The following is a 71,504-nucleotide window of genomic DNA, read 5'->3' on the forward strand; positions in this document are numbered from 1 at the left end:
TTGAGTCGGTTCAACTATTCAAGTTAAGTTTGGGACCACACACAGCATCTGTTACGAGATCAGAGGAATGAACAGTTTTCTTTTACCCTGGATGCTCATGTCCTCTAACTTTGCAGACTGGGCAAAAAGAAGACTCTCGATTGACCACTGCTACTTAAATGTAAGTTAGAGTCTGTCTGGACGTTTAGGGCGTCTCCCCGCCATCTGCCCATCTGCCCTGCGTAAGTCGCGAGGAACCCCCCTCAGTGACTACAAAGGAGCAAAAGAGAAAACAGCGTCGAAGTGAAAAACATTAGATCCGTTTATACCATCCCTATCTTTAGATTATTCAAAATCCACAAAGCCTCTGACAGTGTTTGTGCAAATGCAGTTCTTCTATATGTTTGTCTGTGCTGTGGCTCTGCTGCTCTGCTCATGTTCCTCTCCTTTGATTTGATGCCAAGTGTCATTATTCAAACCACAATAGTGCACCAACATGCTCTTAGTGGTGACTTGGTGCCCAGACGGCTCCGTCCACTCAGCCAGGTCACGTCACGGTCATGGAAGTGATGTCATTTTTAAGAATTACAGACAACCTATATATGTACTGTAAATCTTCTATACCATTAGATTACACAATGCTAAAGGTAGAAGAGTCCTCTTCTCTGCATCTGTTTCTTAATCGTTTCTATGGCAGACTCTGCTCCTCACTCATCTCTTACCCCCCTCCCTGAAACCCCAAATTACAGGGACCTCCCATAGGAGCATATTTATTTTGGAAGGGGACGATTGTTTATCCAGTGTGCGCATCAAGCCCACAGTGGTATCGCCCGCTGCTCATCATCTAATCGTGTTATTAGCTCTGTAATTTTACCCCACCAGTTTATCAGAGCGCTATAAGTAGACCTCACATCATCAGCCGCTCGCATCTTGACCGGTTGTGTAAGATGATTAAAGTAAGAGCATGAGGGAGGTCTTAGGCACACATCAGCTTAAAATTTTACCATGTTCTGGAGAGTGATGCTGAGTATTTAAGACAACGGACACATGCTCACAAAATCCTGCGCAAATAAAACAAAACAAACAGCACGGATTCATTCGCTCCTGCATGTGCGTGTGTTTAATCCAGGTCTATGCTGCCAGATGTGGTGGATGACTTCAGACTGGCCAACCCCTACTCCAAAGGCCACGAAGCCATCTTCTACTCATTCTACGTCTTCTTCACCAAGTTTGCAGCCGGCATCTCCCTGGGAGTGTCCACCCTCTGTCTGGAGTAAGTCTGCATTGCTATCACACATGCACCATTAACCTACACACTGCATCATGCTCTCTATAGGCACTTAAGTGTGGCATGATACCTTGAGAAAATGCATTAAACTCAGTCCTGATGCATAATTCATCATGTGAAGGGTGTCGAATTTGCTCATTTGCAGCGTTGCAGCGTCAGGGTGGATGTCGATTTCCTGTAAACTGTGTTTAAATGGGATTTCTCCATGTTGTGTGTGTGTGTGTGTGTGCGTATGTGTAGGTTTGCGGGGTATGACACCGGCGCCTGCAAGCAGCCTGCTCCTGTAGTGTACACCCTGAAGCTGCTGATTGGTGCTGCTCCGGTGGCCTTCATTGTTACAGGCTTAATGATCCTACTCCTCTATCCCATAAGTGAAGACGTACGACTCAGGAATAAAGTCTGCCTGGAGGAGCTACGGTGAGTGGAGATCATGGGTTTTCACCAGAGAAAAAAAAAACAAAAGAACAATTTGACCTTTCAAGTAACACATTAAGTGCAGTCAGCAGGAATAAAAGCCAGCCTGTAAACAGTCTTTGATGTCTTCTGTAGCTCAGGAGGGTGCAGTGAAGCATCTATCTATCTATCTATCTATCTATCTATCTATCTATCTATCTATCTATCTATCTATCTATCTATCTATCTATCTATCTATCTATCTATCTATCGTGGGATAATGCTTTAGGTAAAGTACAAATACCCTGAATGTGTTTTCTACCAGTGCTACTGATGTAACACACTGATGTTTGTGTCTCCCACAGGAAACAAAGCATCAGCTCCAGGACTATGGAAGATTTGAATAACGTGTGACTTGGATCTTGAATGAAGTGAATCTCCAAAAGCCACGTATTCCAGCAGCACAGCTGGAAGTTTGTTCATTAGTGTATATTACACTGATAAATAGCTGAACTGTTTTAATGTAAACATTATTTGTTTCATTTTCACATGTACTGTATAGTCATCTTGGATATATATAAGATTATCTAATTTATATAAATGAATGTATATTATTATTATTATTTGCTGTGTTTAGCTCTACAACACTGTTATTTATTTATGATATATAATTACAAAGGATTGATGATATGGAATGAATAAATGTTGTAGAGGTGGGTTGGTAGACAATAAATGAGTGTGTTGTGTTTCTTTGCCAGTTAGATGGTGGCAAGAATAAAATGAAGTAACACACAAAGGACTACACATTAGATATGCATATTTAATATTCAAAGATACACTTTTCTCTGCAGATCATTTCATCTCACATGACAGCAATGTGCAGCCATGAAGGGAAGGTTCACTGTGCCCTCTAGTGGCCAGTCCAATTACTGTGCTGTCTCAAATTATTTTAAAAAAGGCCCTCAACTGTTTTTATGAATCTATTTTACATCCATAACTCCTAAATGAGGGTCAGTGAATTAATTGCAACATAAAAAAAAAAACCTTAAAGCTGTGGAGTGCGATTCAAGCGCAACAGTCGTGCTTCAGTGAGGGTCTTATGAAACTGCATTTTGTCAAAATGAAGAAGAGAGGTAAAAGTAAAAGTGTGGCTTCTTTAGGGGAAGCGTTCATCTCAAATCAGCAACTTGTAAACATCACTTCTGAAAAGGCAGCCCTTTTCAACTCACTACTGTTTTCACAAAAATAAAATTTCATATGTAACTCTGGGTAATGTAAGAGCCAAAGGGACTGCATTGTCAATGATATTTAAATATTGGAGATTTTACAAGTCCAGACTGAGGTGAGTGTTCAGGAGGCACTATATTGAGGCCTCCGTGGCTGTGCTGGTTGGTGCTGGACTAGATGGGCAAGAGGTATCTGGACTCCCAGGGGCCCGCAGGTGGGTTTTCCGCTTCCCGTTCCGCACAGTGAGCTCTTCTTTGGCTTTGAACGTCAGAGGCACAAAGCCGTCTGCATCCGCCACAAGCACGACCCACAGCGGACCTGGGGAAATAACCAGAAGAATATTAACTTGGAATGAAACCACTGCACGGTATGGTCAATGATAGCAGTAACTTTCTGCAATGAGTCACTTGGGGACAGTCGGCCTTCGCTACAACAGCAATAAAACACTATGCACATTAAGCTGCTTTTGTTTAAAACCTTGTAATCTGACCTAGGCTTTTAATCACTTCCAATTATAGCTTATGCATGTTAACAGAGGAACAATACGAGAACGTATTGTCCAAGATTGTGCAAGGAAATGAGATTCTGTATCAATTACGATGCAGATCTGAGTGGGTAATTTAAACGTTAAACGAAAAAACTCTATAAAGACTAGATAGTCTTTTTGATGACTTCCAGGTGACCTCCTGGGGGGAAGCCCATCATAAGCTTGCTGAAAATACTCACAGTGGGAGACCTGCAAAGAGTTTCCTCAAAGTGGTTTTAGTTCATTAACCTTGCACCCTCTCTGTCACAACACGGCTAATCTTACAGGCAATGCAATATATAGGATTTGGAGGAGGCGGCTTAGATACTGCCCCCAAAGTGAAGACAAAGCTATTCTACAGTTTAAGAGACATAGGGCGCCTAACTTACAGCAGTGAATCTGAAATATCAAAATAACAGAGGCTCAATTTCACAGGCTGCACGTACCATACATCATCTCCACTATAGTTAGGTTGAAGAGGTCTTGGAGGGCACGCAGACAAAGCTTCCCGTCACACAGCAGCACCGGCCTCCGCTCATCAATAAACACATTTTCTGATAACTGCTTCTGCAGGTGCATGACGAAGGACAGTAAAAACAAAAGAGAAACAGTCACCATGGGATATGTATCAAAGGAAGTGAGCAGGGTGCTATGGCAGTGAGTAAATCAAGGCCTTAATCTGATGCCTGCAATTTAAACACCTTATTCAGATTTGTGTGTTCATAGCGCATTAATTGCTTCAAGGTATTTTACTTGTCTTATCCTTACAGGGGGAAAATTGCAGGTGATTAGGTTGTTTAAGCTCCTCATGAAAACAAAAGCTGCTCATTACAGAGATCGTGGCAAGAAAGGGAAATCTCCTTCTCACTAACTTCCTACACAGTTGGACACAAACAGCATAGCGATGCTTAATCTATAATAGGTGATAAACAGAGAGAATGCAGAGAGCGTACCTGGCATGTGACATTGACATAAGGGGGCTCGGAGGCATTGGGGTAGACGGTCAGGGCCTTCTTGCCATTCTGGGTGTAATCTCTGATCTCTGTCAGGCACTGCTGTACATCTGCAAAGCGAGTAAAAAGCCTCTCCATGTTGTGGACCAGCTGCTCCAGCCCGCGCTCCTTAGCAGTGGCCGACATCTTCTCGGGCATGGGCAGCGTCGGGTCCGTGTGAAGCTTGTCCGGCGGGTCAAAGCGAGGGGAGCTTGCCCGGCTAGAGTCCCTGCTGGCCTGGCCAGTCACCACCAGGCTACTCATGCGGCTGACGTGGTCCATGTCGAAGTTCTCTACCGTGATGGAGGAGGCACTGGAGGTGGCTCTGTCTGACACTCGGTCGGAGAAGTCCACGGAGCTGGTGGCAGGGCTGGGCTCGCCGCTCCTCACCTCCTCCACCAGCTTCCGCCTGTTCCCTGGTGAACGAATCACTCCCCCTCCAGGCAACACCAAGTCCTTTATCCCTTGGCGCTCCCTGTCATCCTTGGACAGGTGCTCAGAGTGCCTCCTAATCCCTGCGCAGAAGTTAGAAGTGGACTCATGGTTGTGAGCGGAGGGGGGTGGCGTGATTGGAGTGTCTCCATTGTACATCAACTCTTTGGCTATTAGATGGAGAATATATTTATCCGTGTTAGCAGATGGGAGGAACGCTGGATCGTTGGACTTCTGCCTGCCCACCATCAGCAGCAACATCTTGTCGTTGAGGAAGCAGACTCCCTTAGGCCTCTCGTTGGCCTGCAGGGAGATTTGCTGAATGTTCGGCATTGCGGAGGGCGTGATGCAATACACCAGCACCATGTTGCAGGTGTTGGAGGCCACCGCAACTGTTGACCCACGTGGGTCGAAAGCGACGATATCTGGTACCAGTATCCCCGGGATGCTGACTTTGCGAGTGGTGGTGACTTTGCGCTCATATGTGACCAAGATCAGGTGCGAGGAGTCCTGTCCAGAGCCGGTCAAAGTGTCTCTGCGACGTAGGTGGAGGAGGGGGCTAGGGTCGGAGCGACGGTGCCTCGCCAGGAGGTGGGTGAGATCCAGAGGGCCTGAGCTGGGGAGGAAGGACCTCTCCGATTCAAAGGATCTTCTCCTCGAGTCCACGACATTGTCGTCATCTGACATGACCACATGTGAGCCTTGGCCTTGCACGGATGCCGTTTCTGACGACACATCGAAAGCCATGCCAGCATTTAACCCACAGATTTTGTCCAGAGGCAGCTCGGTCGCCACAGCTACTTGCGCCTCCCCAGTGGCCTCGATAGCACATATGTAACCCCCCACATCAAAGATGGGGCAGAAGGAGCAGGCCACTAGACTCTTCTGGATGTCATTCCAGATGTAAGAGTGTAGGGCGCTGCCTATAGCCACCACCAGGCGCGTACCATCCTTAGTCCAGCAGGCGCAGTGGATGAGTCCACTACCTTTGATGTCTGCTTTGATTCTCCTGTTGTCCACCCTGACGGAAAACAGTACAGACGTGTCCCTCTTTGTCAGCACAGCCAGAATGTCCAGTTTTGGATGCCACACGCAGCCTTGAGAGAGCAAGGGGAAAGGCTCGCTCATCTCGCAAGTCTGGGTGCACAGCAGCTTGTTCTGCTCAAGAGCACTGAGCTGAAGTTGCCACACAGTAATGTGCTTCTTGTGCTGAACGGCCAGCAGAGCAGGGGAATCGTGGCAGCACAGAGGGCCCCAGAAGAGCCCGAAGACATGCTCAAACTGCCCAATAACATTGGTGTCTCCAAACTTCACCTCACCATTGATGAAATACAGAGATGTCAGGCAGACCTGCTTGCCGTCCGTCCATGCTACCCCGTGCACAGGGTGGATAGCTTGGTGCAGAGTGTTGAGACCTGTCCTAAGCAGCTTTGCCTTACCAAGATCCATCCTGGTAGGTATCAACGGGCTTGTTTGAAGAGAAAAAAAGAACAAAAATATGTCTCAGACAGTTGACATCGATGACAGAGACCTGAATGGGTCCTGCACAGGAGTAACTATTGCTACCTATGCAGATTAAGAATAGCAAAAGCCTCTCTCGTGTCTCCTTCCAAGTACATGCCTTAATCCCCTCTGCCTGAGCTGGGGCAGTTGTGACGAACATTTATAGCTGCTTATGCCCGAATGACCTTAACAACACACAGGTCCTGTTAGGACCTCGGGGCTTTAACAATATTATGTGTTGAGTAGGAGTGTCTGCTCACAGCATCCACCCACTCAGACCTGTGAAAGTGACACTAGGTCATCACCTCATCAAAGTGAGCGTTTGTCTCCTCAAATGTGAGATGACGACGGAATTAGAGAAAGATATAAAATTAGACGTGCAAATTCAGGGTGAAAAATAATCTCAATACGGGAGAATATAGTTGAATAAATCAATCAAAATATATCAACTGTATTGAGGTCATAGAAATAACAGAAGACAACCTTACTAAGGCGAAGTTACAGCGTGTGTAATGTTAATATGAAGTTAATGTAAACACGACTGCCAGACATTAGTTTCCTAATGTATTCACATTGGAGAGAACAGGTTCACATGAATGCAGTTATCCCTCAGAGTACGGATTAACCAACTGTGGACGTCGAGGTTCAAACAAACAAACAAACATACCTTTGGAAGTATCAAAAACTTCATGGAGACGCCGTGTGAGAGACTGAACGTGCGTTCCCGTTTATTTACTCACGTTTTTACCAGTGATTTTACCGGTAAAATGTGTCCCCAACGTTCATTTTCACCGACCCGGAAGCAAAACTAACTGACTAATGCGGTGCATTGTGGGATATGTAGTTGAACTGTAAATGTAGTTTTTACTATTTTGTCCTCCCGAGGTCACCACGTATTCTTTTATGTTTCGCACCATTCTCATTTAATTTGTATTTTGTCTACAACAACCCCCGGAGTTGTATATTTGCATTCTCTTTTTTTTAACTTTTTTTTTCTTTCTTTGTTTGTCAAATAGCACATTACTAATGTCACCTCAGCACAAGATATTTGAGTAAATGGTGTGCAACAAATAAAGTTTAAATTAATAAAATAAAATAAAATAAAACTGTAAGTAGGAGGAGGAAATAAAATCAAACTTGCACAGATGATGTTGTAGTTCTGAAGCTCGGCACTTCCGCCGAGTGGCGCAGTGACCGGGCTGAAGACGACGTGCGTGCTGCAGTTGCAGATCTCGACGCCGTCTCGCGCTCCAAACTAGAGAATATCTTGCCTGTCTCGCGGTTGGCTGCAGCTCCGGGTCGGTGTTGGTCGGCGAATGCATGGTGGTTTCCACCGATACAGCCCGACTTGTAGCCGCAAAACGGGTAACATTGATTGTCGAAAGGGCTTTTTAGGGCTGTATGTGTCAGAGCTGATATTGAAGTAGCACAACCATGGGCGTGGAAGTCGAGACAATATCTCCCGGTGATGGTAAGTTGTTTTTATCCGCTTGTGTGAGCTTTAATGCGGGGGGTGGTGGTGTCGGGGCTCCGTACTTCCCCCGGAATGTCGTTCAAATCTTGTTAAATGTCCACATTTCTAAAAATATCTAGTCCGGTTGTGCAGGAGGGGAGATAATGTACCCGTTAGGTCGCGATCTGGATATAATTAGTGGTCTGTTTATCTCAAATCTTTATTGTATTATTCAGCATCAGTGCCTGCAAGCCATCTTTCTAGAAAACTCCATACTTAAATATTGTTAAATAGCTCAACTCTGCAAGTCTCTTTCAATGGAGCATTTGCTCATGAGGTAACTGTTTGCCAGGGGGAATATACAGTGAGGTGGACCTGGTGCATTTCTCTCTCACAAATGCACCAGTAATGTAATTAGAGGCGTTTGATAACCCCCCTACTCTGGCAGATGCCTCCAGGCTAAAGTTTCAATATAAAGATGAGGCTAACAGAGGCATTATCTGGCTGTAGAGAGAGGGCATGGTAGCTACTCTAAGGGAACACCTCACCACCATTGTTACTGTACTGTAATATCAGTCATTCAAACACACACACAGTAACACTTGTTTTTGTCTCTCAACAGGAAGAACATTTCCAAAGAAGGGCCAGACATGTGTTGTTCATTACATAGGTAACTGACTCATTCTTTGCTTTTGGTAACCAAGAACCCAGATGTCTTTCCTGTGTCTTTACGGGCCAGAGGAAATTTGTCCCGTGTCCCTTTTTTTTGTTTGTTTTTTTATGTGTAGCACAATACGACTGAGTATGCACCACAGCTCTCACACTGTGTACACACAGTCTGTCAGACATGTATGCACCTGTGTGTCATCACAGATTTGGTGGAGCCGCCACCACACCCAGAAAAAGACGCATTCTCCTTTGTTTTAGCGTTTGATGGTGTCTGTATCATTTCAGAGACTGTTGCGACATGCATGCGTGCATACAGACACACACACACACACACCCACACACACATCTATAGGCTTTCTTTTTCCTGTTTCTTTCTTGTCAGTTTGCCCATTTTTGAGGCGTGGCAGTAAGACGCTGAGACGTTTGGGAAATAAATTTGGGTTATTCTATGCCCCAGGGTTGGCAGACCAGACAACTAGGTCAGACAGAAAGTAAACAAAACCTGGTTCACATGTCATCAGTCTGTCTTGTGTAATACGGGGCTATTACACGCTTGTAAAAGTTATTGCACTCGCCTTGGCTGTTGTCTTTGTAGTGAATGGGTTTGAGTCCAGCATGTGAATATTGTCACATTGTGTGTGTGTGTGCCAGTGTGTGCGCCGTGCACGCATGTATTGTCAACTTGTAAGTTCTTGCTGGTCCCTGACAGAGGGGATTTCACCTGAATTGAATCCACATGAGTGTCTCAGTATTGATTTCTTGGCTTTGCTGACTTGTTTATAAAACCCTGGTTTCATGCAAGAATTGCAGCTCTGTCTGACTTGTGTGTGTGTGTGTGTGTGTGTGTGTGTGTGTGTGTGTGCCAAGCCAACAGTCAGACAGATACAGGCTGGCTCTGGATAACAAATGTTCTGTTGTTCAGCTTTTTTGGGCACAGTGGAAATGGTAATCAGATTTACCCCTCTGGCCTGATCCTTGCACAAATCAGTACCGCCTACCGCAGTAATGAATTATGCTATAATTGGAGATGATACATCTGGGCACGTGAAGCTGCTTGGTTGAGCTCTTCACAAGTGGGTGAGGGTCACTTGCTCTCTGTCTGGTAGTTTACTTTTCCTGTACTTACCAGTGTTCTGGTCAGTAAATAAGTAAAAGAGGTTAATTTTCAGTCTCCACTAACATCTCATCCTCAGTTCAAGGGTTATTCACATTTTGGATTCAACTCTGATTGTTTTCTGTCTTTGTCTCCAGTTTTCTTTTGTCATTACAACAACATCAGCTGCTGTTTTTACTTTATTAAATCCTCGAATGGAACAGAAACCAGCTGCAGACTCTTTGACTGCAAGATCTGTTAACACCAGGATGTGCTAAAGCCTGAGTGTGACCTCTAATTGTTTCAAGTGAACTCTGCACTTTAACAGCCGACAGAACAATTTTCAGCTCGTGCTCTTTATTCTTTTGAATCCTCCCCGTCTTGTTTTTTGTTTTTTTCTTCCCCTTTTTGCTTTTTGAGTCACAGGATTTACCCATAAGCTCCTGGTGTTTTGGCAGTGGTGGCACGCAAAATACAGATTTAAGCCAAAGCAAGGACCTTGCCAATGGAACACAACAGGAGCTAGAAATATGTTATTGTATCAGTCAGGGGGAAATGTGTTTGCAGTGGGTAGACATTGGTAAGGGTACAACTGTACACTGTGTGAAGGAAAGACCTCAGTGTGTCACATAAGTCAGGAGATTAGTTGAGGATTTGTTTTACAATAAGTAATATTCCAGCTCCCAATACACGTCTCCGTGTTGAGCGTGTACATACGTGTAAACAAGTCCTGCTGTCATTTCATTTTGATCTCATTCACATTTTTGTCATGTTAACCTAGTCTAGTGTAACTCAAGTAGACACTAAGCTTAAGCTACATTACTGGAAGCGGGGTGAGCGAGGAGGATATGAACTTTTCCCCTCACAGCTTTTGTGTCGATAATCTCCAAAAGGCAAAAATAATCCTGGGACACAGATTTAAAAAAAAAAAAAAAAAATTTAATTTTTTATTTTTGTGTTATTCTCCCTGAATTGGTGTAGTATGAAATTCAAGCTGCCAAATATAATTTTTATTTATATACAGTGCACATTAATTAACATTCCTGTAAAAGTGCCAGTGTTAAGGATCATAAATACATAAAAACAGGGACACAGGAGACATAAAAATTAGCGCAAGAATAAAACAAACAGAAACCGGCAGACAATGACACTAAATGAGAGACAATTAATATGATACTACTAAAAACAAAAACAACAAGTAGACAGTAATACACAACAAAAAAAAACAGGATGTATAGTGCAATTTACTTGTCAGGTTGGCACGGTTTGATGAAGACAGAGTCTAACCCACATTTGTTTTATTTAAAAGCGCAAAGACAAGATTAGTTCAAGATCTGATAAAGGGATAGTACTGGTAGTAGAGGTTAGCTGTAGATTTGGGATATAAGCCTGTCCAAGTCATCCAGCTGGCTCTGCAGACTGCACCCTGCCTGTATTAGTTTTCCAGATAGCAAAGATAAACAGCGACGCTAAGGGAGAGAGTGATTTCCCAATGCTAACAGGGATTTGAGGGCAGCATTTAACATTAGGAGAAACCTCGCTGTCAGAGACACTCTGTCACTGCTATGCCTTTTTGATCCGCAGTTTCGCCTCTGGGATTTTAAACATGCAGACACACACACATGCCAGAGCACACAGACACACTGATATGTGCGTGACCCTCTCCTGACTCTGATGAGAGTTGTGGCCGCCCAAATTAGCAGAGTGGCCATTGCCTCGGGGGGCAGATAAGGGCCTCTGGTGCCACGAAAAGTGGAAGGAAGAAATAGTTTGAAAAGCCGCTCATTCTGTCAGACACATTCTTGTTTCTTTTTCGTGCCTGACTGGAAGTCAGTCTGCTCACGAACCAGCAGCTAAGTTGACAGCCGCGTTGCTGCAGACGAGAAGACTGGCGTATGTGGTTCAAGTTGGCGTGAGATGTGCTATCTATTTTACTCTTGGATTATCTTTCACTGGCCTTGCTGTGCTTCCACTCATGATGCACACATTAGCTGGGCCAGACCAGTCAGTGTCAAATACATAACTAATAGCAAGTTGCAGATAACAGATTTGAAGAGCTGTTTAGGGATTGTGGGGTTTCTCCATGCGCCAATGTTTTGGGGGAGCCAGGCTGAGTCAGGAACCTGGCAATGACGAGCTCATTTGTCCGTGTCGAAGGAAAAGAATGGAGGCAGACCTGACATCAGTCAGTTTGAGGAAAAAAGAAAAAAAACACCACAGCCTGTGGGTTTTCCCTGATGGATGAAGTCTGGCACTAGGCTGTGAATGGTAAATGGCCCAGTCCACCAACCAGGCCCCTGTAGGAGGATATGATGTCATGCCTAAAAGTGGACGTCATTCCTTACCATGTTTGAACTACACACTTCGCCACGAAACATGCTGAAGTTGAGACCTAACGGCTCTCGGCGGTGTGTGGCACAGAAATAGACTGAAACACCGGGTTGTGTGTCAGGGGGAAGCCAAAGTTGCCTTCCAAGGGAGAATGCTGTGGTTTTCCGCGCCATGGGAAGTGTCCAGGTCCCTGGATGGTAGAGTTACAGAAAGCTAGAAAGGTGTTTTGTGTGCAGCTGCTAAATTAGGACAAAAACTCTGCTTGAGCTTTTGGTGAATTATGGCGTCCAGGTGTCCGGGTGCATGGCAGCAGAATAAATAGATGGCCGTGTTTTCTTCAATGTTTTTGTTGAGGTCCTTGCCACATTTTGGGCACCTGAAGGTGGAACACTTTGGAAAGTCATTCTAGAAAAGATAGGGCAGGAATATGAGGTGAACAGTGACATCATTATCCTGCAGACCCTGCTGGTCCACTGAAGAACCAGGACACCCCATATCTTGTTCAGAATGATCAAGCGATTGTATTTGAGGGACCTGTTTTTCGACTATCCATGCTTTATAACAACACATTTTCTATGTATTGTCTTTGCTGATAATACAACTGATTGCACAGTGCAGGTACAGTACCTTTCAATTTGTACTTGACATCTTAATAAAGCGTGAGTGAGACTGTATTCTTTCCATTAAGACGTACATGCCCGCAGCTCTGAAACATGGCAGCACATACGAGTTTGTCATAGACAGATAGCTTTACACGCATCTCATTTCAACGACACTCGGGCCGAGGGGGTTGTTGTGCTGGCAGGCGTCCTAGACGGGGCTGAGACAGGATACAGTAAGCTGAGTAAAAATAACCCCTCCCCTGTGCACTACAGCTTTTTGCTAATCTAGCTCGAGTGCTACCAAGTGCAAGGAGAGAGAGTCTTGAGAGTCAGCCTCAGGAAGGGGACGAGTCCTGCTTTTACTTTTCCCCGAGACCCCGCCCAGTGAAACAAGTGGGGTTCATTGGTAATTTTGGATGCTTTTGCTTCTCTGTAAGAAGTCTGGCAGCCATGAGCATATTTGATTAACTCTCCTTGTGTATGTGTGGGGAAACTTAATAGTTTGTAACAGATATGTACTCCATTGAAAAACCATGTTTCTCTTCAGGACAGTGCTGCTTTGTATTCTCTTCAGTGGAAATGTGGAGCAGGTGGAGTTTTTCCTTCTATTGTTTCTTTTTTTTCTTCTTTTCCCTTTTTTTTTACTGGGTTTGGCTTCATGCCAGTATGGAGCTAGCCTCGCGTCACCAGGCTCTTCAGAGAGGCCAAGAGCCTGGTGTCTGTTAACTCAGATCCAGCAGATCCAGAAATCACCAAATTCACCAAAGTAAAAGTGTTCACCAACATAAAACTTATAAAATAGACATTAACTTGTAATACAATAGAAGCAAAATGTTAACTGAATGGCTCTGGCACTTTCTTGTAAATTATATTCCTTAAATTTAAGGGTTTCACCGCATTTTATTAGCTTAGTGCTTTTATTTTGACAGAAAGGCCTGTCTCTCTCGCCCTGGATCCGGTTCCTTACCAAAACAGGGAGTCTGCCCCAGACTAGTATGGAACAGAGTCCTTGTTGTTGTTAACCCCTCTGCTGGTCTACACGGCCTCTTCAAAAGATTTGAAGTCGTTAGCTGCTTCTTTTTATGTAACAGTGAGAAAAAGTCTTCACCAGAGGCACGTATAGTGTGAAGGTGTACAATATCATTCCTACGTCAGCACACTCTCAACAGACACCCCAACCAACTTGCAGGACTCATTAGTGCAATGCCTATGATATGATCCCTCACTGGCTTCCCACCCGTGAACATTGCCAATCAGTGTTTCCCTGTAAGCTGCAGGCAACGCTGCCAGAAACCAAACCCACGTTTCTGCGGTTGATGCAAGAAGATTTTGCCCCTCTGCTGCTTCAATGCCCCGTAGCAGGTGGTATTCGCCTTGCTGTGTACTTGATGACTCCTTGGCTGGACCCGTCCCAGCCCAATGATATCCAGGCTACTGTGATTCTTGGAAATGGCGGACCTACTAAGTTTAGGAGGAATGAAAGGGGAGAAGGAGTACAGTACCGAAGTTCATATGACTGGATGAGCCAGACACCATTACCAAACTTAAGTTAACACACAGCTTTAAATGCCAAGTATTCACACTTGTTAAAGTACCACACAGAACAATAAATCATGGGACCGCCACTGGGCAACCTCCAGAATGAAAGGTGTGGTGGTGTAGGGGTGTCATGAAATAACTCACTAACAAACGCTACTATTTTCCTCTACGGGTTTATCAAGTGTCCCCAAACATAATTCAATGGAGGAGGAAGCCCGCCTGCAGAGAGTTTTCCAAAGAGTTGCACAATAAATAATAAACATTTCAATTTGGGGAAAAAAATCGTGCAAGGGTTAGAATCTCAATTCTAAGCAAAATGTACATTTTTTCCAGAATCATGCAGCCCTTACAGTTAAAAAGTAGATTTTTTTTTTTCATTTTGCTGGCTCGACATATAGAAAATATAAAAAATCTGAGTCATGGTGTTGTCTTAAAGGAATAGTTCACCAATAAAATGTAATTCAGTCATTATTGACTCACCCTCATGCTGATGAATACTCTGAAGTAGTTTTTTATTCCTCAAAGTGCATCTGGAGACCCGGGAGGCCGGTTCGTAGTCCATCGAAATCCTTATATGAGTCAATAGCGCCTGACACAGAAAGTCCATAAAACTACACAAAAATCCTGTAATCTTCCTCCATACTCCTCGTCCGCTGCAATCCAAGTGTCCTGAAGGGATATAGTCCAGAGTTTACTCAAAACAACGTCATTTAGGACATTTTTACAGCCTAAACAGTCCTGTATTGAATTTGCCTGTGGTGCGCTCTCGCATTCATGCGTGTGAACGTCAGAGCGTAATACAGGACTGTTAAGGCTGTAAAAATGTCCTAAATGACGTTTCAGGACACATTCAATAAGGAGGAAGATTACAAGGTTTTTGTGTAGTTTTATTATGGACTTTTTGTGATGACCCAGCCTCCCGGGTCTCCAGATGCACTTTGAGGAATAAAAAACTACTCCGGAGTATTCATCAGCATGAGGGTGAGTCAATTAATGACTGAATTTCATCTTTTGGTGAACTATTCCTTTAATGTAATTGTAGCAGAAACATGCAGAATAGCTATTGCAGGGCATGCATATGTATTGTTCCCACAAAGCTAGGTGCACTATAGGGTATTGATTGATGAAACTATGTTGATGATCATCATTTGTTATTGCTTTGTGTAACTAAAATATCTTTCTGAGGTTTTTTTTGAGGGGGGTACGTTTTTGTTAAGTGTGTCATTTAGCATGCCCCGCTAAATAAGCCTTAAATTTTAAAGTAAAATCCTCTCAACTTACATGCAGCTTGTTCCACGCAAATATATATTATGTGCACAGAAAATAAACTATTGTGAGGTCTGCATCATTGCAGGGTTGATGCCTTGGCCGTTGAAAGGGTCAGAAAGTTCACACAAGTTATCGGGGTAACAGAGCATCGCTTCAGATGGCAGCTTGGATCCCCTCAAGGAAAAGTGGCAGAAGGGGAGATCAAGGAGGGCATGTTAAAACCGCTAATGAAGTGAGGCCAGTGTTTCCATGGCCTTAGTAGTGTTTAATGGCCCCAGTATTATTATCATGCCTGAATGGCCGGTCAGTGTTCTGAAGGAGTAAAGTCCTGCACTGCTCTGCCTTTGTTACCCTTTTCTCCCTGTGGTCTAGATACAGGCAAGCAATGGCCTAGTTAACTTTAAAAATAATCCACTAAACCAGGCCATTGCTTCCTGATTCACATTCCCTTTGTTCATTTGGGTAATTGAAACAGACCCAAGATCCTGATAAGAAACCCCCGCCAGAATAATTCCTCAGACTGGAGCCAGCACTGCTTCACTCCTTTAATCTTAAAATGCGTCATTCCAAAACATGAGCGACTGAAGGAAGGGCGTGCGTTGATAACGCGACACACTGCGATAACTGGCGTCGACAATGTGCCGAGGCTAGGTGCTAGTCTTAGGAGCAGTTGACTGCACAGAATTTTAGACATATAGACAGGTTTACCCCTAAAATGAGTTGTTTTATTTGTTTTATTTATTCAACCAAATGCTTCTGAACTGCGCTAATGTCTCTTCTCTCCGGCAGGTATGCTGCAGAATGGGAAAAAGTTTGATTCCTCTCGAGACAGGAACAAGCCCTTTAAGTTCAAGATTGGACGGAATGAGGTCATCAAAGGCTGGGAGGAAGGAGTAGCACAGGTAAGATGGGAAACAGAAGACAGTGCGTCCTAAACACTCTGCATAACTGCAGAACTACGTAGCTCAGCATTTATTTTGCACCTTGTGACGAGGGATGCAGGTTTATTTATTCATTTATGCCATTGATGTTTAAGAGAGACTGTGGAAGAGAGCCTGTAACCTCTTCAACAGAAGCGGGCATGATTTGGTAGTCATGCTCATTTTCAGCTTGAGCTGTTTTGTAAGAAGTGACCACTTTTACAAATGACAGAGAACAATCCTATCTTATTGTGCCATTGCTCACTTTGTGTGCATTGTCTGAATTTAATTATCTGATAGGAATACAGCAACATTGTTACTGGAATAGTAAACGCAGTAAAAACTTGACAACCCCTCTAGAACTGACTTTTTCTGTGGCACTTTGGACATACCAGTGTCTCTAGCAAGTCTCCAATGTCCTCTGAAAATAAACTATTTGATTCCTCGTATGAAATTTTGCATCTAAAATGCTATACTGTAGCATATTTTACATTTTTCAGTCTTAATGTAAACATGCAAATAATGTCAGCATCAAGGCTCCGCACACTCACTTAAAGGAAGTTTGATTTGGTTTGACCTCACTCAATTCCCAGCAGGTCTCCATTCAAATTCAAGCGGTGCAAAAGTCTACTCAGCCTGATTAATGACTGAATAACTGAAACTTATACTTAAAGGAGAATTCCGTTCATTTTTAAAATAATGCTCTACAGCTCTAGGTCCCCGAGTGCTACCACTGGAAAAGACCTGAGAAAAATATGCGCAACTATCCTCCTGCTAGCTGCGCAACATTGCAGTGAAACAGCAAAGTAATGGGGGCAGAACTTTAAAACCGTGACTTTGGCCTCTATTATGCTCAAAATATCACTACACATGCTTTGCAACACTGAGTGTGCATAAACTCCGTTAATATGAGAGAGCATTGCTACATGTGTGTTTTTGTCACGTAGCCTAGCTCTGTTCATGCTGGCTTCCATTTGTAGACCTTACTAGTCGACTGTCGAGCTCGGGACTGTTTCCATATCAATGATATAATATGAATCAGTGCTCCTCATCTGTATATTCGGGTTCGAAACAATAATAAACACGCACGACCATCAAATTCAAAATGTTTCTCCATCTCTTCAACATCGGATCCGGACATATTCTCCTTCTTCCATTTTCTGCACCGATGCAGACTGGGTATGCGTTCGACAGTCGACTAGTAAGGTCTACAAATGGAAGCCAGCATGAACAGAGCTACGTGACAAAACCACACATGTAGCACTGCTCTCTCATATTAACAGAGTTATACACAGTCAGTGTTGTGTGGTAAGGTACTGGTGGATGTTGCAAAGCATGTGTAGTGATATTAGATATTAGAGACGTTTTTTATTTATTTTATATTTTTTTGTAAATGTTTTTATTGCCTTACTGTGTTTTTATTGAGTGTATGTAAAGTGATGAGCCCTGTCAAAGACAAATTTCTGCTACCCTTTGGGGCAGACAATAAATCTATCTATCTATCTATCTATCTATCTATCTATCTATGTATCTATCTATCTATCTATCTATCTATCTATCTATCTATCTATCTATCTATCTATCTATCTATCTATCTATCTATCTATCTATCTATCTATCTATCTAAAGTTCTGCCCCTATTACTTCGCTGTTTAACTGCAATGTTGCGCAGCTAGCAGGAGTAGAGCTAGGTCCTGGCTGCACATATTTTTCTCAGATCTTTTCCAATGGTAGCACAAGGGGACCTAGAGCTGTAGAGCATTACTTAGAAAATGACCAGAATTCTCCTTTAAGTGTACGTTTCAGTTATTCAGTCATTAATCAGGCTGATTAGACTTTTGCGCCACTTGAAGTTGAATGGAGACCTGCTGGGAATTGAGTGAGGTCATCAAACTTCTTAGCATAGGCTTTTTAATTTTTTTTTTTTTGACAGACAATATTGGACCACAATAGGAACAGGAGGTGTAGATAAAAATCAAATGCACGAAAACGCACACCAGTGATCATGCTTTCCTTTTCTCCTTGGCTTCAGATGAGCTTGGGCCAGAGGGCTAAAATCACCTGCACACCAGATATGGCTTATGGAGCAACAGGCCACCCCGGAGTCATCCCCCCAAACGCTACGCTTATATTCGATGTGGAACTGCTCAAGCTGGAGTGATGCCTTGGGTTAAACATGAAGGCTGAAGGTTAATGAGGTTGCATTCTCCACAACCTGTTTCTGCAGGGTGCCGCCTCCCACCACCCCACTTGCTCATCATTGATTTCTACAGTCTTCTTCAGTTCAATATTTAAACGTATCTACTGCTGCTTTTTTGTTGCCACCATGTCATAAACGGAAACTGCAAGAAAATGTTCACATCTTTTAAGACTTTTATACACACCTCATTTTGGGTTTGTTTGTTAGAGATGCTTTTTTTGTTAAAGTTCATTTAAAGTTGTAAATTTTGTTGAACCAAGAAGAAATCAGTCATCTGATGAAAAGCCGTACTACATTGCAATCAAAAAACTGCCTTACAGTTCAACAACAGAGGGAGGGGTACATGTGTTGAAAGTACAATACTTCTGCTCTGTATATTAACTGGGCATTATATACCACTGTCTGCATTGCCACTTTGATAAAGGTTTGTCCTGCTGAATGCTCTGAATGATGTTGCTATGTTTAGTATATTTTATATCCCTCATAAACATTTACTGCAAGTGTACCCTAACCAGTCTAACCCAGTCCAATACTGTACAGAACCCTGTAAGAGCCATTGCTACTGCTGTGACAGTTTATCGACCAACTCTTGAATAAAAATGGCATGTACTGTGTCGAGAAATCATGCTCACTGTGTGTAATTTGTGACTGATAAATAAAAGGAATGCTGGGGGGAGGACAATAATGTTTGTCAGGGGGCTTCTGCTGGAACATCGCCCCCTAGTGGCGGATTTTATGTAAGTGCACACCAGCAGAGTAAACGTAAATTCTTCAAACTACCAGCAAATAATGTAACGTAATTACCGTAGTTATTAGTTTATTATAGATACCCATTAGTCACTGCTTCAGCAGCTACTATTCTTCCTGCCAGGGTCCACAGTTACAATATTAAAATGTTTAAATATTCATATAGTCAATATGAATAACATAGCCTACTTGCATACATGTTCAAATATTTAACAAAGACAATTATCCAGAACCAAGCAGTCACACGTTAATAAAGCAACAACAACCACAAATGACACACCAAACTAAGAAAAGAGGAAAAGATAAAGATAAAAAAAAAATAGAAATAAGCAAAAGGAAATAAATGGAGCAGACATATGGAAACTAATAACAGAATAGAATAGAATCTAAAAAATGAAATGCACAAAAAAATCTCAGTCTTTCCCTGAAACCAGCACTGCTGGTGCTTGAAACCAGATGCTGTGGGAGTCTGTTCCAGTAAGGCGATAAGGCCCTGTACATCACCACTCTTTTGATTGGGTTTAGATAGGGTGAAAACACAAACACAGGCTTGTCTAGTACCATTTGTGAACATTAGCAAGCACCAGCTGAGAGTAGAGACAAAGAAGGCTAGTTGATGTAGATGTTTTTTCATAAATAGAATTAGGCTAAGCATGTCTCTCACCAACTCTCATCCATGACAATTCATTATGCATTTTTTTCAACACCATACCAAAATTAGTAATGTAGAGCAAACTTGTCTTGCAGGCCTATTTTTGAATTAGCTGAATTTTATTTGGTTGTAGCCTAGTTTGGATGCATTTGACCAGATTGCTGGGAAATAGTCAAGATGTGACAACATAAGGGATTTATGACCTGCTTAGTAGGCCTAGTTGTGTTAGTTAGGAAGTAGGCACTTTAATGGTGATTGACGGTTGTACAACGTGAATGGGGCACATAATCATCACTAATGTTCTGTACTTAAAGAAACACACCGCTGTATAATCTTTATATATAGTCTATGTGTAGAAATAACAGGTGGCGTTGTTTATCTCTACGACGTTCAACGATCTTTGCTTCAATATTTACTTCCGGTGTTATAGGTCGAAGTTTATCCACTGAACACAGCCTACGATTGGCTGACTGCTACTGTTATGAAACTTCATTGGGCAGACGGACACACGCCTTCTTCTCCACCTGAACGATCACAACAGACGACAAGGTCAGCAAACTATCTTAAAAATATATAAAAACGACTGGTGTGAAACATAACGCGGCAGCCCAGTGTCATCATGTTCACAGTCGTTGTTTTGGTTGCTCCCGCTAATGCTAACGCTGCTAGCATCCCGGTTAGCTAACAAGTGCGCAGCCGTAGCTTATCAATATTAAAACATCAACCTGCTTTTATCCAAAGCACTTTATTTGGACAACAAGTCATGTGGTCACCATTATTGGCATCATAACTTTCGGGTAAATGTCTTATGCTTGCTAAGCTAGTTCACCTAGCTTACCAAGCATTTAAATACGACACACAATGACAATGCTAAAAAGGTAGCTAACAGTCAAACTCTCAAATCAGGTAATGTAAATCGCACACGCGACAGTATAACTCGTGCTGCTAATGTTATACATGCCTCAACGGCCTCAACCAGTACGAATTGTGCTCACGGTATAAATGAACGGTGCTGTTAAATGTCATGAACATTAGCAAACGCTGTCCCGCATGTTTTCCTCACTGACAGTCCTACCTGGATTTTTTTTTTGTCAGGGGGGAACCCTGCTTTATTGACAAAAACACAGGAATATACACACGGATGAATTCCAACAAGGATAAATGTATACAACATTAATACCGATTAATATACAATCATAAACACGCCAGGGGGTTTAAGGGTCACAACAAGACAGAGAGAAATTATTCAATGAATCATTTTGTAAAGCTTACAAAGATCATGTTTTAACAGCTTTTTTATTTTCACAATCACATAAAGGAGATAATTGTTTAACATACGCAGTTGATAAACAAACAGTTCAAACAAACAGGCTTCTTGCTTGAAAATCTAGATTAGTGTATGTAAAATTTGGATAAAATAATTAACAAATTAATTAAATTAAAGTAATCAAATTAATCAACATTTAGGTTCTTGTCAAATTCAGTGTAGCCAAACATAACATTCCAGCATAAATTAAACTCGGGGTAAATATGATCACTGATAAAATGTGCCAGTTTGCTCCAGAGGTGTCAAGACCAAAATAAATGAACCAAAGTTTCATTAACAGAGTCACAGTGGGTACAGTTCACATCGATGTCCTTCTTGGGCCTCTGTATATAATGATTAGTTTGGTCAAATCTGTGAAGAATTTCAAAGGATATCTCTTTGACCTTGTTAGTTAATAAAAACGTATGATAGCCAGACTTTTTCCCAGTTACTACCGCTGACTAAGGTAGACCGGTAAGATAAAGCAGAAGGTGTACTCACAATGTCCTGTTGAAATAGTTGACGGATAAACATATTCTTGTTATTTTATAGGTCATGGTGAGGCCACATTACAATGGCAGATACTGTAACTGTAGGGTGAGGTTGTCTACTTAAATGAACTGTAGAGGGCATTAGAGAGCAGCCAACCGATTGTGAAAGTCATTTCTCCTTTAACAGGAATACAGCTTAACTCCTACACAAAAGCCATAAATCGACACATTTGAAGCAGAGCCATTATATCCGATGACAATTAAAATTATATCACATCTGATAATTCATGTCTTCCTCAGGTGATCCATGTGTGTCTGACTGAGCCAACAGTAAGCAATGCTGACTGCACAGAGGGCATGTGCAGCGCTCGCTGCCCGGCGCCTGGTGAGAGCGTCTGCTTCCTCAGCTCTCACACACCGCTCTCTGATCCACACGTCCACATCAAGGCAGGACCAGGCCGAGCTGCACACAGAATGGGCCAGACTGGCTAAGAAGCAGCTAAAAGGAAAGAACCCAGAGGATCTGATCTGGCACACACCGGAGGGACTCGACATCAAGCCAGTATACACTAAAGCAGACTCAGTTGGCAGTGCTGATGAATTGCCAGGAGTGTTTCCCTACACTAGAGGACCCTATCCCACCATGTACACTAACAGACCGTGGACTATCAGGCAGTATGCTGGCTTTAGCACTGTGGAGGAGAGTAACAAGTTCTATAAAGATAACATCAAAGGTAGATTGTTGCTGTTTGCCTTTCTATTTTTAGCTGAAACACTATAGATTCAAACCCACTGTGCTACATAGGTTGAACATCCTCTCATCATGTAGTGCAGGGCTTCAGACTGTCTTTTTTCACTGGTGCTCCTGAAAAACCACCATTTAAATTGATATACAATGCAAGAGACAATCATATTTTTTGCATTTCAACGTTATTTCTGATGATGCTGTGAAAACAAAGAGAGAGAAATGTGTAGAGATTCCATCTATAATGCACATCAAAAATCCCTTTCCCATCACTAAAATTACTGTTTTTCTCACTTGCTCATTTCAGCTGGGCAGCAGGGTCTCTCTGTGGCTTTTGACCTCCCGACGCACCGTGGTTATGACTCGGACAACCCCCGAGTCCACGGAGATGTCGGCATGGCTGGAGTCGCCATAGACACAGTGGAGGACATGAAGATGCTTTTTGATGGAATCCCTCTGGAGAAAATGTCTGTATCAATGACAATGAATGGAGCGGTTATCCCTGTTTTGGCCATGTTTATTGTGACCGGAGAGGAGCAGGGTGTGTCCAAAGCCAAACTAACAGGCACCATTCAAAACGACATTTTAAAGGAGTTTATGGTACGCAACACCTACATTTTCCCTCCAGAGCCTTCTATGCACGCCATTGCAGACATATTCGCTTACACCTCCAAGGTATGTACCTGCTCAGTTTCATATTATCATCTGCATTTATCAATCAGCATTTGAACTACACACTGCAACAACATGTAACTGTATTGACCATGTTCACAGCACATGCCCAAGTTCAACTCGATATCCATCAGTGGCTACCATCTTCAGGAGGCTGGAGCTGATGCCATCCTGGAAGTGGCCTACACCATCGCTAACGGCCTTGAGTACTGTCGCACTGGCCTGAAGGCAGGCTTAACCATCGATGAGTTTGCCCCAAGGTACAGAATATTAAGATTATGCCGGTTAAGCTTTTGTTTATTTGTTGCTTAAAGCTAATGCTGCAATTTTTAAATGTTGTTCAACTATACAATTCCACACTAAATAAATAGAGTTGCTTCATAAAATTCAAATTTCTTTAACAAGAAAAAAATATATATTTATAATAATATAATAAGTTAGATTTTTTTTAATTTATAATTTATTTATAATTTTCAAAATGAGAAATATAATAACTGAAAGCTGTCTTTTTTTCTATTGGTCTAATCTCAAACATGATTGGCTCATGACACCATCACAATATATTTGTCACACATTTAATACTCCACCACTTACTGAACTCAGTTCTTGTCAGATATGCCTTCTAGGTTCAGCACATGTAACATTATGTGATCATGCAAGACAATTCCTTCAGTTTATTATTCTAAATGTGCAGATATGAAATTATAGACCTACTTTTTTCTTAATATTATATTGTTTGCAATTATAGCTACATAGAAAGAATTGCGAACTCTGCTGTCTAATAACAGCCTTTCTAGAAAAGGGGTATTTCTGAATGTCATAAATATAGTGTATATTTGTTTAATCAGTAACATTGTGAATTGAAATTGACTGGCTTGTGTGATGATCATGTCTCAGTTACAAATATATTGGGCAACAGATATGAGTAATATGGCTGGAGCAGAAAAATCATTTTGAAACAGGAACCTACAAAATATCTCAGATGAGTGACATCAACATTGTCTTCGCACCGTTACTGTCAGTCGATGCCATAAGGTGACACTAGTTGATTACCTCAAGTCAGAGATGGGGACTCGAGTCACTGTGACTTGGACTCGAGTCGACTCGACTTTTTATGCATTTATTTTGAAAGGACCGCTGGAGAGAGAGAGGGAGGGGGAGAGAGATTGAGAGGGGGGTGGGGGGGGGGTTTGACACGGAGCAAAGGGGCCGTCAGGGTCGCTGCAGCGGGGGTGCTACATCATGGATCTATTAGACTATAATATAATACATCCATGGCGTACTATCACGCTCGCAGCTCAGTGTTTTTAATCAGAGATTTCATCCGGAGTTTCAGTGACGGTGAGCGGCCTGACGGTGCTTCATTAACGCTGCGTCGCCGCCGCTGTTCCGAGTCGGGGCAGACGCACAGCAACCAATAGACATATGGTAACAGTCACCTGTTACTAGCGTTACCATAGCGAGAAGCTAACGTGTCCTTTTTTTTTTTTTTTTTTTTTTTTTAAATCTCCTCTCCTTCAGCCTCACGTTCTCACTGCTGCAGAATCTGCAGTGACTACACAGCTGTTTGCCTGTCACTCATAGCATCCAGGAATGTTTCAATGTTACACATTCTTTGACTTTTGAATATAAAATATCAATTAATATCTACTGTAAAACTACTTGGTATGAGTGCAGGCTGAGAATGGTGTTGTCATGATAGAATAGAATAGATTTCCTATTCTATTCTATTTGTTGACCTTTTGTGATCTATGAAGAGGCTCATTAATGCATTAAGACATGATAAGACATAAGACATAATAGATTTTCTATTCTATTCTAATATATTGTCTTCACTTTATTTAGATTAGATTCTGCGGGTGAAATTGCAATAATAAGGTGACTTGACTTGGACTTGACTTGACCTATGCAGGACTTGACTTGGACTTGACTTGACATAACCTGTGACTTGACTTGACTTGACTTGCCCAAAGAAAAATGACTTGGGACTTACTTGAGACTTGAAGGTTAAGACTTGAGACTTACTTGAGACTTGCACATGTGTGACTTGGTCCCATCTCTGCCTCAAGTTATCTTGTGTTTCCTCCCCATTGTGTGTGTGTGTGTTCACCTTCTTGTGGCATCTGTGAAATTGGTAGCTCAGTTTCTGACCCAGTCCTCCTAGTTACAGACTACAGGGTAGCTTTCATTTATGAAAATGGAATTGATGAGCCTTTTATCTTGCAAACGGTGACACATGGATGTCTTGTTTAAAAGCGTGCACTTTTGCTGTATGTCAGCAACTCCTCAGTTCAGCAGGTTACCCTGGCATTAACTACATACAAGGGTTACTTAATTGTTTGCAATTATATTCAAAGAGCAGTATTTTAAAATGTTTGACAACTGTCTATGGTATTGTGTCACTATAGAGACATCCCACACTACAAATCGCTCCAGATGTAAAGGAACACAACAGCATTGGGTACAAGACCTAACAAAAATCACATCATTGTCATTCAAAATATTTGGTGAAATTAAATGAAAAACAACCATTCCCAGCGTAATCACCTTCATACCTTCAGTATCTGCCAAAATAAGCCCTACACAATTTTATATGCATATGCACCACTACTTTACTACAGGCTTTCAACCGATGTTGACGTTGTGGAGCCTCTGTAAAGTTTTCCTGAAATTGTGCTGTTATGTATTTTTTGTTGTGATCTCTGTACTGTATTTTATTGCATTTTACCCTTGTTGTAAAGCACTTTGTGATTTTATCTATGAAAAGTGCTATATAAATTAAACTTACTTACTTACTTACTTACTTACTTTCTGTTGGTGGAAAAACATTGCATTTTACCACAGTCACAGTTGTGCCATCAATGACGTCTTTGTTAATATCCCACTAATAATATGTTTGTTTGGCAAGCACGTAATGACTAAATGTGACAGCCCCATTTCATTGTCAAACAAATACCTTCTCCATTGTTTGTTGAAGCAGCAGATGGGACTCACAGACTGAGCCAGCATACAGCTAATTCACAGCTAAAGTGTCATAGATGACATGTTAATACAAAGGAAAGGGAAAAAAAGGGGTTGATGTTTCATACTGGTCATATTAGCTTGACATGTGCAACATCTTCGCTATTGGTTACTACTCATTTCTTTAACAAAATTGTGTGTATTCATATGAGCATCTGTTATGCATCTGTTATACAATAAATTATTATTTTATTTATTAGTTATATTATTTCCCAATGACTTGAAAAGAGTAGCAAATCATGACACAATTTTATCCTCCCCTTCACCCACCTTGCCCTCAGTCCTATTTCTGTCCCCAGTATTGTACTTTCAGCATCTCCTCTGCCCTCCTCTCCTATGTCATTCAGCTGCTTTTTCACAGCCTTTCAATCACGTGGATAATAACAGAGTTACATTGGCATGCTGTCATCAGGAACATTCTGACAGTGCAGCTTGACCCCTCTATGTGTAATGACTTTTTAGAGACGGGCCTTACAGATAGTCACTCTATATCAATCTAGACATGTCACTCAATTGTTTGAAATTGAAGGTTTTCCACCCTTCACCATTATCTTTCCCTACAGCTGATTGTTCAGGACTCACAAGCAGCACTTACTGTATACTAAGGTTCCCCACAAAGCTTTTGTAGTCCAGTTAAAGAGTGATGGATAGAAATTCAAATGCCTTCTTTACAACACAAAGACACATACAGTATCCTTCACTGAGGACAGTCATGTATTCAGTAACCAAGCATAATCTGGTTCCAGCTTCCCTCATTAGACAGATGTGTAGCTTTAGTCATTTGACATTGAAAAAACTTTTCTTAAGGTTTACAAGTGTTGGTTGAGCAAACAACAAGGACATCACTGCCGACACTGAGAGGTTGTTTAGTGCATTTTTTTCTCCTTGTTTTTCATTGATTGAAAAGGCAAAAGGTCAGGAATAGAAAGGCATCAGTGTTTTGTTTAATTCAATGCATTCAGTCCAAGAGAACAGAACAGATTCAAATTCATTATGATTAAAGCAGAAGTAAGTGATATATTTGTGTTAATATAAGTCTTAAATAGTTATATCTTCCGACAGCAATCACTTACATAGAGTGTTTGGTCTGAAACACGGGTCTGTCAGTCCCTCTGCTCTGCTCTGAGCTGAAGAGAAAACATTTATCGTATCCTACAGTTTTTATCCAATGAGGAGAGAGAACGGCATGCAGGGCTGTGTGTGCAGCCAAGGAACGCCGTGAATGTGGCGACGTAGGGACGAGGACTGTTATGGTGCGTTCAAGGAAACTCGTATTTTTCCGACCGTGAAGTGGTACCAGTTCGATCTGGTACGTGTTCACCGGTCGGAAGTTACGAGTGGCCGTTATAGTGACTTTCACCGGTAAAACAGGTCGGAAAAACATGAGTGGGTTGCCTGAAACGCTACAAAGTCGTAAGTTGTGACTTGAAGCTGTAATTTGCGATTTCAAAAGCCTGCCTGGAACGCAGCATTAGCGAAAACGACCGGACCACTTACTTCTGCTTTAATCTAACCTTGCATCATGATCACCTCTGTCAGTTGTCTTCACATGGATGATTGAATGCCTATTTCCTTGACTGTCATTTCAGTTTAATGTAAATACAACCTTACGACCTTGTTTTATTTATTTTTTTACATGAATACATGCATCAAACTTAAAAAAAAAAAAATTCAGTTCAATTCAAAATTCAGTCCACATTTGTTTCATGTTTTTTTTTAATTATAGTTAAGAATAAAGTGAATGCTGTGTAGACAAGCTTTGTTAGCCAAGCTATTTCCACATTACTTTGAACATGTTTTTTTATTTTTTAATTACTTGGCTGTGCATATTGGACAAGCTGACAAAGGGCTAAATGGTTTCTGTACCCAAAACGTTGCTTCAGGCTTGAACTAACAAGAGACGCATCACATCTGTGTCCTTCTTGTGTGATGAGTTTTGTGTCAGGCAGTTCACAAGTTTGTTTGTGGGCTGCTTCTATTATGTTCTGCTAACAAGTTCGTAGCATCTTTTCATAGCCCCTGACATTCAGTCTGACAAAGTGATAATTGGGTCCTTGACATTGACATAAAACATAATGAGGCAGACACACTGTAAGGCTTTTTAGGTCTTGCTGTTTCAGATCTTAAAGGGATAGTTCAACATTTTGACAAATTTCCCTATTGCCATAATCCCTATAGTCTCCCTATAGCCCTACAGTCTTGTCTGTTCATCACCTTTAAAGCAGAAGTAAGCGATCCGGTCGTTTTGGCTAATGCTGCGTTCCAGGCAGGCTTTTGAAACCGTAAGTTACGGCTTCAAGTCACGACTTACGACTTTGTAGCATTCCAGGCAACCCGCAACCATGGATTTATTATAGCCCGCAACTCGCGTTTCTCTGACCTGTTGCCTGTGAAAGTGCACTATAACGGCCTCTCGTAACTTCCGACCCGTGAACTCGTACCAGATCGAACTGGTACGACTTCACAGGTCGAAAAACACGAGTTACGAGTTGCCTTGAACGCACCATAACTTCTTGTCAGCCGATGGAGTTAGCAGCCCCCACCCTCGTCATGGATCTATTGGTCCTCGTCCCTACGTCGCCACATTCACGCGCATCCCTTGGCTGCACACACAGCCCTTAATGCCGTTCTCTCTCCTCATTGGATAAAACTTGTAGGATACAAGAAAAGTTTTCTCCTCGGCTCAGAGCAGAGCAGAGTGACTGACAGACCCGTGTTTCGGTCCAAACACTCTATGTAAGTTATTGCTGTCGGAAGATAGAACTATTTAAGACTTACATTAACACAAAAATATCGCTTACTTCTGCTTTAATTTTTGATGCAAGCTGTTTTAGATCGGGAGGGCAGAGGCGCGAGCTGCTCAGCTAACGCAACGGAGGCGAAGGTTACTTTTTGCCTTTCCCTCAAAACTCATCAACACACAATCTAACAACTCCAAAACACACTTGTAGACAAGTTGTGACCTGCACATTCACCACACTATGAAATAATAACGTACAATTATGTAACATTACGACATATGAAGCAAATACTCGGAAGTCAGTCCAGCAGCTGTGTCTGGAATGTAGTTTCGGCTACGCATTTGCCTCGAAAACAACTCTGACTCATAATGTTACATTATTATTTCATAGCGTGGTGAATGTGCAGGTCACAACTTGTCCACGAGAGCGTTTTTGGAGTTGTTGGATTGTCTATTTGATGAGGGAAAGGTGAAAGTACCGTTTGCCTCCTTTGCATTAGCTGAGCAGCTTGCGTCTCTGCCCCACCGATCTAAAACAGCTTGCATCACATTATGGCAATAGGCACATTTGCAAAAATGTTAAATTATCTCTTTAACTATAGTGAAAGAACCTCAGTGTTGTGCCTGTACAAAATAGCTCTTTGAAAGAAAACACTTGGTATCTTATTTTAGTGCATAATTCGTATCAATTAAATTCATTCTGTCCATAACCTACTATTTCTCTCTTTTGTCATATCTTGTGTGTGTGTGTGTGTTGTCAGGTTGTCATTTTTCTGGGGTATTGGGATGAATTTCTACATGGAGATTGCCAAATTGAGAGCAGCCAGGAGATTATGGGCCACCCTCATCCAAGAAAACTTCCAGCCCAAGAATGCAAAGTCTCTCCTCCTGCGCACACACTGTCAGACTTCTGGCTGGTCTCTCACTGAACAAGTAAACAGAACTCACCATAAGAACGACAAGAAAATGGTCAAATCAAACTGAACCTTGTTAAATAAATGTCTTTTTCCAATTTTCCACCCTCTCAGGATCCATACAACAATGTGATCCGAACAGTGATTGAAGCCATGGCAGCTGTGTTTGGGGGGACCCAGTCACTACACACCAACTCATTCGATGAAGCTCTTGGCTTGCCCACAGTGAAGAGCGCTCGCATTGCCAGGAACACCCAGATCATCATCCAGGAGGAGTCGGGCATCCCTAAAGTCGCAGATCCCTGGGGCGGCTCACACATGATGGAGTCTCTGACAGATGATGTCTACAACACAGCCCTGAAGGTGATGACAGGAGGGTTTAAACAATACCAGACTATGACTATGTGATGTTATATGTTCTCTCACAGCCTGTGTTGCCCTTTGTGTAGTTCATCAAAGACATCGAAGACATGGGAGGCATGGCCAAAGCAGTGGCGGAGGGTATTCCAAAACTTCGCATTGAGGAATGTGCAGCACGTAGACAGGCCCGCATTGACTCAGGTACCCCCGCCCTCACAAATTGCTAATTGCCTTAAGCCTGTTATTCTTCCATCTTCTCACATTTTTCCTCTGCTTTAAACAATACATACTTTTGTTCTTTTTGACTGTGGTCTGTATGTAACACTGCTGAAAAGATGTGTCTAATGGAGGTTACAGCTTATTCATTCAGTGTGAGATGGTCACATTCCTCAGCAGTTTCTGGCATGAAAAGTTATTGTCCTAATGTGTCTTAATGGAGAGGCTTTTTTCTTATGCAGGTTTAGATCATGTCATTATTCTTGTTTGTGTGTCTTTGTAAAGAGACTACAGAGTTACCACGCACTAAGACCTCTTAGGTTGGAACACACCGCTATTGTAGGTGCCCATGTAAATGGATTTGACTGGGCACTGTGTGTTGATGTGTTCCCAGCAAATATAGACTGCTGACATTGATATTGTCATTATACCATCAGTATAAAAGTGAAGGTTGTGTCTGGATACCAGGTAGATATGAAAAGGTATAAATATTACTGCATTTGAATACCACATGCACTATACGGTCATAGAGGAAAGTCCATGCAGGCTAGAAAGGTCATGTTATACCAGTGCATTCTCTCTATGTGTGTGTGTGTTTGTCCTGCACTGCTACTTTTTTAGTTGTTTTTTTTCTTTTTCTTTTTTGATTGAAATAATCAAGACAATCCCATTAAAAACAAAGCAATCAAGCTTCACACTTTTGAAACATCATCTCCAACATACAATGCAAATACAAAATAATGATGAAAGATGTGAGCGGTACATACAAACTAAACAATTACAATCAGCATCCTTACATTAGTGTCCATAAGATTTGTTTCCAGGTTGCTTTCCCTTTGACCTTATCGGCCAGAATGTTCATTTTAATCCTAAGCTTTAGCTCTGACACTGCTACTACTTAAAGCAGAAGTAAGCGATCCGGTCGTTTTGGCTAACTTCCTGTCAGCAGATGGAGTTAGCAGTCCCCGCCCTCGTCCCTACGTCACCACATTCACACGCATCCCTTGGCTGCACACACAGAGAGGACCGCCCCTTTATGCCGTTCTCTCTCCTCATTGGATAAAGGTTGTAGGATACAAGGAAAGTTTTCTCCTCGGCTTACAGCAGAGCAGAGTGACTGACAGACCTGTGTTTCGGACCAAACATTCTATGTAAGTGATTGCTGTCGGAAGATACAACTATTTAAGACTTATATTGACACAAACATTCCGCTTACTTCTGCTTTAAGTTTTTGAGTTTTATAATAAAATCAAAATCCAATATTTTGACATTAGAAAGATTGAGCTGACAACAACAACACAGCAGACACACATGCACGTGAGCTACGGCAGCAACACAGCCTCCTCACACATGCTAGGCGTGCAGTGTCTTCAGTATTAAGCATGTGATATATTCACCATGCTATTTTTTTTCCCGTCCTCCCCCGTGATGTAACATGCCCTGTTACTTAAGACGCGGGTCATATGGTGCTCTTTAAAGCCCTTTGATAAAATCCTAATACTCTGTGGAGTCTAAACTTCCACTCTGTGGAGTTCTTTGCTATCAAATATTTGACGAGGATTTTGCCTTTAAATGAAATTCTACTCTCAAGTGCAGCTGAAGACTCACCTTCCTGCACTCAGTGGCAGTCCCCCATTGTCACTGTAAATTAGTTGAGTAACTTTAACTCCTAAAATGCTGAACCAGTCACCATTTTTTATTTAGACCTCTTGTAAGTGTACCGTACTCAACCCAAGCAAGCACCAAAGGCTGAATAAAAATGTGTTGACTGGCACTGCAAAGCAACCACAGGTTAATACACTAATCTTCAAACACAGCTGGAAACCAGCTGGCCCTGTTTATTTAGTTGTTTAGGGGGAAGATATGTGTACACTTGTGTCAGGGTGGTATCAGGGAGTTTAATTGAGGCTTCTTGTGTGAAATTAACATTTTCCTCAGACATCAGAAATGGAGCAAAAGCACAACCTTCACAGACTGGGTAGCTTTTCTCCATAATCCCCCCGATGCCTGCTTTCATTGATATTCATTGGCTTTCTCATTCACCCTGGCCGCACGTCATACGCTGCTGACAGTTTTTTCAGTTCCGATGGGGTTGTGAATTCTGATTGACAACAATAGGCTCTCACATTATCTTCAGCTTTCCTGAACCGTGGTTAAATTGCAAGCGTGGCCGTGTATTTGTTGAAGAATGAGGAGAATTCAAAGTGCCTCTACTCTTTATATTTACTTAAAAGAAAAAAAGATTAACTTAATTAAACAATGAAACAATTAAAGACAAGGTTATGGTCATGTTCCTCAAGTCCTGTGTGCTTACTAACGTATGATATCAGACATACTGTAGGTTAGGTGTGTAAAAGGGACTGTGATGCTCTGTGTATTTCAACAGTGTAAGTAAAGGACAACACAGAGAGAAAGTCAGTCTTCTGTACTACTTCATTTTATGCGTTCAGGTTTAATGTCACCTCTATATTTGCTCTTTCATGCGTTCTGCTGTTTTATACTCCTTAACAACCTGAGTAATTTGTGTCCTTTTGCTGTATTTACCTCCACCAGTTGCATTTCCTTTTTTGTTGGTCATTTAAACTTTTAGTGGCAGCCACACAGTCAAAGATGATACAGGACTGATGAGACAAAATCAGTTACCAATACAATTTTGGATTTTTATAGAGTAAAAACGAGAGAAGGAGAAAAGAAAAACCACCAATTGCCTTTCTGAGGATGTTTTTTTTTTGTGTGTGTTTTCTGTGTAAGAACCTTAAAAGGTGTGTGTGCTTTGTGTGAAATCGTTCACCATTGACCTGCTTCATGTTGCTGATGCATGTACCTGAATACCTTTTTTCTTTTTCCTTTTCTTTTTAGGCTCAGAAGTCATTGTTGGCGTGAACAAGTACCGTCTGGAAAAAGAGGAGAGTGTGGAGGTCCTAGCTATAGATAACACCATTGTGCGTCAGAAACAGATTGAAAAACTGAAAAAGGTCAGTGTTCCTTTGAGATAAGCCATGGGTTACTTTATTCTAAGGTTTTTTTCGCCTTCATTTTTTGTTCAAAGGATTGCACAATAAAATCACAGGTGAAAGCATGCAGTGACAACAAAACTAATGAAACTCTTTGCCAGTCTCTGAGTTTGTTCACACATTGTAATTCTTGCTTCCTCCTGAGAGTTTCCGTAGGGCTGTGTTAGATTGGTGACTGGAGGACTGCAGCTCCACACAGGCCTGCATGACTCACCATGCTGTGTCGTTACGTCCATACTGCATGGTTTTAGCACTGAATTCAGTCATGTGAATAGTTCTGTGACCTGGTTGGCGATGAGTGCTACGGCCAATGAGAGCACGAGGTACAGGGAAGGAGAAACCAGGTGGACCACACCAATTGTTCCCATCATATCCCCAAATGCCTATTTTATCACTCATCTTTTTCCTCCTTTAATTTCTGCTTCAAACCAGGGCACCAACAAATTTATTGCCGACATCTGTTGTGGTAGAAAATCAGTCCCCTCGCATATGGTGTGATGTCATTTCACATGTCACTTCTTGGGTCACTGATCAGTCGTGTAGTGTGCAAACCAGAACACTAAACTGACCAGTTATGACGAGCTGTTGTCACCTCTGGGACATAAGGAGGAGGACAAATAAGTTCTTGAATTATTACAACAACATTACTGCTGTTGACTGACTGTGGCCAGAATTGAAATAAGATCACAGTCGGTCATAAGGAGGTGATCCATACATTTTCATGACTGCACTCAGAATCCAAAATTAGGTACACCTCATGCTCACGCCCTCACCTCACAGAATTCTGACAGTTTGAAGCAGTTTGACACAGCAGTGTGTTCGTATGTGTGCACTGGAGCTCATTTTACAGGGCTGGGTCTTTGTGACAACCATGTCTTTTTTATGTCATGTCAAGGTGATTATGCTTTGAGACATCAGTTTTCGTCTCTGTGGGTCCAGTGCCCGAGGGTTCAGAGGGACCGAGTTGTGCTGAAAACAGTTTAAAGGCAGATCACTGACTGCTGCAGCTGCTCAGGAAGCAGAAACATCCAGGCTGTTTTCACTCAAGGAGTCAAGAGTCAAGTTTTCTTTTTTATTTGTTCTAACATTATAGTATTTATGGAGTTATTGGAATGCATTTTATTTTATTTTTTTTAAACAAATTACAAAATATTATAATTTTTTAACAGAATTTCTACCCGACAGACAGTTAAAGAGAAAGTTAAACATTTTGGCAAATTGGCCCATTGCCATAATACCTATAGTTTTAGGAGTAGGTTCGTCACCTTAATTGTTGGTGCAAACTATTTTTAGAACGGCGGAGCAGAGCCGCGAGCTGCTCAGAGCTACGCTACGGAGGCTAATGGAATTTCTTGGTTTCCCTCATCAAACTCATCAAATACACAATCGAACAACTCCAAAACGCTCTAGTGGACAAGTTGTCACCTGCACATTCACCACGCTATGAGATAACAGAATGTTATGAGATGGAGTTGTTTTCAAGGCAAATGCACCTGCTGGCCGAAGGGAACGGGCATCAGCAGTTTTGCATGAATTTACCTCGAAAACAACTCAGTCTCGTAACGTTCCGTTATTATCTCATAGCGTGATGAATGTGCAGGTCACAATTTAGTAGCATAGCTCTGAGCAGCTCGCAGCTCTGCTCCACCATTCTAAAAATAGCTTGCACTGACAATGAAAGGTAACAAACCTACTCCTAAAACTACATGGATTATGGCAATGAGCCAATTTGCCAAAATGTTTAACTATCCCTTTAATAACCAAATACAGTATCTGCCATTAGGAAAATAGGTAAGTAGTTTTAATGTACATAACATAACATGTTCATGTGGATTGTATCTGGAGAATTGCAGCAGTAATGTAAATGTCTTCTATGGGGGAAGGGGAAAACTCTGAGGATGTGTTTGATGTCTTGCTGCCTGCTGTGTTTCAGGTGAGGGAAAGCCGTGACCCAGATGTAGCAAAGAAGTGCCTGGAAGCTATCGAGGAGTGTGCACAAACCAGGGAGGGCAACCTTTTAGCCCTGGCTGTGGAAGCAGCTCGAGCCAGGTAATGATTAGTTTCACGTCTGCATGAGTAGCTTCTGATGCTAAATGTAATTGACGTAATTCTTCCTCTCTTTCCTTCGCTGAAATCTCTGCAAATGTTACATGCATAGGCACAACACCGATATGATCCATGTGATCTCGCATTGTCCACATTCCACATTGCAACATGATCATCATCATTGTGGTGTTTTTTATGAGAGGGTGTTTGTTAATGTCAAAACGTTCTAGATAATACTTCTTCATACCTGAGGCAGTCATGTGGCCATTTATTAGACAGTCAGTCTGCAGGAAGAGATGTTTTACAGCCCACACACATGTGGTTAAACTGACTTAAATACTCTTAAGCCTGTTTTTAAGAAAGGAAAGGTCTGTGCAGCACTGTGTGAAGAGCCCACATGCTGATCACAGCCCACTTGCTGGGAGGCCCTGGCACGGCATGACTGGATTACTTAACATATCATCTCCCACTATAATCTACAGCCATTTAAACATCCCTTGCTACTTTACAGTCATTAGACCCTTAATCCATCTAAATATAAAGAGCTGTGTAGCTTCATTTTGCCACAAATAACTGAGCAATTTTCATTTCAACTGTAAACTTACAAATTGTTGCTTTCTTATTACCCCTCAGTGAGATTGCTGAAAATGAGAAATGGTTAAATATTCTGCCACGTAATGCAAACTCTAATGAGGCAGCAAAATAAATCATACAGACAATTAAGCATGTTTCCATACACTGAGAAAAACTATTTAGTGTTTAGTGTATTGGATATGGTTGGCGTCAATTGATTTGTCGTTGTGTCGTTTATCATAGGAAGTGAAAATGTATTGTCTGCTCCTTTCTACAGATGCTCTGTTGGTGAAATCACTGATGCCATGAAGAAAGTGTTTGGTGAGCATAAAGCCAGCACCAGAATGGTGAGCGGAGCTTACCGCAGCGAGTTTGGAGAGCACGAAGAGATTTCCCTGGCTCACAACAGGTAGATGGAGCATCTGGGTCACTCTGCTAGAAAACAGATTTCTCGTGTTGCAGACACTGTACATAATTTAAAAAATTTTTTTTTTATAAATCTCAGAGTTGCAGATTTTAAGAAGCACGAGGGCAGGAACCCCCGACTGCTGGTGGCAAAGATGGGGCAGGACGGTCACGACAGAGGGGCCAAAGTCATTGCCACAGGGTTTGCCGACCTGGGCTTTGATGTGGACATCGGACCGCTGTTTCAGGTCAGTGTCATACAGTAGAACAGAGCTGACCTCAGCCAATGTAGAGATAACATTCAAGACAGTTAAGATGCAATGGTAACTGCCACTGCACTGGTCACTGGTAACAAAGTAGTCCCTGTTCAGAAAGAAGAGAGAGAAGTAAATTGGAAAATGTTTTGTCGTTTAGTTTATTGGGAGTAGATGTGTTCTTTTGATGGTGAAACCCATATTGTGTAAAGATACAGAGATTCAGTTACGTTTTAAATCCAATAAGACTCAAGAGACTATAAAGTTTTACACTTGTTTCTCTCAGAGTGTTCAAGCATTCTTTATATTCAAGGACACCCACACTGGCAAACTCTCAAACAATATTGGGCTCAGAAATTGTGCTTTATTGAAGCCAATTGCACTGGAAAAACAAACAGGCAGCTGTAAGAGAGAGAAACTGTATGTTGAATGCTGCAGGTGCATAGAAGTTAGGGGGGAAACATGGACAGTTTCTACCTACATGTAGGAATTTTCCAATGAAATCAAGTCACAAACATTTTTCTTTTAGCTGACTGTTTCCCCTCATTTGTTTTCTGTGGGAGTTCTGGGCGACATTTATTTAGAAATGCCAAAACATTCTGTCAGTGTATTTTCCACCAGGGAGCACAAAACCAGGCAGAGGCTGACGTTTAGTTGGGTCAGACAGGTGTAACTAATAATAACCCCACGGTGATGGCTGCATTCCAGTACGAGGCTCCTGTTATTGCCCAGGCTGGCTCTCTGCATCCAGCTCACTGAAATGTAACGGGGACCCTGGGCAGTACAAATGATGCTGGTTACACCTCTGGTTGACAAGTCAAAATATGCAGTGGTAAAAAAAAAATATTCAAAGCACCACTATGTAGGATTAGTGATACTGGTACTCTGGTTGAGAAGGGCAACTTGTGTCATTCCTGGAGAAGCACAGTAGTCTATGTGAATTTGTTGTTCGGGTGAAGCAATAACAACAGTCTCGGTACAGATCAGTGGTCGCTGTTCCGGGTTTGATTCTCATGTCGGATGTCGCGCTCTGCCCAATCATTGAAAGGCAGTCGGCTGACGTCACCTTTTATTATTGCTTTGGCCCGCTTGGAACCAGGGCTGAGGCGTTACTAAAATAATACCTGGTACCAGTTACGAGGGCAAGTGGAGAATCAGAAAAACCGAGTAGAGCTGTGCAGCGCCGTGCCGTACCGCGCTAGTGGAGCGGCGGTGTACCAGGACCACGGTGGCGCTGCCCACCCAGAAAAGTTACATAGTGCAGTTGCAGCCGGCACGGCCCCACTCGGGCTGCGGTGGCGGCACGAATCATCCTATTAGTTGTTTTTCTACCACTTACCGGTAAATTAGTTTTGAAACATTATTTTAAGGTAAAAAAAACTACATAGTGTTGCTTTAAATCTCAATGTGGTGCTCCATGACCCTCAAGCCTGAACAGATGTGTATAGGAGGTGAAGACATGCTGAAGGACAGCGTCTCATTTCCCTTAAGCTGCACATATACAGTATAAGGGATGAGCTTTCCACTGTTGTGAGATAAAAAGCTCAAACAGCCTCCACTGATCTCTGACACTCGTCCACAATGAGTCTCACACTTTTACCCTGGGTGTCATACGGGTGCATGCGTGGTGTGTCAGAACCTGATGACTCCCCGACCCGAGAACGTCGGTAATGCATGTCTTTTTGTGTGCTGCACATAAAAGGCCGATGACATGTGCACATGGAGGGCATGTGGCCCACAGCAGCAGATGTCAGAGTTTATCAGAATAATTTCTCAACCCCTCTGATCACATGGCTCTTTGTTGAGCAGAGCCTCCGGCAACCAGTGAATAAAGGATGATGTGCATAATGTAATGGCAAGTGTCATGCTAAACTGCTGTCACTCCCAACACGGCTCTCGCAAAACAAAGGCCTCAGGAAGAGTGTTTTACACGATGACTTATTTTCGGTGATGGACAAGGAAGAAGTACTCACGCCTTTCTGTTGACCCTCATGTGGAGGTGTGAACCTCGGCTAAATGGGAATTACATGTAGCTTTATAAAAATGGACCTGAGGGACACTCAACTTTGACATGTTTATAAATGAATAGAACCTTGTGCAGTAATAATGTAGTTTTGCAGAAATGAAGAGTTGCGATTACAAATACGTGCGTTTTCACTTTGTATGCAGGCAACTTAACAAATAATTAAGCAGCTGGTTTATATGCTGGAGGCCACTCTGCATACATCACCGGTGTCATACACAGCGCTCGTATAGCAGAAGAGACTGCAGGAACCTATTAATAATCAATGTAAGGGTTATTTTTGAATAGATTGATGTCATGCAAAGCTAACAGCTAATGAAGATATTAGATTGCGTGGTGCATCCAGCTGGGCTACATTATACTGGAAGTTGTAGTCCTTATTCTGAGATGTACTTTCTGTCTTTTTCCATGTCTGGGCTTTGGATGAACAGACTCCCCTTGAGGTGGCCCAGCAGGCGGTCGATGCTGATGTCCACTGTGTCGGGGTCAGCACTCTGGCCGCAGGTCACAAGACCCTGGTCCCGGAGCTCATTAAGGAACTACGGAAGCTCAACAGGCCAGATATCCTCGTCATCTGCGGAGGTGTCATCCCACCACAGGTAACCTTTGACCTTCATGATCATCAAGTCTTTAAACTTATTATCATATTAAAGAAATTATACAAACAACATGACATCATACAAACATGAAACAACAGTGAAATACAGGGAGTGCGTAACAAATAAAACAAAAGAGACTGGCGTGCTCAACTCACTTTCTGAAAATACACCAGGTGCCGACCAAAAAATCAGTGTGTCGGCACTCACCGATCACTATTTATTCAATAAATAGGCAGAGCTTGACAAAAAAGAAATACAATGTATCAGGATGCATAAAAATAAATTTGATCAATAAAGATACAAAAATAAATAAATATATATACTAAAATGGAGAAAATTTTAAAAATCAGTAGAAACATTTTATCTAGCAAGTCTTTGAACTTAATTTCTGTTCTTCCTCCTTCTAAGAAAAATTCTACCACAGTAACTGAACAGGTTTAACCTCATTTATTTACATCATGTCCATGCACCTGAGACTTTGTGATCCTCAGAGATCAGTGTAAGCCGGTAGACCCGTCCTACCTGGCTTGCACAGCTCCAGGCGTTCATGTTCCTCATATTTCCTCAGCGTGTGTGCAATATTTTCTGTCAACTGACAGAAGCGGATCCTGAGGAATTTATCCCGTAATGATTCTTGTCAGAGTGATTACATATCTGCATGTTGATTACGCCAACCCGCTGTGCACCTTTCGCTGTGCTTCTGAGAAGCCACATATGCTAACTGAATTAGGCGTTCAGCGGAAAATGGCTGAGGTGGAAAACACAGCTTGGTAATAGAGCGCATATTATTGATCAGCATCTGACCCTGGTTTATGTGAATGGTGGTGGTCGTTCAGGTATTGTTACTGGAGGGGCATTGGATCAAGTCAATCAAGACTGTTGGCGTCCACAGACTGATATCAGTCCCCAGCAGTTCTCCCAGGCAAACTCTTTGTGAATACTCTGCAGCATGACCACTGGTTTCCATGGAGCCACACATTGTGTAGAATGACTTGATGAGAACACAGATGATATGAAAAACGTCACCCAGCTGTCATATGGATGGACAACCAACCTCTCATGATGAGAGGTGCTGTGATTCATGTAATTATCATTACCACACACAATATGATTTTCTTGATTTCATGCAGAGCTGTTTCATTTCTTGTCATCCGTTGCCAGATATATTATTTCAAGTTCAATAATCTGCTGCACAGTGAGCCGCATAAATTCAAAGAGACCGTGCACATCCTCCTTTCACCTTATAATGAGAGCTTAGTTCCTCCTCTGCTGCAGTCAGTCTCAACTGTGCTCATCTCTGTGTCTCTACAGGACTACGAGTTCCTTTACCAGAGCGGTGTGTGTGCCATCTTTGGTCCAGGAACCAGGATCCCAACAGCTGCAGTTGAGGTGATTGACAACATTGAGAAGAGTCTGGAAAATATCCGACAAGCCATGTGAATTCTTGGAGGAAGAAAAAGAAGAAGAAATAACTACAAGAGCTCTCTATTCATGCTGTGCCAAGAACAGTCACAAGTGCAAACGCTTCTGTACAGAATCAGTTTGACTGGTAGCATGAAGTCGTAAAATAAAAATGTCATTCTCCACTTTGCGCACAGCACATGAAGCAGTGAGAGTCGTTACCAACCTGTCAGGATGTTATGCTTGAATTTATACTGTATTCCTCGTATATCAGATTTGATTTCAAGTACGATGACAGGATCCTCACAGTTTGCTGTAACTTCACAAAAAACTAAGTTAACATCACAAACACAGTGTGTACTTTTTTTCTGACTGATAAAATCATTCAAATCTAAAGAAACCCAAACACATCATCTCTTCAGGTGGGAAAAAGGTGCTTTGCATATTTCTACCCTGTGAACATGCTTGTGTGTGAGTTGCACTGTACAGTTGGTAATATCACTGCAGATATCCTTGGAATTCCCAAATTTAAGTGGGAACATCGGCTTGGAAGAGTCTAATGTGATTGAATTCAATATTTATAATAGAAATAACTAGGGATGTCCCGATCCGATCACGTGATCGGAAATCGGGGTCGATCACGTGGTTTCAGACTCGATCGGAATCGGACGTTACATCCCGATCAGGAATCGGATATATTACATATCTACATGTCAGGGTTTTCCTATCTGTCTAAAGCGAAGACGGGCCGCATAGGGGGCGTTCAGATGTATTACTTTTACTGTAGACGTTCGTCATGTGCGCTCATTACCCAAAGCGACGCGCATTCGGTGCAGCGTGCTTGTGTTTTGTGCATGGTCTGTGGCGCACAGCTCCACGGTGTGTGTGTGTGGCTGCGTCGTCGTGGACAAGTAACGATATGAAATGACGGCGCTTGCGAGAGTGTGAGAGACGATCGTGTCACCGTGTCAGCTCACTGTTTGTTTGTGTGTGTGTGGCTGCGTTGTTTCACTGCTGACTTCCAAGCAGCTTGTTGTTGATGTTTGAGCGCTACACACACCTGCAGCAACAACAGTCACTGCAGCTTCTACTGAGAGCGAGTCCGACGTAACGCACGTGAGACCGACACACGGACCGACCGCGCAGATGTCGCGGACATTGTTAAACTTCTCATACTGTTGAATAAAAAACTACCGTTGTGTTGCGTGATGGCAGATACAGAACCAGGTATTTATTTAAAGTTAGAGAGGGAGAAGGAGCAAGGTGAGCTGGGTGAGGGAGGGAGGGAGGGAGGGAGAAGGAGCGGAGTGAGTGAGGGAGGGAGAAGGAGCGAGGTGAGGGAGGGGGGGCAGACAGGCAGGAGAGGGTGGGATCAGGGGAGAGAGGCTGGTGATTGAGAAAGACATGCTATTTTATTTTTGACCAAATGTTCTTGTTGTTGACTTATGGATAACGGCATTAATATTATACTGTGGAGCTACTGTGCTAATATACATTGAGAGTTTGATATCATGGCATGTCTTACAATACTGCAATAAATGTCATGGGCTTGTTATTGAGGTAGAGTATTATTGTGAGATTGTGATATTGTTACATCCCTAGTAGAGCACAAAGAACAGAAAAATAGTGGGATGATACAGTTGATCTACATTAAAAACTTTACTGCATTGCCAAAGTATCGGATCGGGACTCGGTATCGGCAGATACTCAAAATCAAATGACTCGGACTCGGACTCGGGGGCAAAAAAATGTGATCGGGACATCCCTATAAATAACTCTATGTTACCTAAATTTTAACAATAGAACATTTCTTTCAAGTAATCCAATTGGATTTTGCTTAACAGACCTAATATGACAGAATTTGGGCTTCAATTGAGCATAACATCCGCTTTAAATCACAGGACATGTAGGAGTCATTGGAATGTACGTAATTCTATTCTTCTATTGTATAATTTCTTTGTAATTTGCAGTTATCTAGCAGGGTGTCAGTAGAACTAGTGTAGTGCAGATTAATAGAAATTCTCACTCAAACCTTATCTGCTTCCCATGTTTGTGGGCATGATCATCTCAACAGTGGCCTTCTCAGTGGTTGTGGTCTCCCTCTTCCCTACAAAATGTTTGAATTGACCAGCTGCAGTTCAACCATCAGAACAGTGATCACAATTTATAAAGAATTTGGAGTATATTGGTATTTTTCTACGTGTGATTCTGAATCTGTTTTGTTGCTCTTCAGTTTAAATAAAATATGTGAACTGTGAGAACGTGACTTCAATCAGGAGACTGTTAACTTTTTAGGCCTCTGCGTCGGCAAGAGCCAGAAATGAAGGCATCTTTTTTTTCAGAAGTTGTCTGTTCATCCGTCCCATTACCATGAACGCAATATTTCAATAATCTAATCTATATCAAGGAATTTCAGTTTATTTGGCATGGACATTCATTTGGGCTCACAGATGAATTGATAACATTTTGTTCATGAAAGGTTGAGGTCACAGTGGCCTCACAAAGCCTTGCTTAAACTGCGAAGGTCAACATTATAACTAAAAAAGATCTGCTTGCACACTAAATCTAATAAATGTACAAACAAAATCTCCAATGTTCAGTAATCAATATTGATAGTAATGGATTACCATGTAATACAAAAACATGCATTGCAGTGAGTGCAGCAATTAAATTTTTTATATTACATTTTATTTTACATTTTAACTGCATAAAGTAAGAATATCTTCAATGTAATCAATATTGATAGTAATTTACAGATGTGGAAGGCAAAGGAATGCATGGTAGATGGATTTGCCAGGACTTTTTCCAGTTTAAAATACTACAGAGAAATGTGAATGAATAGTTGTACAGTGACTGGAGACACAGCTAGAGCACAAAGTAGCTGAGATGTTTCTATAACACAAAATGTTTGCCATACTGGATAGAGCACATCCATGTGAACATGACTGAAGTGTATTCAATTTCATTCTCAAACATTAGTCATTCTTTTGCGGCATCTGAAGCTTTCATACTGAATACTAACAACATGGCAGCTCTAGACTTGAAGTGTATGCAAATGTGGACACAGACATTTCCAACATTTTATTCTTGAAGGACTTGACAGCAAATGACTGCCACTGCCATTCTTTGTGCCGTGAGCTCTGTCCGTCTTCAAGATGAGATTAAGGAAAGAGACTTTAAATGTCAGAACTCAATCAACTCCCTCACACACTCTGAAGGTGACTTCCTGCCCAAACCGTGCCGATTGTGGATTCCACAATCGGCATCTGGGTGCATTTATTAAGCACACATACTGTGAGGGTGCTGGTAGTGTCATTGGGTGATGTTCCATAATCACGGTGTATCAATTGTCCTCCAATACTGTATTCAGTCTGTGTTTATTTTCAAGCATGACCAGTGGAATGTGCACACAAACATGTTCAAGATTTAAAGCTCTACATTCACAAATGTATGAATTGTACAACACTTTTAAAGTAATAACAAGTCCCCCCCCCCCCCAAAAAAAAACATTACTGCAGTGTGTTTACCCCTAGGTGATATTGAAAATAACAGAAAAATCTCACGGTAAAACAGAGATGGTCTCTGTTAAGCAGAAGCATATATCTAGTGGCGTGAACTGTCATCTGAGAAAACCTTTTTCATCCTTTTCTGGGCTTAATTCTGTACAATAATATGCTGTTGTCCTGCATCTGATACTGTACTGTACGTCAGGCGGCAGACAGTCATGAGGGATTTCCGGTGAGATCCGAACAACTCTTTTATTAACACTCAGGTGATCAGAAAATCCAGCAAGCACAGACTTTTGAACTTCCAAGAGTCAAAAAAAGAGACAAAACAGATTTAAAAAAAAAGATTAAGTCTTATCTTTCTTCATTAAATCCCATGAAAAGCAAAAACAGCAATGGATTTGTCCTACTAACAAGCACAGACTGTCTGATATTGCTTATTTCTTCTGTGTCCATTGTTGTTAACCAGCCTATCCCCCACATGCTCATTTGTTCTGGACCTTTCAACCATATCGAGTGGTCCTTATTAGCAGGCCGAGTTTGACCAGTTCCCATGGGGCTGAAGATGCTCAGACCCTGTATGACCGTGGCCGCCTGTTGGACCTTTGATCCATTTTGACTAGAAATTCCCAAGTTCCTAAGTAACTGAGCAGGCCCCGACCTGCTAATGAGGCTGAGGAAGTGCTGTTCCCAAGGCCACAAATGAACAGTCAAGCTGTTTTTGTAGAAACGATTTGACATTTAGAGAAGAATACTTTTTTTTACCAAGAAAGTTACAGATGTAAGTAAATATGGCTGACTTGGCACTTACCAAGAAAACAAAAGTTTGCTATACCAGACCCTGTAAAACTCACAAATTACTATATTCTATCTCAGTTGGTGAATTAGTATTAAAGCAGAAGTAAGCGATCCGGTGGTTTTGGCTAACTTCCTGTCAGCAGATGGAGTCTCGCCCTCGTCCCTACGTCACCACATTCACGCGCATCCCTTGGCTGCACACACAGAGAGGACCGCCCCTTTATGCCGTTCTCTCTCCTCATTGGATAAAGGTTGTAGCATACAAGGAAAGTTTTCTCCTCAGCTTACAGCAGAGCAGAGTGACTGACAGACCCATGTTTCAGACCAAACACTCTATGTAAGTGATTGCTGTCGGAAGATATAACTATTTAAGACTTACACAAACATTCCACTTACTGCTGCTTTAAGTATCAACTAATCATAGGTTGCGTGCGTTCCTTATGCTAATTAACACAAGTTAACTGGCTTGAGGCTGGAAGTCCTTCATATTTAACATCCAGATGAAACAGTGGCATCCTTCATCTCAGATATGTATTGGCAAGAAAGTTAATCAGGTTTACCCAAATGTCAAACTGTTAGAAGGGTTAGGGTTAGTAGAATACATTCTGTTTTGGGCTCTGGCCTAAATCCTTTGGTAATAACAACGCAACACAACACAACACAACACAACACAACACAATGACAGTCTCAAATACAAAAGGTCACACTGCAAATGAAATCAATAATTAAAAAGGTGCAAATATTTCTCAAAATCTTACAACACACAATTGGATTTATATTCTGTAGGCTATATGATATTCAGCAGCCAACAACATGGACAACATTTAATATTTTTTTGTTCCTTAACTAAAATTGCCATTGGAAATATATTATTTTTTTATTTTTTATTTTTTCAGATTCTGTGTCCAAACATAATCAAAGAGCAATAATTCAAGCAAACAAGTCACAGATTGAACTTTAACAACTGAAGTAAACATCTTTTCTTTTTCTGTGCTCAAAATAAGATTTGTTTTTGTCATATTCTGCTGTACAAGCTTTGGTTTGCAATGTGTTGAAATGAATGATATCTGTACTTATGTGTGGGTGCAGCTTGACCTCTTTAACATGTCTCTGCTAAATTGCATAACCTTGTACAGAACACAGTGAATGACAGGACTAAAAAGCTGCTCACTGTTGCAACATTTTTCGATTACGTGCCACAGGCCACAGTGTTTATGGGTGTTTAGCCACTTGTAAGCACAGACTGACTCAGATGGCTGAACTTTCACAGCATTTTAAATTGTGCAAACGCGCCCTCTCATTCGTCCTATAGCCTCACACAGGAGGCCCATGATCCTGCTTGTTAAGTCAAGACAGCAGGCTGTTAGAAAATGGAAAGAAAAGGCCTTTTCTACCCTGATAATGACATAACATGTTATGAGACTGCTAATCTTCCCACGGCTTACAAAACAAAGGTCCTTGTTTTAGAGCAGCGTCTTTCAACCCAGAGTCACCATCTTTGGCTCTGTGATCTCCTGCAGAGTTGGCCGTGCTGCTATTTTGGGCTTCATGTCAGCACCAACCATGTAGATGTTGTTGTCGTTGATGCTGTTGGAAACACGGCAGGCATTATACCCTACACACATCACCCTCAGCTGCTTTACCTCCCTTTTAAAACTCTGGCTGAACATGTAGTATATGAAAGGGTTGTAGACGGTGGAGCTCTTTGCAAACATGCATGGCAGGAGACTGACTTCAGGCGGGATGGTTCCGCTGTCACGGAAAATGGACCAGAGGCTGACCATGCCGTAGGGCGCCCAGCAACCCAGGAAGCCCAGACTGATCAGGACGGCGATCTGCAATAGAGCAGAGTCAGAGTCAGTGACAGTGATAGTTCAACCAGAGCTTTGAAAATATTTCAAATTTTTGTCCCACAGTTGTTTTCATCCTGGAATCTGGTTTATCCGTCTTTTTGTTGTTTAGTTTAAATGAGACCACAGTATTTTCAATTTCTGTAGACACCTTGTATCCTGCTTTTCCTTTATCTCATGTAGCTAACAGTTTACATTAGATAATTATGCAGCCAAAAGTAAAGAATAAAACTAAATTACAGAAATTGTCCAACATTTGACAGTTTTTTACGAACTATTACACAGAATGTGTGGTACTTTTATATTATATATATTCTATATACACGGTAGATATATTTTTCTCAATTCATTGTCTTCTAGGAGGACACTGCAGTTTCCAAAGGGTTGTAAATTATAGAGTAGCCAACTGATTGTGTACACAAAATCAGTTTCTGTGTGTGGTACTATTTAAAGGTATGTGTTTGAGTAACAGTCAACAGTTTTGCATGAATTTACCTTGAAAACAACTCCATCTCGTAACGTCCGTTATTATCTCATAGTGTGGTGAATGTGCAGGTCACTCACAACAACCACATAAGCGTTTTGGAGTTGTTGGATTGTGTATTTGATGAGTTTGATGAGGCAAACCAAGAAATCCCATTAGCCTCTGAGCAGCTTGTGGCACTGCTCCGCCGCTCTAAAAATAGCTTGCACCGACAATTAAAGGTAACGAACCTACTCCTATAACTATAGGGATTATGGCAATGGGCCAATTTGACAAAATATTGAACTATCCCTTTAAAATTTTTTTGGAGTGGTCTCTTTTTTTCAGATATATTGAAAATATATATTGAAATAGCTAAAAGCACCATTGGTTGGCTTGTGCTTTAGCTAACTGACAAGTAGGATATTTAGTAAATCAAAAATGACAAAAACAAGTTGAGTGAGTTACTTGGATTTCATAAGCAGCCTTTGTCTCTGTGTGTGTTTTCATTCTTTACAAAATTTCACACTGCCAATATGATAATCTTTAAATAACAGACTGCTATCACTCTTTAAAGATCTTCAGAATCACTTACGACCAACAGCCTCCGTTGCAGCTTGATGACATTGGGGATTCGGCAGCTGTTGCTCATTGACTTCTTGTAGGTGAAGTAGAGTTTGATGGCGATGCCGAAGTAGCAGATGATGATGACGACAGAGGGGAGGGCCAGGTTGAAGGAGAACATGGAGATGACGAAAGAGAAGCCCTCGTGTTTCATCTGTCCCCAGGCCAGTGAGCAGGACAGACCAAAGGGCTCCGGGCCGTAGCGGCCCCAGCCCAGCACGGGGAACAGAGCCCACACCAGAGCGTAGAACCAGATCCAGGCGCACAGCAGCTTCACGTTCTTCCAGCTGATTTTTTCCTCTGCAGAGAGAATAGAAGTTTGGTTATTTGTCTTTATTGATGAATTACATATTACATGTGCTATGTGCGGGACTGCAGATGGAAATTAGCCTTAAAGCTAAATCTGGTCTATTTACATATTGTATGTTCATGAATACGCAGAGTCCCATTACAAATAAGCAAATAAATGAAAAATAGTATAGGCATTGCTGCAAGGACTATAGCAAGAACGCACAAACAATAGAGATGTAACTATTTGTGTGATATATTAAAATGATAGAGAAACTTCTCTATTGCATTATGTTGAACAGTGTCCAGTGACTGTTCGATGGCTCTGAATATTTTCAGGCTTACACAAGGCAGTCAATAGTGTTTACACAATAGTGCTTAGTGCATAGTGCACAATAGTAATTACTGATTTGATAATTCATAGAAAATGACTTACAGTTTGTACCACAAAACAATGATTTGTCTGTTGATAATATGTTACAATATAATACAATAAAGCTGCTCAGCCTTGTAGCAAGCCGTGAGCCACACGGGGCACTTCATCGTAAGAAAACAGCCCAGTTAAATTTAATATATTCAAACGTTGTTAGACAAGGGCTCCACTGAGAATATTACTAACAAAGGATGTCCTAATGTGAAAAAAAACAAAAACCTTCACCATGTTTTTAAAATTGGTCGGAAAACACAAAATGTCTTTTCTGCATATTGTATTTTGAGTCTGTCAATAAGTCTGTTTGTTTTACCAATGTCCTCAGGCCTACATGGACTTGAAAGCATAAGTGACTTCTGGTTCTGCCTTCCCATTAAATTACTGAACCATGTTGCAGCAACGGTGATGAGATGAACATGTTTTTCATATAAGGATATCCATAAGGTCTTCCTGGAGGAGCTGTCTAGCTTTTCATAATGCATTATTGTTGTTCCTCCCTAAAGCCCTTGGTTGATGTGAGCCTCATCCTTGAGGATTTATATTATATGCTATCCATGTTTCCATTTTAGCTCTTGCATGATTATGCCCTGTGTCCATAGACTATTTCTCATCAGGCGAGGCAGATCTCACTAACATGGTTATGTAAACCAGCCCACCTGATGCTGTTTGTAAGCACTGTAAGTATGCTGCTCTGTTGCCTGAAAGCATGTACAGGTATGGTCTGCACCTTTTGCTGGTCATAGTTTCCTTTATGTTTCCTACCTTTTACATGAACCAAACTGACATTTTGTGCCTCTGACTTTACTACAGTAGCATGTCGGAACTGTCCAACTCCATCCATATCCACACCACCTCCTGTTTGCTTGTTGATAAACCTCCTGCCTGCTCCGACATGCTGCTGAAGTGTTTATTGTGTGTTTTCTCAGGATATGTTAGGACAGGAGGTGACAACAAGTACACCTGTATTATTCTCCAAACAATATCACAAAGCAGCCTATTGATAGCTTTCAGTCACGTGACCTCCCAGGGACCTGGCGGTCAAAAGCAACATTCCAAAATAGCAGCGCAATGGACTTTCTATGGACAAACAACCGAGTAATGACTTAAATCATCTGTCAGCAGCCGAGAAAGAAAGATATAAAAACAACTTTGAAGTTTTGGTCACTTGTGACCCATATTCAACACCAGAGCTGTTTATCAGCTGTTTAAGATGACCAGTTCCCTGCCGAAGCTCCAGTTGGGCGATGTTTACATTTACCTGGTGGAGAATGTTATGGCTCAACTGGTTCTCAACTGGTCCCCCCCCCCCCCGGAGCTTTGCTACACACCGCTACCGACGGCGGCGATGGTAACGGGGCGCGGCGAGGACGATGACCGGTATTGTTTAGCGTATTTTCAGAGTGTTTTCCATTAGTTCGTAACTTTAACACGACAGGCTTTGTCATAGTGTGCAGTGTTGTGCAGAGTGAGTGTGTGGCGCTGACTGTCCGTATGGAGGAATAAGCCAGGCTCACTCACAGAAGCATAGTAACAACGCTGCAGTAACATGTGAACTGCGGCTTGATTTGTGAATTTGTGACAAATCTGCGGACGGAAGTGCAGCACAGCTGTTGTTCGGTACGGTAACCAGTTAAATCAGACACCAGTTGGGCCATAACACCGGTATTTTTGAAGCAGCAGGGAGCAGTGTGTGTTTTTCTGCCTTGTCCTAAGCCGCGGACAGCGGGGAAGTGGATTGTTTTGACCGCCAGGGGGGCGTTCCATACGGGCCGTGACGTCACATGAAAGCTATCAATAGTGGCCACTTGCTGCTTCTTGACTTAGAGGAATAATTAGATGCTTTGGTAAATCTGATCATCTTGCGTTCTTGTTGAGCGACAGGTCGGAGGATCCATTAACCTCTGCTGAATCAGCTGCTACTGTTGTGGTACTTGAGACCGGTCTTTTCAAGGTTTTGGTCTTGTCTCGGAATTGAATAGGCTACATCTTTACTCAGTCTTGTCTCGGTCTTGGACAACCTGGACTCAGGGTTTTTTCCTCAAGACCAGTCAAGACCACAGCTGCAGTGGCATCTTTTTTTTTTAACCACAAATGTCTCTTTCTGTCACTCGCTGACTTTGGTTTATGTAATCTAATTCAATAACTTTAAGATCATTAAAATTGTTCTACAAAAGTATCTGCTTGTGTTGCACGGTTGCACTTTTGTACTGTCTACGGTTGCACTTTTGTACTGTCTGAATCTGTATTATTTATCTATTGTACTGCTGCTATTTTTATAACATGCCTTTGTTTTTATTTATTGTAATTTGTGTGTACCAGGGAACATCTATGTATGGGACAGCGGATGTAAATTAGCCTGTGGCTACAATCCGGCGTGCTTACGATTGTTTCGTTCATGAACTCGCATTGTCCCATTTTAAAAAATAAATTGAATTGAATTGAATTGAATTGTGTAACCATCTGAAAAGCTTCAGCAGGTTCTGTTCTGTGTTATTATGCTCAATCCAAACTTTGTTTCGAATATGTTTTAGATTTTATATAAAATAATCTTTTCTTTTTATCGAAGAAATAAAGAATCAGGTCACATGATTATTATCAGGCACTGAAAGAATACATTCATGGTCTTGAAAATGGCCCCGTCCTGGACTTCTCACTCTCACTCCCCCTTGGTCCTGGTCTAAATTGGTCTCGTTATGCTCTGGCCTTAGTCTTGACTCGGTCTTAGGTTAAGGTTAGGTTAAGCAGCTGCACAAAAAGCCCACACAGATTTGTAGTATATGTATAAAAACTGCTACCCGTTCTTTTTCTCAGCTTCATCCGTTCTCACCATGATTTATGGTTTCCACATTTTTATTCATCTAAAAGCGAGCGTGCCAGTTGCTGACTCGCATTCAAAGTTTGTAATGAGCGCAGCAGAGCGCAACAGAGCCAAGTTTTTCCAAGTTTTCAGATAACTTGCAGAAACTAAGAAAAGGAGAAAAACAAAAGTGAGAGGAAATGGGGAGAACTAAAAACAACGAACAGGCCGAAGCTGACCCAGTGCTGGACGCTATGAACGACGGCCTGGCGGCGATGAGAGAGGAGCTGAGAAGCATCACAAACATGAACGAAGCCACGGCTGAGAGAAACCAGAGAAGCATGGATGGGCTGAAAGCCGAGCTGAAAGATATAAAGAGGAAGATGGAACCTCTCCAAAAGGTGACTGTGGGTAATGGGGGCGGGACTAGATAAGCTTTTGCTTCTCCCACTTTCCCTTTCGGCCATGTGTATTGTATTATTTGAACTAAGATGACGTGTGATGATTGTTAGGGTGAAAATTGTCTTAACATTGAATGTTTGCCTTTTACTAACTGAAGTTGATATTGTGCCTTACTGATTAATCCAGAGTCCCCCATATGGGTGACTTGAAGACATGCATAACAATAACAAAGCCCCCACTGCACTGATTATGAAAGAATATGGTCATATTATACGTCAAATTAAACAGCAGAAGCTGGGCTACAACGTGTAAAAACCATGTTTATATGACCCAAACACAGCCCAAACACTACTCAAACAAACAACTAGACATCAAACTTCATAAAGCACCTCTGTGTGGACCCAGTCGCCACATTTCTGGCTCGTATACTACTGTAGCCTACATAAAGCAAAACACATCAGCGACCTCTCATCTGAACGTGAACATCGGGGCGTCCCCCAGCAACAGCAGCTAGCAGCAGCAGCTAGCAGCAGCACGGCAGAGGGAGAAGACAACAACCAGCAAAGTCGAGCAAAAACAGACACTGCGTGGCCAAAACATGGTCGTACATTTGCTCTTACCTTTGCTGTTTTGCCGTGAAAAGGTTGTGTTATGGGTAAATCCACAATATTTCCAGTTGAACTCTGCCTAGTGTGTACATCTGAACTAGCCGGGCCGAAACCCGACGGCGCTAGGACCCTACCATGGATGTAGGACCCTACACGGAAGCCTGGTGCGCGCGCATACAACCCCACGTTGGCCTGCACGTGGATCTGCTGATCTGACTGGTTCATGGCTGTCACATGGCTGCCAGTGCGGCCAATCACATCGACCTGGGTCTAGCGTCATTCCTCTCTCTCTATTGGTTAAAATGAGCCGCCCCTCACTCGAATCGACCACTGCGCTGCAGAGATAGAGGCTGAAAGCCAAACCCACCCAGAAGCTGCTCTGAGAGTGCAGCAGTACGCAGAGAGACTGAATCCACTATTTTAGTTATTTCCAATCGGTTCCAGTAGATTTATTTTCAGTTAGTTTATCCAAATTGTGTGAAAATAAAGATTAAACAATAGTTTATAGTAGCAGGTGGTTCCAAGCTGTGCCAAAAATGGACATTTTGGAAAGTTCGCCTGGATATTTTGTAGTAAAATCTCAATCATTTTGTCCTGCTTCAATTAATCAGAATCAACCACTGCAGAGACAATGTTCACATGTTGTACAATGATTTTATAGAGAGTTTGAGGTTCATCAGCATTATTCTAAAGGGCACTCATCAAAAATATGATTTTTTTTTTAGGCGAATATTAATTTTATTAATTTTTTTCTGTGTGTCATCTTCATTTACTCTTCACCAGTAACAGATATACTGAAATTTACACATTTCAGCAATTCCTCATTTTTTTTCCCTTTACTATGACACCAAAAGTATTCAAATAGACCTTGTGGTTGCAGAGATATACTCATTTTATTATGGATATGCAATTTTCGAGAAAAGGCCTAAAAAATAGGCTGGATTTAAATAAAACAGAACACCAATGTTTTACTGACTGATGAAATAAAGCTGAACCTGTGTCTCTACACTGGAGACTGCAAAGCTGCACACAGTTACCTCATCACCAGAACTGAACATATATTCTCCACTTTGACAGTACTGATCAACACTGAATATATCTCACTGATGATTGTTTTATTAGACTGAGCACTTACTCATTTTACCCAATTAAACAAGTTAATCCTGCGTGGTGTGAAACATTTGCCTTTATGTACCTGTTTATGCGTTCACTTTAAGTAGTAGTAAAATTTAGTCTCATGTTTTAACTAACCTATCGTGTCTTATATTTTTGACTAACCCCCTGAGTTTAAAGCAAACCATATAGATTTGTGTTCAGCTTAATTCATAATGCAATGAATACCAGTAACCTGTTTGATCATTCAGAGGTAAACTGAGAGCACACAGAGCCACAGTGAAAGCAAAACATCTCCAAGGCCGAAGGGAGGAGAGGATGAGAGGCCTGTGGCCTGCTGAATGAAGCATTGTGAGGAAGAGTTTTAATGGTCTGTATTATCTGCCCTGACCCCTCAGACACCTGGGTGGAAAGTTATGTCAGTGTAGGGAGGGCTTTGTTGTGTTTCAGGCCCAGAGGTTCGTGTGCTGGGAAGATGGGACCAACCTGTGCCAGCCAGAGGGCACCAACGAAGGGAGGGCTAAGTTTAAACCACAGCCACTCCCCACCTGTTTTTGACCAATAAGGATTAATTACACACACATAGTGCAAAATATTAAAAACCAATGTAACGCCTTTGTCTTGGCCAGATGCAAATTGCAGAAGACAGAGAATTCTCGCTCTCTTGGGATGGTGTTTGCAGCTAACTGCTTGCAGACTGCGATTTCCTGAACAGGAGAGTGTCTTGTATCTGATTCCTTTGATGATCCAATTTAATAAATAGTTAACCTGAACGTCGTTGTTTGTCCTCTCTTGGAATAAACGAACACGCAATGTCAGTTTTCCTGTTTTTTATCCTGACATGATGATGATTTAAATTGACATGCCCGAAATAAACAAATTGATTGATTGATTGATTGGTAATTCCCTATCGTGTAATGCTGAAACATTTCTGAACTGTTTTTCTTATGTTTATAGATTTGTGTGTCACCATGAGGCAATAAGTCTGGCGAAGCAGAATTGATTTCAAATCCTAAAAGAATCCACTGGCATCGTCAACACCTACTGTGAATAATAATGGTGTTGTTAGAGGTAGAGGTTTTTATAAATTTGCATGGAAATGATATATCTGAAAACATCAGGCAGTATTTTAATCTGCCTTTAGATCATAAAAGTACTCACTGGGAGACTGCATATTGAGGCAAACTATGAAGCGCACTATGGCCAAAACAGTCAGGTTCATGATGCTGGCAACGCCGAAGAAGAATCCTGCCAGACCATAATAAAGACAGGTAGCGTCTCCCCCCAGCCAGCGGTGGCTCCAGGCCGAGGCCACAGCCAGAGGGTACATGGTGACAGCTGCTCCCAGGTCTGTCAGTGCCAGATTCACACTGAGCAGCTCTGGCGGTTTCATCCTCGATGACTTCTTGAAAGCCATGATGAGGACCAGAAGGTTCCCTGTGATGGAGAGCACAGCTGAGACCGACAGGAGGAGGAGAGAGAGAAAAGGGGGGGGGGATACAATGTATCAGTGACAATTTACCAAACACAAAATGAGACAACTGTAGAGCAAACAGGAATTGAGGGTGTTTCCTGTACAGTTATTACAGACTGTTGACATGCTGAGGGGCAGAAGGAGTAGGGGGGGGGGGATGAGGGGGGCACTCTAATTTTGTTTTGAATGTAAATTGACTGACTCCCTCCCCTCAGTCCTCTGTTTGTTTTGGGCAGCCCTCCTGTTTGTTTTGGACAGCACCTTAACTTCCAAGCATCTGCCCACTGGGCCGGCAGACAGGAGCGAATACACATTAACCAAACCCCAACGTGGTAGGCTAATCATGATGTGAGTAAAGAAGGCACAGGTCAGTCAGCTGTGGCATGTTAGGATTACACAGTCAAAGTGTAAGTAAGTGGTTGCCAAGGAGCTGAGAGAAGGAGAAATGGACCAGTATCACAGTCATTTTGTAGTTTAATGAACTGATACTACATTTGAATAAAGAGCCAGTATGCATTAAAGGGACAACGAAGAGTTTTGGAAAAGCGAAGCGTTTTCACACTACATTTATGAGCCTCCGCGCGCACCGTAAAATTCTTTGACCGGCGCAAGACAGACTCATGTTTTCATTCATCAATAATTAAAGACCCACTCCCGTGAAAATCGTGTTTTTTGAGCTTTTCACATGTTCCTGTGGCATTTTTCTTGTGTTAGAGCACATATCAGCAGAAAAGGAAGTGCAAAATTGCATTTCTGAGTTTTTCTGCCTTCAAACTGCTGTGAACCAATGGCAGACGCAAACTGGCAGTTTGAGGGAGACTGGAGTTGAGGGTGTCACAGCTCCAGGGGAGGGCACTAGTGCTACAAGCTCCCGCCCCGCTCTGCATCTGGCTCAGAGGTGAACGGCTTGCCAGCTCGGTGTAGCTGTCAAGGTATAACAGGTATAGCTCACCTGGTAGAGCAGCTTGCACTGTGTGCAAGGACTATGTTCCAGTCTGGGATCAAATCCCAGTGTGGAGTTTTACGCTAAACGCGCTGAATCTGTAATTGTACAATGTCCAGCTGTCAGCAAGCGGGGGGTGGGGTGCGAGGAGGTGGCTGGGCGGGTGCAGAGCAGCGCAGTCTCCGCCCACCCCCCAGAGGTGCATTGCTAATGTGCATGGCTAATGAGCTGCTTTTAAAATGGCCGAAAAGGGTCGCGGGAGTGGGACTTTAAAGTCAGAGGTTCAAAGAGGTTCACATACCGTAGTCCCGACCATAAACAGTGATTCTGTGGCGTTATTCTCATGACTCGCCGCGAAACCGAAAGGAAGACATTTCATAACAAAATAACGATAGAGACAAAACGATATATTTATCGAAAATGGGCCCATTAACAAGTGTGGGTAGCGGAGATTCATCCACATTAACGTGAGACTTTTTTATAACCGAATAGAAACTCCTCGTTGTCCCTTTAAAATCACAAAAGTATACAACAGTCAACAATCAAACAATAAAATATATAAGATGAAACTTTTCATATAATAATCTAATGTTCTCATATCTGCAGTTGTGGACTAAAGTAACCTAAACTAAACTAGTATATTTACTTTACACTGTATTGACAACACACACCCACATCTACATAGTCCTTAAAGAAAAGAAAGACTTGGTAGTTGCCATGATTTGATATTCAGGTATTCTGTGTTCAACTTCTTTTACTTTTGGCACTTGACGTATATTTTTGATGCTAATTCTTTTGAACTTAAACATAAATAATTTCCTTAAACATCTCCTATCCAGACTTTGCGTGTCCCCCTGCAGCATCACAGGAGTGACAACCACCAGCACTCAGAGCAGCACTCAGCAGCTACAGTGTCTAAATGCTGAAGCCGTGTCCATCTAATTCACACAGGAAATCCACTGTTAGATAATGGTGAGATCATCTCACAGCTGAGCGGTCCAGGGTCAACCAGTGACATGTAAATACAGCAAATCCCATTTCTGAAATGAAAACACCAGCTCTGTCGTCTGCCTGACTCTGACTCTAGAGGACAGAACAGAGTGAATCTGACCCTAATGTTACATCTTTAAATTTTTATACTACTGTCACCTCTCTGATCATCACGTATGAAGCATAACCCTGGGGACTTCCACTTCCACTCAGAGAGTCAATCTGTATCGAATGAGAAGCGCCATATGACCAGACATCTGCTTCCACACTGCCTGTGGTAGCACAAGCAGGTGGCAATAAAGACTTGAAAATTCCACCATCACCAGGAGTCAGTGAACCCATGAGATTGTGAGGCTCAGTATTCTTCTGTAAAATCTGTGATGTGAAATGCTTCAGTGTGTTTAAGCGCTGTGTGTTCATTATGGGAGTCTGTGATGTTTGAAATGAAAAGACCCCCTTTTTCAAAACCTGGGTTCTAACAACACATGAATAGACTCCAGAACATAAAACACAACTGTCAGACCACTGACCCGATAGGTTGAAGCAGAACTGGTTCAGCTCCGGTGTTCAGGGTTGGGGGTCATCTCTGAACATGTTGAGCTCTACAGCACAATCTCAAGAGAATCTATCTTTTTGAACTTTCCTGTCCAGTGTCACTTTCCCTGGAGACTGAATAAATTCTTCCTCTGATGCTCTCTGGATAGATACAACAGAGAATTACATCCAAGAGACAGATTTTCAGTAACTAATATACCAAGATGGATTAAATGTGATTTAATCTAATCACCAAATAAAACTATGTCTGTGGCCCAAACACTGAGACACATTCTTTTACCTCTAAGCACCAACAAGCTCTCAGAAAACCCCCTAAACAAAACAAAACAAAACAAAAAACACACACACAGAGAATCACTGGGTGAACTAGTAACCTTTTCCCTGCTTATTGTGAGGAAATCAAATCTTTCTACCACTTGGTGGCTTTATAAGGAAAAATGAGAGAGCAGCCCCTGTGAGTGTGCACTGCAGTAGTAATTGAAAAAGCATTAGCCATCCTCGCTTGTTCTCCCATATGCACGCACAGGAAATGAGGCAGCCTAACCCATGTACCGATGTAATGTTACGAAAGGCAATGTAATCATAAGGTCTGCAAAAAGGGCACTGAATAGTTATGTGACTGCAGCTATATGAAAATATATTGTATTAAGCTCTACCACTATGGAACAATTTGCTTTATGCTGTGCAATAGGACAGCACATATTACAAAGATGTGTGTTGCGTGTTTTAGTCAAAATGAGGGTTCACTGTGAATATTATAATCAATATAATAATAATAATATGGCAATAAATAAATTGATTGATAAATGAATTAATTGGCTTGTGTGACAGGCAGACATTGACGTACAGTAATTTATATGAGACCTCTTTAGAGGCGAGTTGGTTCACATCATGATGATGGACTTCTTTCGGCTTTCTTTGATTCAAATGTGAATGGGTGGTTAAGAGCTGAGGTCAGGCTGGCCTCTTCATGGTGCCTGATTTCAGAGGAGAGGTACTTCAACCTAATGAGCAGTCACCTCAGCTGTGACATCTCACTCTGCACTAATGACTGATGAAAGTATTGTACATTCATCCTGTGAGGTTGGAGAGGTGTATAGAAATGACATGTGTAATGAATGAAACCTATATCCCCCTGCAGCCCCCCTCCACCCTCTTGTTGCAGTGCTTGAAAATGCCAGTAATCCTGGGTAGTAGAATATTTGAACGGAAATTAGGAAATTATGTCAGCGTGACACTCAATTAAATATTTAATGCAACACATGCTTTAGGAAATCAGTCAAAAATAGGAGCTGTTTTTTAACCACATTTTAGATCTGACCACATATACTGGAATAAAACACACAATGATTTATCTTCTTTTATTCTAAAAGTATGACTACTTGTATTACGTGTAATTACCATCGGAACTGAAAAGGATTTGACCATTATCCTACCATTAACATTACCATTATCCTGCATGTCTCCCACATGTCACACAGAGTCATACCAGCAATCCTTCTGCTTTATTTTTCGTTGTTGTTTTTAGGGGAAAAAATTATCAAAACCACTCTATCACTGAAAATACATTCCCTTGATGATATAACATTTCTGCCCTGATATGTCTCTGTCTTCAAACTCGTACTGAGTTTAGGTTACAACACCTGTCTTATGTCATTATGTCATCTCTGACGTTATGTCATACTGCACCAAAAAATGAATGAAAGACAAAAAGAAAAAGAAAATAAGTCATCAGAAGAACTGATAATGTGTGTGTCAAATAAATGGCAAAACCTGCAGCTGATTCCATGGATATCTATCCAAAGTGTTTACTATAATGTAAGATGCATTACAAAAGTGAGATCATCCTCACAGTCCTCCTTGTGGATGGCAGAGAAATGAGCAGGGATTAACTACAGGTGTGAGAGGATTGACAATACTTAACCATTGTGCTCCTTTTGAAAAATAGAGACTTACCAATGTCAAAAATCTTATTACATGATGGATTATGAACCTTTATTACTCTGCCCTATCATCCTGCATGAGAGGCAGACTATATTAGACTATGCAGACTGTATTTGACCAAAGCCACTATCATCCATTTTTTATTAGACTCAGAAAATTGACTGTATCTTTTGGTGTTTTGATCTAAAAGTTATAGACACCTGTGGTGTGCAATAGCCTAAGGATAACTGTAGTGTCAGTCATTCTAGCTGATGACAGCTGGGTCTTCATGTCTTGTGTCAGATGAGAGCTCTCCTGTGGAGAAGATGTGAGCAGATGGGAAGCTGCTGCAGGAATCATTGTTGCATACTGTAAGTAGCAGCTTCACAAGCTGAAGCCTGGATTTACTGCCAGGTAATGTTGCAATGGATCAATGTGGCAAGTTAGAATAGTTCACAGCATTTAAGACCATATCTGGTACACATATGTTTATCACAACAAACAGTCTTTACAATCTTAATTGAAAACCTGAAAATTCATTGGTTCAGCTTCAGCTTGAGGGGGTGATAGCTGTCCACAAAACACACACACACACACACACACACACACACACACACACACACACACACACACACACACACACACTGGTCCTCAGTCAGATCTGCTGCTCAACACGGTGGGTTTGTGGACATTAAACATGGCAACTCTCTAGCCACTTTAACAATTATCAGTGTGACCTCATGAAAGTTTTTAAAAACCATCGGTGACTAGATGTCTCTCAGTGAATGCTTTCACTTTGGATGCCCCTTTTTTCTGAATGAACGAAATTCCCACACATTTCTTTGAATGGAATTAAAATCTCGTTTGTTTGTATTAAATTTAAAGTGATTATCATGTATTTATGGATCAGAAAGAAGACAGTGTCTGTATTTTAGGCTAATTAATTATCCAATTAATAGTGATGAAATGATGTGCGTCAAATTAACTCGTGATTAACGTAGAATTCCTTCTTTATTCAGTTTTTCACGTCTCCAAATGCACAGAGCAGCATTTTCAATTCCAGCTTGTTCATTTACTCCAGTTCAACTCACCCACAAACAGCAGGTAACAGCCTGCGCCGATGTCCAGCGCTGGTGACAAAGTGGAGGCGTAGATATCCATTACAACTCTGATCCCGAGGCGGAACAACGAAGAACTAAGAGGTCCGTCGTCGTGGGTTGGAGAAAAAGTCAATGTGTGGTTCCTCCGGGTGTCACATCCATCTGTCCTCGAGTGTGGAGAAGACGCGCGCGGTCCTCAGGTTCTCCGCTCCAGCTGAAGCCTGAAGCCTGAAGAGGGTGCGTCGTCAGGGTGACCATGGAGAGGGCTGGGCCACCATCCAGCGTCTGCTCTCCTGCTGAGTGACTGTACGGAGATGGTACACGCGCTGAATACCAGCCACTGTTCGGTTTAATCACTTCATAACCTAGGCTACATCTTATTAAAATGCACCAAGTAAAAAGAAAAAAAAAGTCACTCTCTCATCAATCAAGCCACTCAAACAATGTTACAGAGCTGCTCCAGTACGGTTCCAGTGCACAGGGGTGCTTCTAGACAATCTGGAGGCCCTAAGCAAGTGGCGCCCCACCACCACCATGGGGGGGGAGCAGCTGTCTTGAGTACCCCACAGGGGTGGGGGGTAAATTGCATCATAAATGACTGCATGAAGAAAATAATTATTTTTACCATATCTTTTCTGAGGGAGACCTGACCAAGAAGCTGAACTTGTGCACAACAATTATAAAAACAATTGACAATAATATTTACAGACATAATAATAATAATAATAATAATAATAATAATAATAATAATAATAATAATAATAATAATGGATTACATTTATATAGCGCTTTTCTACCGTTACCCAATACCCAAAGCGCATACAGTAACCATTATTCGTTCATACCACATTCACACCAGTGGTGGTAAGCTACGTGTGTAGCCACAGCTGCCCTGGGGCAGACTGACAGTTCAATCAGGACAGACCATTTACGACAAGAGAGCCAGGTTTGAAGATGAAGATGAAATTACATTTATTGTGCACAAAATAAACTTTGGCGCTTAGACCACGGGTGTAGACCAGCTGAGTAAACTGATCTGGGGATGAGAAGCTTGCATCTGAAGAAGTTATATCCCCCCGGGCCTAGACACTGGTGGTGGTAGGGAAGCTTGAAGTCGCCTGATGAGGGAACTTCTCGGTTGAAGATCCTGGTTAAGACAGTTTGTATCTTGATGGAGGTGAGCTGAGAGTTTTCCTGAAATGACAGCTGGATGACAGGAGAGAGAGAACTTTTAAATTTGACGCTAATGACTGATTAGTGGAAGAGAAAGAGTATGGCAGACTGTGATTAGTTGAATTATGAGAATGGGCTCTTTGCACAGCTCCACTACTTCCTGAATTTAATGCTGCTCCTTCATTTCCTGTCTTACATTATTGGACAAACTGATTAATCCAGGTGTGTCTGAGTAGTCACAATGGTCAGCATCATGAAGCATCATTACTGCAAAACTGAATCATCAATGGTTTTTGATTAATTAACGGTTAATGTTTGTGGCTGTGGTGATGGTCAAACAACTTTTGGCCTTAACATGCTTCCTTTGGTTGGGTTGTTTTAATGAGAAGCTGCGATGTATTGTCTTTTTCTGTGGCAGACCTTATTTCATGTAGTCTGTCTGATGAGATCGGTAAGTGTTGCACCATGTTGACAGTCTCTACTTCAGGTGTACTCAGGAAGATAGGCTCTGCTGAGGGTGTCAGCCCTCTTCCAGGCACATAAAGGCACATTCCATGTCTCTTCCAGGCACATAAATTACATCCGAGTCATGTTGTGCTGCAGAATTTTGGATCAACTGGAGAACTTGTTGATAATAAAACATTGCTGTTAACCAGCCTGGAAGCAACTAAAGCATGGGCAAACTTTTCTGTGTCTTCTGGAGACAGGATGTGGCTGATTCTACTTTATTTTACAAGGCGTTAAAGGAGATTCCTCACGGTTGGGGTTGTGGATCAGGTCAATATCATGTGGAGTAATTATATTACGTGTCCCGGAGGTGCTTGGGGCCCAGTAAAATAATGTCTTTTTATCTGAGTTTAACAGCAGAAAATCTTCACATAATGATGGAAGCCCAAGTATCCAAGCCACCCTAAATGTTTTAAGGATTTATCAATCAAAACTTTTTCAAAGAGAAAGGCTGTGCTTTGGATGACTTTTTTATGAGTTGAATTGAATGATAACAGAAAATCAATATGGAAACTGCATGATGATGTATTTCTATGTATTTTGTTAAAGGGATAGTTCAACATTTTGGCAAATTGGCCCATTGCCATAATCGCTATAGTCATAGCAGTAGGTTCATTACCTTTAATTGTAGGTGTAAGCTATTTTCAGTACGGCGGAGCACAGCAGCTGGCTGCTCAGGGCTACGCTATGGAGGCTAACGGAATTTCTTGGTTTCCCTCATTAAACTCATCAAATTCAACATCCCAAAACTCCACAGCGCTTTTGTAGACAAGTTGTGACCTGCACAACCACCACGCTATGAGATAATGACGGAACGATACGAAACAGAGCCGTTTTCGAGGTAAATACAGGGTAAATACGGAGACTGCTTGCTGAAAAACTGTCCCTGAACGCAACGCGCATCAGCGGTTTTGTATGAATTTACCTTGAAAACGGCTCCGTTTCGTATCGTTCCATCATTATCTCATAGCGTGGTGGTTGTGCAGCTCACAACTTGTCTACAAAAGCGCTGTGGAGTTTTGGGATGTTGAATTTGATGAGTTTAATGAGGGAAACCAAGAAATTCCGTTAGCCTCCATAGCGTAGCTCTGAGCAGCCAGCTGCTGCGCTCCGCCGTACTGAAAATAGCTTACACCTACAATTAAAGGTAATGAACCTACTGCTATGACTATAGTGATTATGGCAATGGGCCAATTTGCCAAAATGTTTAACTATCCCTTTAAGATAGCCATGTCACAATTATTCAACCCCTATATGATATTGTTGTTTTAAAGCTTTCTGACAGTTTTATGGCCTTAAGTGGTGTTGAAACATAATTAAGCCTTTGCTAACTATATAATGATGCTTCATTTGCTTCAGCTGATGCGTATAAACCCCACACATGAAGGTAGTCAAGGTGAGCTGCAATCATGGGAAAGACAAAGGACACAAAATCTGGGAGAGAAGATTCTGTCATCACACCTGAAGAGCCCATCCAGTTCCAATCTGGATGGGCTAAAAATCGGATTTTGGCTGGCAGTCTGAACGCGGCCTAAGTATAAGAAGACTTCCAAAAAAAAAAAAAACATTCCAAGAGACACCATTGGGAGCATTATACATTATAGGAAGTTTAAAACTTATGGAACAAGTGAAGTGCCTGGCTGCGGAAGAACGAAACCTAGCAACTTAGTCAGAACAACTAGAGAAACCTCTGTGTTACTGCAAGACACCAGCAGTACAGCATGTCCTCCACACGGGCAGGCTTCACAACGCGCTGTATCACTCCACCTCTTCCACACACAGCTGATCCAAACAGCTGATAGGTGGAGTCATAAAGCATGTTGCGGAGCCTGCTGTATTGTAAATTTTTACTTTATATCGTACTCTCAAACTGGTGTATTATTTTGAGACGGGACCTCTCATAGGTGACGAAAGTATGATTAATCATCGCTGTTCACAACAGCCTGTGTCTCGGTGCAGCACGATGCGCCGGTCTTTCTCAATGGGGGGGAGCAGAGACATTTCTACTGCAGATATTATAGGTGGCCATTACTAACCCTTTAACAAGGTTTTCTGTGTGTGTCATTTATTGTCATTGTGTTTCACCCACATATAATGGCTTTTGAGGTGATGGCAGGGATGGCCCTAGGATTTTGGGGGCCCAAAATAAACCCCATGTTGAGGCTACAATCCTCACTGCAGGCGGCCCCGGTTCAAATCCCGCATTGGGCAACCTTTTCCTGCATGTCATTCCCCCTCTCTGCCTCCCCATTTCCTGTCTCTCTCTCGACTTTACTATCAATTAAAGGCATTAAAAAGCCCAAAAAATATACTTAAAAAACACACACACGTGATTGCAACTGTTTATGTATGGCAAATAGTACTGGTCCTAGTACAGAACTTTGTAGGCCTAAGAAATACAACAAGTCCTCCAACCTTAACCTTAACCATTGTTAATGTAGCAGATTTTTTTCAAAATCCATAAAAAATTGAGACAGTGCCTGTCTTACCTATCTACCCCGCACACAGGCAGGCAGCCTTCTCCAGAATCCCTTCTCTGAACTCTGCAGGCAGTTTCTTCTGCTTGGCCTGGTATTTGCTCTGATGTGCATTGTCAGCTGTGAGACCTTGTATATAGACAGGTGTGTGCCTTTCCTAATCATGTTCAATCAGTTGAGTTCACCACAGGTGCACTCCAGTCAGAGTGTAGACACATCTCAAAGATGATCAAGAGAAACAGGAGGCACCTGGGCAAAATCGCAAGTGTCACAGCAAAGTGTATAATTGCTTCAAAATTAAATTTTTGCTTTATCACCATGATGGTAAAAAGTAAATTAAGGTTGCATCATAACAAAATCTCCAAACATTATTACTTCTCACCTAATTTGCTTTCACCCCATGCATTGTCCCTAGTGTCCCTGTGCTACACAATGTACAGCTACCACGACTGAGGTCATGGCCATGTTCATTCGTTTCTTCTGGAGACACACAGTCTCTGACTGACTGACAGTTACAATCAATCAAAGTGAAATGATGACATGAAGAAAGAATATTTCTGAGCAAAAGGCTTATCTTCAGCATTGAGAGAATGATTGAATTTTTATCATTTGAGCTGTCTTTTCTCTTCCGAGCCTCTGCATCATTGTCGGCACAGGCTCTGTTCCATAGTGGAGAGTCAGTGACCCAGGCTGACTAGACAGCCCGTCTGAAATGACATCTGCCATTAACAGCCAGTTGCAGGACAGAGCACAGATACAGCAAAGTTCAGCTTTAAAAGGCTCTTCTGTTGCAAGAGTCCAAATTGGTGCATGAAGGCTGAGTAAATGTTTCCTGTGAGGTGTTGATTGGAGTGTTGTTTGTCCGAAAAACTGATATATCCATGGGGCAAGGTGTTCAAAGTTGTTTTAAAGTGTTGATTTCACTCTGATCACTCTGACAGGAAATGTCATCTGCATGCAAGAAAGCTGTGAACATACACAGACCGATGCACATCAGGATCTTCAGGTTGCAAATAGTTTTCTTTCTATCTATTTATCTATCTATCTATCTATCTATCTATCTATCTATCTATCTATCTATCTATCTATCTATCTATCTATCTATCTATCTATCTATCTATCTATCTATCTATCTATCTATCTAAGTTTACAATAGAATTTGCAGATTTATACTTAATTGTCCTTATCATACTCACCATTCTTCAATGTACCAGTCTCTTCACTTCTCTTCTCTACATACTCGACGACAGATACACTGGTTCCAATTTATATTTTGTATTTACCTTAATTACCCACCTTATCTAAAAGAGCATTTTGTGCAATTTACATCCAACTATCAAACCAGGCAATCTACTTATCCCTACTTTTCAGTGCCTCACAATAGGAAATCAAAAGTTAGAAAAGCCTTTATGTTCAAAGGACCAAATGACTGGAACCATTTACCTGTGGGTATAAGATCATCTCAATCACTAAGCCGTTTTACTAAACAAGTACTATCCTCCTATTTCGAAACATCTTGCTCATGCTTTCATTGACTCTGTCGCCATATTTCGTCTAATATTTGTACAAACTCTGGTTGCAATTTTGTCTAAGTGATATGTGTACATATCAGATCATCTGTCTTGTCTGTTTTTTTTTAAATTTTATTGTCTGTATTGTATTGTACTGTTTTGTCTTGTTTCCTTTCATTGTATTGTGCTGAGTTGTGTTATGTCTTGATGTTATAGGGCCCCCTCGTAAACGAGTTGTGACAACTCAAGGGGCTTATCCTATCTCCATCCCTCTCATTCACAGGGACTATGTCCCTGTAAAGAGTGTCTACAAAAGTCAGCAGATGTTGTGTATTAGAAGGGGGATATGGGTGAGGACGCCATTGTCTGAGATGGCTGCACACATTCCCTCCGCTTTGGCCAGGGACATCAGTGGTTGCTCTCTGTCCAATGCGATTTCTTCCACGCCTTCTACCTTTGGTCAGATTGAAACCCGCCTGCTCAAGGTATATGAATGTGTGCAGCGGTTCCTTGGCTTCTAGCTCCAGTACATGCTTTATCCCAGAAGAAAGAGAAAGAGAGAGAGACAAAAAACTGTAACAACTTTTCCTGTGTAACATGAATTTTGGAAAACATATTGTACAGTATGTTTTGTGAATATATACATAATACAGAATTGCAAGTATTCTGCATGGAACTACACAAAGTAAAACAGTTACAGTGCTGAACATTAGAGTATACATAGAAGACATACATGTTTTACCTGTACTGGTGACGGATCTCCTTCACTCTTTTGCTGTTCCGTTCAAATGGCACTTTGTACAATTGTTTCATGCGCATTTCATTTGCACTCAATTGTAGTAATTGACACGGATTCAATATTGCCAAATATATTGTGATCCTTTATGACAGTGCTTTGAATTTCTTTGCATCCAGGTTACAGGTAACATTTATCAATGAACCTGTGTAGATAATAAATAAAACAGCATCTATATTACAACAATGAACTAAATAGATAAATAAATAAGCTGAAAAAGGTTAGTCACCCATTCAAGTACCTCAGCCTCAGTTGAGCCACTACACATGTCTGCTAGGTCCTTATTACAAAAGAGAAGGCTCCAAAGACTCTTGACTCTGCATTGATGCGTACAAACACAACAACATACAGTAATGGTCATATTAGAAAACTGAGATAAACAGTAAACATTTAAGATGGACAGTCACAGAAACATGTTGAATAAATTCTGCCCCTGAGAAATAAATGTTTTCAGAGTACAGATCAGTTAAACCTCACATTGTTTGAGAAGGTTGTACTTCCTCTTCATTACCACAGCAAAGTAATGATGACATGGTGAACATTGCTGAAGTAAAGCTTAACCCTTATTCAAGTTTTTGGTCGCTTTTCCAACATATGGAGCCCATAAACACAGGGTATCATACACAAATATGGATGGTGTGAATAGGAATGTTTCCCCCTTCTTTTGTACTTTTCTTTAAAAATGAAAGAAAGTTCAGACAGGGACAGACTTCTTCTTTTTTTTAAGCACTGGTTAAAGCAGATGATATTTTCTTCTAATTTCTATGTCTGCTTTTTTCCATTTTGTCCTAGCAGTTACATAACAGAGACAAGGCAGTCAGTGTGAGCTGTGTTTCTCGCAGCAAATCTCCTTTAGAAAATATTTTTAAAAATCATATTGCGGTAACTAAAGATCAGCCAGGATACGAACATGTCTCGTGGCACTGACATGGCATGTGTAATTAGTCAGTGTGTTGGCCTGAGAGTGGAGCTGCTAATGACTGGCTTGTCATCTTTCTTTGAGGGGGTGAGAATTTCATTAATTTACTGTGAGGTCAAAGCAACAAGTGTAATTATTTTTTCAGTGTGATTTTAGACTACTAGACATGTTATTCTTAATTGAAAACAGTGGGTTTTTTATGTTACGAAAACAAATTAGATCAAAAAGTCACACACTGATTTACTTTCAGTGGTATATATTTGGATTGTTTCTGTTTTATATGTCAATGATGGCTGCTGGTCCTTCAAAGAGCTGAAGATCATTTTCAGCCTACTGTATATCATAACATTTGTCCAGTTATTTATAGGGGGTTCTCTGTTGTAACCAATCACAGGGCAGTGTATTGGTACTGAAGAACAGCATTAGTTTTGTCAGTTATGTGGGTTAAAAGCAATAGAAACTGAACAGCACTTTGTTCTGCTTAGTCCTTTCTATTATATTTCCACTGGGTGGTTGCTCATGCAGTAAAGCCAAGAAACACAACCTACATCTAGATGCATAAAATGATGACAACACTCTCAAAATAAAGACGTTTGGTCTGTTTTGTCTTGAAGAAGTTAGATATCCATTTTTCACACGTATCTGTGAAATACGCAGGTGATTGTCAAGAGCTGTGGCAATTGTTGCTCTTACAAGACGAAAGGTTATCATGAACAATCTGATCAGTGCTAGTTCTCAGGGCAGATTGAAGGCTGCAGTGAGATACCATCAGAAAGTAATGAAACAGACAGGTTCCCTGGGGCTAGCTGGTTGATGAGCTAACTTCCGAAGAAGAAAATAGGTTACCTTTAATTGTCAGTTCAAGCTGTTTTTAGATCCACGGGGCAGATGTGAGCTCTGCACGGCAGCATTTCTAGGCTTTCCCTCATCAGACTCAAATCAATCAATCATCAATCAAATACAAAATCCAACCACACTATGAAATAATAATGTAACATTATGAGACAGAGTTGTTTTCGAGGTATACACATAACGGAATATTTTTGTAAACATGCCGGTTTAGCCAAGTTGGCTAATTCATGTTACAGTATGTTTTGTTTCATTATCTAAGGGAAATGTTACAGGGAATAATACTGTGGCCCTGAGGCTCATGCACTGGGAAAACAAACAAACATATTAACTAAAGATCAGCCAAAACATAACTTAAAACATAACTCTCCTTACAACAAAATCTGTTGTCCATCCTGAGTCTTGAGTGATTTGTAGATGCAGCAGCTACTTTATTGACATCATCAGTCTAATTACTCCCATCACCGTTTCATCATGAACCGATGATACCTTCCCATATATTGATTTGTTTGATGTGGCCTCTCACAGTGGTGATGGTGACCACTATATATTCATTTTGTATTACAAAAAAGGCTTTACATTGTTTTATCACAGTGGGACAAGATTAAAGCAGCTCTATTTGCATTTAGAACAGAGATCACAAGAGATGTGTCAGGATGTATGTTAATGACCAAGAGATGTCCACTTATGATGCATGTTAATGCCAGGTCTGAACAGGAACACAGAGGACTGTACCGTGTGTCATTGTTTGTACTGGACTATTAATTCACATTCAGGACAGCTAATCACAACATCTTATTTTGGTGTATTCTTCTAAGATTTTATTAAAGCCAACTCTAATCTCTCAGGTAACTAAATAGTAATAATAATAATTTATAATGACACTTTCTGTCCTCACTGCCTCGTACATTTCATAAATGTTTTTATCTGTTCTAGTTGTTTTTAGTTCCTTTCATCACTTATTTTCTTGCACTATGCCTATTTTATTCAGCTTCCTTACCTTTTACTTACACTTAACTTAATGTTGTTTTGGTGCATATACCCTGTTATTAATAATAATAATAATAATTCATTTAATTTATATAGCGCTTTTCAATAACCCAAAGACGCTTACAAAGACACAAAAGAAACAGGGTAGAGACATACAGGGGGAGACGAGGGAGAGACAGTACACAGTGACACATTAATGAGTGAGGTGATGGAGAGACCGGCTATGGGTAGGGGAGGTCATAGGCTTGGGAGAAGAGGTATGTTTTTAACCGGGACTTGAATGTGGGGAGTGAGGGTGAGTCGCGGACAGATGGGGGGAGAGAGTTCCAGAGTCGGGGTGCAGTAGGCTACGGGAGAAGGCTCTGTCGCCGAAGGATTTGAGTTTAGATATGGGTGTTGTCAGGGAGAGAGTGGAGGAGGATCGGAGGGCACGGGTGGGGCGGTGGGGAATGAGGAGGTCAGACAGGTAGGGGGGGGCCAGGTGGTGGAGGGCTTTGTAGGTGAGGAGGAGTATCTTGAAGTTGATGCGCTGTTTGATGGGGAGCCAGTGGAGAGAGTGGAGGACGGGAGTGATGTGTTCACGGGACCGGGTGTGGGTGAGGAGGCGGGCAGCAGAGTTCTGGACCATTTGAAGTCTATGGAGGGAATGGGAAGTGATGCCGGTGAGGAGGGAGTTGCAGTAGTCGAGGCGGGAGGAGATGAAGGCGTGGATGAGGGATTCGACAGCAGGGGGAGAGAGGCAGTGTCGGATTTTGGCGATGCGGCGGAGGTGGAAGTAGGAGGTCTTGACAACGGAGCTGACATGGTGATCGAAGGAGAGGGTGGGGTCCAGGATAACGCCAAGGTTGCGTGCCAGGGGGGAGGGAGTGATGGTCGAGGTGTCAATGGTGAGTGAGATGGGTCCGGTTTTGCTGAGGGTGGATTTGGTGCCTATGAGGAGGAGCTCTGTTTTATCACTGTTGAGTTTGAGGAAGTTGTGAGTCAGCCATGTTTTTATTGTGGAGATGCAGGTTTCGATGTGGGTGAGGGGAGGGTTCTGGGTGGATTTGGTGCTGATATAGATCTGGGTGTCATCGGCGTAGCAGTGATAGTCCAGGTTGAGATTGCGGATGATGTGACCAAGGGGGAAGAGGTAGCAGATGAAGAGGAGGGGGCCGAGGACTGAGCCTTGGGGGACCCCCTGCGATATTCATACTCTCGGTGGAGAGAGATCAGGGTGTCTCAGGGATGATTTTGTCAAAATCCCTAATCCATCATGTCAGTGACTGACCAGTCAAATCAACAGGAAACTGATCACTCTGTAACTAAGGTATGAAGTACAGAGGTGGGCGGTTAAGCTGCCATGCGTCACCCTTTGTACACAGGAATGCTCAGCTCAGTAAGGAGTTGTTGTCTGTTTCAGAGATGTATGCATGTACTTATTGTCCACATTCACAATGGACAACCACCTGGACAAGGTACCGTATAGGGAATCATGGGAAATCCTTAGATATCGATCGCATTTCTTTCAAAAGACTTAAGTGCTTACTTTTCTCATAGTTTCATGCCAAATCCTGTATGATCCTGTTCTCTTTAAATGCAGTGCATTACCGTGAAAAAAAATCTCTTTGAAATTGCTCAGAATGATAATTTACAGTATGATTGCTAGGAGGAAAGAAATCTGTGGGGTTTGATTTTTCCACCCATCATTCATCCATCAAATCAATAGGTGAGTGTCTTTTTGCCTTACCTGATAGCAAAGATGAAATAGGTCAAATTCCCAGTCAAATTATATTGATTATTTAACAGAAGGCCACCAAACAAAAATAATTATTTTAATGCCA

General features: G+C 41.8%; 5 protein-coding genes across 5 annotated transcripts in view; 3 read left to right on the forward strand and 2 right to left on the reverse strand.

Moving 5' to 3' along the window:
* Window positions 1-2,393, forward strand: part of mfsd2b (MFSD2 lysolipid transporter B, sphingolipid) — an 18,776-nt gene extending 16,383 nt beyond the window's left edge. Inside the window, exons 13-15 of the mRNA XM_085770935.1 lie at window positions 1,109-1,252; window positions 1,508-1,684; window positions 2,026-2,393. Of these exons, the coding sequence (XP_085627061.1) occupies window positions 1,109-1,252; window positions 1,508-1,684; window positions 2,026-2,074 (370 nt within the window). The 3' untranslated portion in view covers window positions 2,075-2,393. The remainder of the gene's footprint in view (window positions 1-1,108; window positions 1,253-1,507; window positions 1,685-2,025) is intronic.
* A 74-nt stretch (window positions 2,394-2,467) lies between these two features.
* On the reverse strand, window positions 2,468-6,473 carry wdcp (WD repeat and coiled coil containing). Its single transcript, XM_085770860.1, has 3 exons — window positions 4,367-6,473; window positions 3,860-3,980; window positions 2,468-3,205 (listed from the first exon to the last, which is right to left on the reverse strand). Exons 1-3 carry the CDS (start codon window positions 6,284-6,286, stop codon window positions 3,021-3,023), a joined length of 2,226 nt encoding a protein of 741 aa, XP_085626986.1. The 5' UTR covers window positions 6,287-6,473; the 3' UTR covers window positions 2,468-3,020.
* Window positions 6,474-7,630: 1,157 nt separating this feature from the next.
* fkbp1b (FKBP prolyl isomerase 1B) lies at window positions 7,631-19,038 on the forward strand. The gene is made up of 4 exons (XM_085771389.1): window positions 7,631-7,811; window positions 8,416-8,463; window positions 16,086-16,198; window positions 18,249-19,038. Exons 1-4 carry the CDS (start codon window positions 7,775-7,777, stop codon window positions 18,375-18,377), a joined length of 327 nt encoding a protein of 108 aa, XP_085627515.1. The 5' UTR covers window positions 7,631-7,774; the 3' UTR covers window positions 18,378-19,038.
* A 1,278-nt stretch (window positions 19,039-20,316) lies between these two features.
* Window positions 20,317-40,640, forward strand: mmut (methylmalonyl CoA mutase). The gene is made up of 13 exons (XM_085771390.1): window positions 20,317-20,364; window positions 21,913-22,346; window positions 22,665-23,032; window positions 23,132-23,289; window positions 29,552-29,723; window positions 29,819-30,067; window positions 30,154-30,265; window positions 33,140-33,255; window positions 35,228-35,343; window positions 36,191-36,322; window positions 36,419-36,566; window positions 39,027-39,194; window positions 40,506-40,640. Exons 2-13 carry the CDS (start codon window positions 21,950-21,952, stop codon window positions 40,632-40,634), a joined length of 2,265 nt encoding a protein of 754 aa, XP_085627516.1. The 5' UTR covers window positions 20,317-20,364; window positions 21,913-21,949; the 3' UTR covers window positions 40,635-40,640.
* A 5,516-nt stretch (window positions 40,641-46,156) lies between these two features.
* On the reverse strand, window positions 46,157-60,740 carry opn8b (opsin 8, group member b). Its single transcript, XM_085770634.1, has 4 exons — window positions 60,451-60,740; window positions 54,636-54,929; window positions 47,808-48,136; window positions 46,157-46,734 (listed from the first exon to the last, which is right to left on the reverse strand). Exons 1-4 carry the CDS (start codon window positions 60,518-60,520, stop codon window positions 46,378-46,380), a joined length of 1,050 nt encoding a protein of 349 aa, XP_085626760.1. The 5' UTR covers window positions 60,521-60,740; the 3' UTR covers window positions 46,157-46,377.
* Between the last annotated feature and the right edge of the window lie 10,764 nt (window positions 60,741-71,504).

This window comes from Trachurus japonicus, chromosome 24, assembly GCF_045865225.1.
Source record: "Trachurus japonicus isolate A0001 chromosome 24, Traja_1.0".
Taxonomy (NCBI): domain Eukaryota; kingdom Metazoa; phylum Chordata; class Actinopteri; order Carangiformes; family Carangidae; genus Trachurus; species Trachurus japonicus.

What these genes read in the sequence shown, in the direction of transcription:
- mmut (XM_085771390.1), top strand. Translation starts at nt 21,950, where the DNA reads ATGCTGACTGCACAGAGGGCATGTGCAGCGCTCGCTGCCCGGCGCCTG. An exon ending in TATTCGCTTACACCTCCAAG is followed by an intron (nt 23,033 to 23,131) that starts GTATGTACCTGC and finishes CCATGTTCACAG; the next exon opens with CACATGCCCAAGTTCAACTC. An exon ending in ATCGATGAGTTTGCCCCAAG is followed by an intron (nt 23,290 to 29,551) that starts GTACAGAATATT and finishes GTGTGTTGTCAG; the next exon opens with GTTGTCATTTTTCTGGGGTA.
- wdcp (XM_085770860.1), bottom strand. Translation starts at nt 6,286, where the DNA reads ATGGATCTTGGTAAGGCAAAGCTGCTTAGGACAGGTCTCAACACTCTG. An exon ending in ATGTCAATGTCACATGCCAG is followed by an intron (nt 3,981 to 4,366) that starts GTACGCTCTCTG and finishes ATGCACCTGCAG; the next exon opens with AAGCAGTTATCAGAAAATGT. An exon ending in TATAGTGGAGATGATGTATG is followed by an intron (nt 3,206 to 3,859) that starts GTACGTGCAGCC and finishes TTATTTCCCCAG; the next exon opens with GTCCGCTGTGGGTCGTGCTT.
- fkbp1b (XM_085771389.1), top strand. Translation starts at nt 7,775, where the DNA reads ATGGGCGTGGAAGTCGAGACAATATCTCCCGGTGATG. An exon ending in GACAATATCTCCCGGTGATG is followed by an intron (nt 7,812 to 8,415) that starts GTAAGTTGTTTT and finishes GTCTCTCAACAG; the next exon opens with GAAGAACATTTCCAAAGAAG. An exon ending in GGGAGGAAGGAGTAGCACAG is followed by an intron (nt 16,199 to 18,248) that starts GTAAGATGGGAA and finishes CCTTGGCTTCAG; the next exon opens with ATGAGCTTGGGCCAGAGGGC.
- opn8b (XM_085770634.1), bottom strand. Translation starts at nt 60,520, where the DNA reads ATGGATATCTACGCCTCCACTTTGTCACCAGCGCTGGACATCGGCGCA. An exon ending in CTGTTACCTGCTGTTTGTGG is followed by an intron (nt 54,930 to 60,450) that starts GTGAGTTGAACT and finishes TGTCGGTCTCAG; the next exon opens with CTGTGCTCTCCATCACAGGG. An exon ending in CCTCAATATGCAGTCTCCCA is followed by an intron (nt 48,137 to 54,635) that starts GTGAGTACTTTT and finishes TTCTCTCTGCAG; the next exon opens with AGGAAAAAATCAGCTGGAAG.